General features: G+C 35.0%; 1 long non-coding RNA gene across 1 annotated transcript; it reads left to right on the top strand.

Moving 5' to 3' along the window:
- Window positions 1-35,177: 35,177 nt before the first annotated feature.
- On the top strand, window positions 35,178-62,495 carry LOC141555619 (uncharacterized). Its single transcript, XR_012486281.1, has 4 exons — window positions 35,178-35,261; window positions 42,514-42,586; window positions 53,446-53,545; window positions 62,021-62,495. It is a non-coding gene; the product is annotated as an uncharacterized LOC141555619 (long non-coding RNA).
- The last annotated feature ends 9,594 nt before the right edge of the window (window positions 62,496-72,089 follow it).

The following is a 72,089-nucleotide window of genomic DNA, read 5'->3' as shown; positions in this document are numbered from 1 at the left end:
CAATGGAGAGCCAATGAAGGTTTTTTAAAAGGGGTATGACCAGAGATGCACGTTAGGAAAATGTTAAGACTTATCTTCAAGAATGTGATCATCATTGCCATCATTCAAGTATGTGGGGAATAGAAACATTTAGAAAAATGAGTGGAATAGACAATGTTGACTGATGAATCTGCATCAGCAGCAATAAATTAAAAGCACTTTCACTGAGAAATGCTACTTGCTCTGTAAATCTACTTGCCCTAAAATTTCTAATCTTTATGAAATTTTTAAGGAACCTTACTAAATACCCCGGTTACTTAATTTTTTACAAGAGACTTCTTAAGCTAATGCTACATGCACACCCAAAGTGTTGCCCCAGAAAAAACAATGATGAAATGATATCTTTCTTTGTTAAAATGCCAATTTGCATTTTTACCCACATATGAATTCCACTGGGTGCAAACTATTCTCTCTAGGGAGGAGGGGGAAAAAAGAGGTAATCATGACAAATTATCCTTTTTCCAAGTTATCATCATCTTGCTCTGTCTCTGTCAGATTGTTCCTCAAACACAGCAGTCTGCAAGCCACCCTTTCCCCCCTCTCTCTTTGTGCTATTTATACCTTTAGGATTCAGCATGCACTTTTGCATATCTCAGCCATTTCAAGGGCTGAAATGATGAACTGTTTTTAGTCCTTGCCATCAAAGAGTGATGGTCACATCCCTGATTATCTTTAAGGATAATGCATCCAATAATCTCTCCTACCCAAATCTATCTATAATTATGATAGAGGGCGATATGCTAAGTGTTAGAGAAGAAGAGACTGCTCATTTTTCAAGCATACATGTTGCTAAGTGGATTATCCCATCTCCTACACAACCCCAATCTACAACTTTTCCAAGAAGTGATTGTGATATTTTTTCCCCACCAAACTGATCCCAATTTCTCAGGTGGAAAACATATGTTTTCCAACTTATTTTTATTGCCATTTTTTCTTTTATTCACACCCATTCATGTACTACTTTAGAGCAAAGATGATATTGAGAGTGATGTGGAATTGAAGACAGTGTTACAAAGGAGAGGTACAAGGCAGGAAATAGGGAAAGGGCATGTTGCACAAGAGAGAAATGAAGCAAAAGGGAAAGGAGAGAAATGGATGATATTTGGATATTTAATAATGTTTTTTACGTTGTGACTTAACTCTACCCAAAACTATCAGCTAAGCAGGATTCAGAGAAATATTTCTTTCCAACTACTTCTCTGGGTAGAATTCAATAGAGAATTGCAATAGAATTTTCTTACTCCTTCAAAGTAGTCTATTTGGTTTCTTCTCCCCAAATCTCATAAATGTATATGTATACATGTATGCATGTATATATACATATACATATATAATTCTTATATAGCCATTAAATATCATGCCCCCATTATATATTAAAATATGCATACATATAATATGCATATGTGTGTATATATGTTTACAATATTCTAAGTAGAAAAATTCAAAACTAACAATTCCTCAAATCATCATTCTTCCTCATCTCCAATATCTAAGCTCTTGCCAAATCTTGCCATTTCTATCAATAAGAAATCTCCTTCTCCTTCTCTCTACTTACTCAGCCACCATCTTAATTCAGGACTTCATCATCTCTCCTCCTAATAAGCTTTCTCCCCACCTCAAATCTCTCCCCACTCAAAGAATATTCTCCACCCCACTTCCTAAAGTGATTTTCTTTCAGCATATATCTGACCGTGTAATTCTCCCAAATGACTTTCTATTGCTTCTAGGATAAAATCCTGAAAAAAAAAAAAAAAAAAAAAAAAAATTCCCTCTGTTTGACCTTTATCACAACTTGCACCCAATCTATATTACTAGGCTTATTGTTGCATTCTGATCCATCCAAATTGGTCCCCTCTCTCTGTTCTTCACACATGAAACTACAAGTGTGTCTCATAGTCTTTGCTTGGGTAAATCCTCAAACCTGGAATGAACTCCCTCTTCATGTCTACCTCACAGATCCCTCACTTTCTTTGAAACACAGGACAAACACAGTCCTCTACATAAAGCTTCTCCTCCCACCACCCTCAGTTACTAGAGCCCCCTTTTCCAAACACCCTTGTATTTTCTTACATAGTTAAATAGCACAGTAGATAGAACACTGAGGCTAATTCAAGACTGCCTGAATTCAAACCTAGCCTCTGACATTTATTAGCTATATGATCTTGGACAAGTTAATTAATTTCTGTTTGCTTTACTTTTCTTTTCTGTAAAATCGGAACAATGATAACTCCTACCTTTCTGGGTCATACTGAGGATCTAATGAGGTGATATTGTAAGCTGCTTGGTACATAATAGATGCTATATAAATCCTGGTCATTATTATTGTTGTTGTCTTCATATACAGAGATCTGGTTGTCTACCAACCTTTTGTTTCTTTGACCTCAAAATATATTTAATATAATTTTCACCATCCTGGGCTGTGCTCACCTTCATATTAAAGCCAACAAATGGATTAAATATTGACTCAATTTAGAAGATCCTGTCAAGTTCCTTAAGTATCTCTGCTAAAACAGGAGTTGATCCAGAAGCTACTATCATGATCATGATGGTCATTTTTGACAAATGGTACTGCTTCCCATAAAGTCATGTAAATATTTCACGTTTATATGCTTTAATATTTTTGTTCTTCCAATGAGTCTTGATCCCCAATTATTCTTGGTTCCTCTTTTTTCTGCCCTCATTTTTTATCCTAAGGTATATTTCACAATATCCTTTTCTTAAGTTTCTATTTACTATTTCCAAAATTCTTTTTTTCTTCAGCAGAGCACTCCCTTCCTACCAATCTTCCATTGAGGACTTGTAGTATTTGAAGTTTGTAGCCTAATTGTTATCTCCTGACTTCACACTGAAATATGAAAAATAAATTGATCATGCCTTGCCCTCCTTCTGCAAAAGAAAGACATCTTATAAATTCATTCTGCTTAACTCTAAAATGGGCCCCATTAATAATGCTACAAATCCTGTGAGTGTAAAAGTCAAAATAATTTACATTCAAATTTAATCACCTAGTAGTATAATTAGTCACTCATTTACCAAAAAGGATGGGGAGGGGAGGAGTGAGAACAGTTTTGCATTCATTTTGGTGGATTTTGCATGTTCTACAATATGTAATGCCAAAAGCCAAACATCTACAGTTTGGTGGTGCCAAATGACTATGATGAAGTGTGTGTGTTAGAATTTAGCCCTGAGCCCCCAATTATTATCTACACCCTGCCTCTTGATTGAACTAATTACATATTTCAATGAGTCCTACTCACATAACATTAACTTAATGAAGTTAAGAAGCAGACAAGCAGGATTAGATACTGCATAAAATTGTTTTTATTCCGCATAGAATTATAAAAAGAATATAATAAAGAAAGAATGTGTAAAATCCACCATGTACTCTAAAAATACCACTCTCCTAAATCACAGTTTTCATAAACATAGAACTAAAATGAACCTAATAGTTCTAGGAAAGGCAAAATTTAAGTCCTCCTTTAAGCTGATAAATGAGTGTAAATAATATAATTTCCATAGAGATTTTACTCATCCACATCCATCAGAAGTAGTCATTAAAAAAAACATGCATAGTAACTCTGGAACCAGAATCTAAAATCCTTTGTTCTTTCAGCAGTCTTGTCTATTTGGTCACTGGCTAGGACCTCTGCCCATCCCTGGCCTTGGCTGGTCCATTTCAGATCAGGCTTGGGAGATTTAATAGATCACTCCAACAAAGAGAAGTCTGCTACTGTCATGACTGCCCATCCGGCATTCCACTATCTATCCATATCTTGGTTACCTCAATCTTTCAGCTCTTGCGTGTTTCCAGCCTTCCCTCAATTCACATGGAGCAATAAGTATATGGGGAAGTGATACGCTAGGTATATGGAAAGAGAAAGCTGCAGAGTGAGGGTATTATCCAAGAAAATGAGTCCCAGGAACTTCTTGATGATTCTTATTCTCTTTTACAATAGTAATTTTTTTTTAATCGAAACTTCACTTTAATTTTAATTTCCTTGATATTGATTTTGAAGTTTCTTTTGTAGCTTCTGCTACAACAGTCTCTAACAATGCATTATATACCTGTCCCTCCCCCTGAATTTTCCATATCTTTAGGCAACAAAGAGAGATGGAAGTGCAAAGCTGAATAGCCCCAGCTGTCAGAGGTGGTACTGTTGTGTTCAATGGCACTTTTAAAGAGGGTCAGATGTAGTGCCTGGCAGTGAGCTCTTCGGGCATTTGCTTCTACTGAATGAGACTCCCAGGGACACAGCTACTAAAATAACCAGCAGTCTAAACAGCATGAAGTCTAGCCACATATTTACCTAGTGAGCAGCTAAGAGTTAAGTGCAATTTATACAACAGCAGCAAGTTTTACCTGACTCCAGTTCAGGAAGCAATAATTGTCCATTGCAATTCAAAAAAGATAAGGGAATTGGTCACTAATTTGGATCTCTGGCTACCATTGACCTTGGTTAAATGTAGGTGAATAGACATACCTATAGAGTTCCTATTTCCCCCTTTTATATAAATATCAGAGACTATTGAAAACTCTTCCCAATATCAGTTTTTCAGGTGCCTCAGTCTCCCACTTTCCTGTTACAGTGAGAAAATGGAAGAGTTAGAAATTTACATGTTACCACAAGCAATTCAGGGCAACTAGGTGGTACAATGAATAAATAGAGCATGGATTCTGAAGTCAAGAAGACATAAGAAAAAATCCAGCCTCTGACATTTACTAGCTTTATAGTAAAATTACTTATGCTGAATAAATTACTTACTCTTATTTGCCTCAGTTTCCTCATCTATAAAATGAGCTGAAGAAGGAAATGGCAACTACTCCAATATCTTTGCCTAGAAAACTCCAATTAGAGACATGCAGTGTCAGACATGGGTTGAAACCACTGAACAACACAACCAATTGGGGGCTTCTCTCACATCTTGGGTGTCAATGCTTTACACTTTATTTTTGTTTATAACTCAGTCCAATAAACTTAACCTATATACTGATCAAGGGAGGACGGAAAGTAAAATTAGAGAATCAAATGAAAATAAAGGCTAGAGCTATTTCACAAGTTAGAAATTTGAGGGAATTAAGTTGTGATTTTTGAATTGAGGATCAGGGAGTACTGACCTGAGTATACCCAGTTGGTAATGAAAATCTAGTAGGATAGTCAGCAAGTTTATTTCCCATCACCAATTGCCTATTCAACCTCTCCAATTAGATATTTCATAAGTATCTCAAACTCACTATGTCCAAAAATAGGATGTAAGTCTTTTCCCCAATCTAACTTCTTTCTTATTCTTGTTGAGGAGACTATCATTTGTCTAGTTACCCAAGTTCCCAGCCTCAAAGCCATCTTTCTTCCTTCTTTCTCACCCCATATATCCAACCAGTTGTCAAATTGTTGATTATATCTCTCTAGGTTACATGGTTACTTCCCTGATGCAGGCTGTCATTACCTTACCTTTCACTTGGACTGTTGTAATGGTGTAATTGGTTTCCCTATACCTCTCTTTCCCCTATCTTTAATCTATCCTCTATGTGGCTATTAAAATAGTCTTCCTAAAGGACACAGTGAATACGTCACTCTTAGGCTCAAGAACCTCCCTAATGGCTCTAGAATATCCTAAAAATGATTAGTTTTGCATTTAATGATCTGAACAAAGAGGATCCAGTCCACCTTTCCAGCATATTATTCATATTTGTATACTCTACATTCCAATCAAACTGTTTCCTGATCTTAGCATAGCATCTATCTCCATAGTTTTGCACAAGCTACCTCCATACTTACCATTCTCCCTCTTTACCTTTCCTAGTTAAAATCTGAGTTTCCTAAGCTCAGCTCATCTAATAAAAGCCTTTCCTGTGTACTTCTCTATCATTATTTATCTTATTTACTATGAAAAGCCTTTCTTGATCCCCCGAGCTATTAATAGTTTCTCTCTTTTTCTTCTGGAAGTAATTGGGTCTCAGTGACTTGCCCAGAATCTACTAAGTAACTGAGGCCACATTTGAATTCAGGTCCTTCTAACTTGAGGGCTGGTATTCTATTCACTGTACCACCTAGCTGCCCCTTCTCTCTCTCTTTCTGAAATTATTATGTATATATCTATATTTTTTTAAATTGGGTCCCACAAATGGAACCTAAACTCCTTCATGTCTGATTGTCTTTTTCCTTTGTATCACAAGAACCTAGAACTAATCCTTCCATACATAAGATGCTGAATTAATGCTAGATGCATGGTTTGGATCAATTTGATTGGTTAAATTATCACTATCTATTTTTTCTTGTTACCTATTTTTTTTATTATTGACCTTACCTTCCCTATTGCCCTCCATTTTTTATCCTTTGAGTTCACTCTCAAATTTGATGTATATTTTTCTTGTGAGCAGTCCCACAGTTGGCATCTACAGCAGGAAAATTCATTGCAGCCATTCCTCCCTCCCTTTTTTACTTTATATCTTACCCACCTACCCACTCACCCACTGAGCATAGAGATGATGCTCATGTTGGACTATAATGCCTTCACCTATCTCACAGCAGCATGACTGGTTCACTGTAATTTTGTGTGGTCTTTGAGAGAAAATCATGGTTTATACCATCAAAAGGTTTTTCTTGATCTAAACATAATAAATAGCTTTCTTGCCTCTGTCCTTTGGTGTGTTCCAATCAAACAGTCAGATTTTTTCCAACCTTTTATGACCACACTGCTACTCCGTGGGTAACATGCCCTCTGCTAGTCTCACCAGCTCTTGCAGTAGGATTCCTGCAGAAACTGCTAGTCAGTATTTAGGAATGTCAGTGGCCTCTAGTCTCTAGTCTCCTCCCTCTCTCCTTGGTGCAATGTCATCATTAGTGATCCTTGTCTCCTTGTACTGGTCATCTCACCTTCCTCCCACATCTATTGAAAACTATAGCCAGGGGTTGTTCAGGCTTCAGTCCTCAAAGACATAGAGTTCAGCAGAAAGTTCTTTTAAAAATAAAATCATAGGTATCACCTTCAATGCTTTAATATCTTTGCACAGATATTTGAATCTCTAACCCAATGGTTTCAATTACCAATTTGTATAATTTTTTTTAAAATAATAGACACGCATATCTGGAAAGGGAAAAAAAGCATTCCTCTTGATCTAATTAATATTAAATACTTCAAGGCTAGAGGCTTTGTTCCCCTTTTGGTATCTAAGATAGACTTGCAAAAAATTTGTAAAACCATTTACAGTTTCACAAATCAGAAATACATCAATCTCCTTTAATTTTAACCTCCTGAGATTCTCCAGAGAAATATATTTTCTTCCTGCTTTGTTTTAACGATTTAACAAACTTAACAAACTTGCAGAAGACACAAACCTAGGAAGGATAGCTCATACATCGGATGACAAAATCAAGGTCCCAAAAGATCTTGACAGGTTGAAGGATAGGCTGAAAATAACAAGATGAAATTTAATAGGAATAAATGTAAAATCCTTCACACAGGTTAAAAAAAATCAACAGCACAAGTATAAAATGAGGTGGAGAGGGGGAGGGGGATGAGACTGGGCTAAACTCCAGTTCATATGAGAAAAGACCTGGGGATTTTAATGAACTATAAGCTCGATATCAGCTAACACTTTGTCATGGCTGCCAACAAAAAGCAAATATGCTCTTATTCTGTATTAAAAGAAGTACAAGGTCCAAAAAGAAGAAGATGATCCTTTCATTCTACTCTGTGCTCATCAGTCAAACCACAACTGGGATATTGTGTTCCCCTCTGGATACCACATTTCAAGTGGGATATTGACACACTGGAATATGTCCAAGGGAAGATGGAAAGAATCTTAGAGATCCTCTAGTCCCATCCCTTCGTTTAACAAACTAGCAAAATGAGGTCCTAGAAGAAAAATATGACTTGCTCAAGATTTCACAATAAAGGATTTTAAAACTAAATGGTGACTGGCTAAAAGAGAAGATAATTGGAGAACATGAGTTAACATGAAATATTTAAAAGTTAATATGTGGATACGAAATTAAGCTTATTTTCTTTAGCCTTAAAGACCAGAAATAGGACCAATGGGTGAAGATTCTCTCTTTTCTTCCTCTGTAGACCTCATTAAATGAGTCAGACTGGATCCTGTTAAGAACTGGCAGTAGGTATCTAGGGTACCAATCTGTATCAAGATCACAGATAGAACTTTCACACAAATAAATACTGGATCACAATCTCAGCCACATTCTCCAGTTTTTGTATTCACTTATAAAAGATATTAGAGTTAAAATTCTACATATTTCAATCTAATATGTTTATATCTTTTTTTGGAGGTCAGAAGGAAAAAAAAGGTTTAGGGGAAGGGAGAAGTTTTGAGAAGAGAGGGGGAAGAGAAGGGAAAATAAGAAGAAGTGGAGGAAGATGTGATAGCAAGAAAAAAGACATGAAAAGAAAGGAAGAGAGAGACAAAAAGAGGGAGAGACAGATAATCAGATGTAGAGAAACAGAGATAGAAATGAAAGGACACACAGAGAGAGATAGCAACAAAAAACAGAGAGAGCCATTACAAAACTCCAATTTATGCAAGGAAGAATTCAATATCAAAGAGAACTTTTAACAGAGTTTAGTAAATTTGGAATCCCTACTCCCCATGAAATTGAAAATAAAACTCCCTAAAATAAGCTGAATATAAAAGGCTGACAAATATGAACAATAAAAACCATGGCATGCTCCATGCTATAGAGTTCATGAAAATGATCAGTGTTTACATGTAAACTGTTCATAGTTTGGGAAGGAAGAAACTGGTATAAAAGCTCTGGAAATATAGCTACAATCAGGCTCTGTTTTTTCAGAATCATGGACTTAGAGAATGTTAGAATGATTAGAGGCCTTGATAGCATTATCTTGGCCAGTCTCCTCCCTTTGCAGATGGGGAAATTCATCTTCAAAGGTTAAGTGACTTGTCCAAGTTAAACTAACCAAAAGGAAAACTGAGATCAGAGGAGAACAAGTCTGCAAAAATCCACCCTTGATCTTTGTCTTTTCTCTTATCTCTTTTACATGTATATTCCTTCTCTATGAGAAAGGAAGGAAAGGATGGGGACAAGCTTATTATTATTACTAAGTGCCCACTCTGTGCCAGTCACTTCCTAAATGCTTTATAAATACTATCCCAAATGATCCTCATAACAAAATTAGGAAATACCACCATGCTGCTTTATGGGGCTCAAATATTCTTGTGGGCAAAAAACAGAGTCCTCTGCTTTCTTTGTAATATTCCCCGTCTCCTTTTACACACACACACACACACACGCACACACACACACACACACACACACACACACACTCACACACGCACAACCAAATATACAAAATGCCAAAAAGTATGTTCTGTGCACCAATCCATGTCTCCTTCTCACTTACACAGTGCTATTAAATAGGCAAAGGTAAATTCTGCTAACGACCCTAAATTCCCAAGCCCTAATAGTACAGATAGACATATCAAGAAGCAACAGGTCAACCAAACAAAAGCAGTTTCCATTAGTTATTTTCTATATAAACCTATGGGACATTTTCTTTATGTTAAAGTTCTTGATTTTTAATTATATCATTTCATTATGTACTCAATTCCACTGAGATCCTAAGAGCATTAGAAAGCCATGTATTCACTGGAGCCTGTTGCATTAAATAAATGTGAAAGAAGGCAGAGGCTATCTGTTCAGAGAAAAATATTCACAGACATGTTCTTATCATCTTGATTTAGAGTCTGTTATGAATAGATATAGGTGTATATATATATTTATCCTTAAATATATATATATATATTTATCCTTAAATATAAGGGGAAAGAAAGAGAGAGATAGAGACAGAGAGACAGAGACAGAGAGAAACACACAGAGAAAAAAAGAGGGAGGGAAAAAGAGAGAGGGCTTTTTTCCAAACTTTTTCCGATTCTCTTAATAGCTTTGGAGTAAATGCCTACCATTAACTTGTCCATTGTGAAGAGAAATAAAATCAAACAGCATTGTAATAAGTGAATCAGAGAATCTCAGAATTAGCAAGAAGCTCAGAAGTCACCTGAAATAAGAAACCATTTCTATTAACATCACTAAAAGATGATCCTCCAACTTCTACCTGATGCTTGCCAAAAAGGAAGAATTCATAAGAAATTGATATGAAAAACGCATTTTTCTTTTGAGGAGCTTTAATTGTTACTAGGGGGCATCTAAGTGGCTCAGTAGATAGAGAACTGGGCCTGGGGTCAGGAGAACTTGTCTTCTAAGAGTCTGAAATTAGATACTTATTAACTGTGTGACTCTAGACAAGTTACCTACTTCCATTGTACTCAATGTCCTAATCCACAAAAGGAACTAGAGAAAGAAATGATATATAATTCTAATAACTTTACCAAGAAAATCCCATATGGAGTCACAAAGAGTCAGATAGGACTGAAAGCAACTGAACAACAAAAAATTGTTACTACATTGTCAATTCAACTAATATTTATGTGCTTACTAAGTACCAGACATTATGCTAAGTTACAAAGAAAAACAAAAAAATAGTCCCTGTCCTCAAAGAATTCATCATCTAATGGGGGACATGTAAACAACTGTGTACAAACAAGAACGTTATAGGATAAATTATGTAATCACAAAGGGAAGACATTAATTAGAAAAGGCATCTTGCAGAAAGCTGGAATTTAGCTGAGATTTAAAGGAAGTTAGGGAAGCCAGGAGAGAGAGTTGAGGAGAGAAAATTCCAGGCATGTGGGAAAGCCAGAGAAAAATTTCTCCCATGCAAAGCTGGGAGAACTAATGCCATATTCAAGGAAGAGTAAGGAAACCAGTGTCATTGAATTGTAACACATATGTGAGTTAAAGTTTTTAAAAACTGGAAACAGAGGAAAGATTCAGGTTATGAAGTATTTTAAAAACCAAACAGGATTTTGTAGTTAACCCTGGAGGTAAAAGGAAGAAGCTGGAGTTTACTTAATGAGGGCTAGAGTGGGACAGGGAGTAGTAATATGATCAGACCTGCCCCTAAATCTAGTTCTTTAAAATTTCTTCTTATTGTCCTCCATTCTGTCCTCTGGGCAAAACAGAAAAAATGTGGACTTGAAAAAGCAGTGAACTTGTTTAAACTCTATCTAGACCACTAAACATCTGTACACCATTGGACAAGATACTTTATTTCTCTAGACCTCAGTTTCCTAGATGAAAAAAAAAATGAAAAAGTCAACTTAATAATTTCTAAGATTCTTTCCAGTACTAGCAATCTGTGAATATTACTATAATTCCTCTTCTATGCAATAGCCTCCAAATACTTAAATACAATAATTATGTTCCCCCGAAGCCATTCTTTTTTCTATGCTGAATCTTGGTTTCTATAACCGATTGTCATTGTATCCTGTTATCTTTTATACTAGAGGTCAAATTTTCCTTGCCATATGTAGCAAAGTACATCTTTTTTATTCTGACACCAAAAGTCTAATTGCAGAGATGATGCTTGTAATAACTATGTGTTTCTCTATTAAATTTAGGCCAAGAACATTAATTTCATTCTAGTTCATAACTAATCCTTTCAAATTTAAAAGATATCTAGGATCTTTATGAAATCCTAAATATCCCAATCAAAATAAGTCAGGAATTCATTTTACTAACCAAGCAAAAGGAGATAAAGTAGCTAGTTGGAAGGAGAGTCAGAAAAAGGATTTATTACTGTTGTCATAACTAAGGTAGATTTATAATCTCTTAGTGAAGATTTTCTCTATAATAGTTCAGATATCAATTTTTCTATACCTTCTTGTCCTTTGCAATCTTTACTTGTGACTTTCAATAAAGCATCCTCAGATGACCCACCTGAAGTACTAGATAAAGTCTTCCCCCTGCTAATTTTAATATTTCACAGATAGCAGTGCAGCATTGGATATCTTTAGTTCCTCACTGTGGCAACATGACCAATTCTGGTTAGGTATGCCATTAATGATATAGTTTATGCTATTTCTCCCTCAAATCATTGAAAGCAAGAAGAAACATAAAATTTTAGGGGTAGAAAAGACTTCACTGACCATGTAGTAAAATTTATCTTCAAATAAGAATCCCAGTTACAATATTCCCAACAGATGTTCATCCAGATTTTTTTTTATTTGATCTCCAACAAAGAAAAAAATCTATGACCTTGTGAGGTCACTCATTCCACTATAGCAGTAACAATTATTTTTCCTTTTTATTAAGATTAAATTTGCTTCTTTACAACTTCCAATCATTGTTCTTAGTTCTAGAACTATACCGAACAAATTTGATCCTCAGTCCTCTAATTACTTGATAATAATTATCTCATAGGAAATCTTCTCTTCTCAAAGCTAAACTTTCCCATTTTCTTTGCCCAATACTCAAATGGCATAAAGTTAAGGCAGACTACCATTAATTTTGCTTTTGTTTTTGCTTTGTATCACTGCCTTATCATGCAATTTACTCCTATTGACATTGAAGTTCACCAAAACTCACAATAATAGCTTTTAAAGACAAACAATAATAGCTAATAGCTAAAACCTAATATGTACCAGGCACTTTACTAAGTGCTTTACAAATATTTGTAAATTTAATTCATTTGATTCTCACAACAAATCTGGAAGGTAGTTTTACTATTCCCATCTTATAGATAAAGAAATGGAGGCAAAACTCAAGGTTAAATATTTGCCACAGCCATACATTTAGTAAATGTCCTTGTCTGAATTTGAACTCAGGATCTCTATGATTCCAAGACAGCTAAGTGGTTCATGAAATAGAGTGCCAGACTTGGTCAGCAAGACCTGATTGCAACTCCAGTGTCAGACACTTATTAGCTAGGTGTGATCCTGGGCAAGTCACTTAACCCTCTTTTCCTCAGTTTCTTTATCTGCAAAATAAGCTGGAGAAAGAAATGGCAAATCACTCCACTATCTTTGCCAAGAAATGCCAAAAGTGTTCCCAAATAGTTGGACGTGAGTGAGAACAAATAAAACAACAACCTGCTGATTCCAGGTTCAGTGCTCTGCCAACTATTCCACCTACGTGTCCAAATTTTTGAGATACAAACATATTTTATCAGTTCTCCTCATTGTATAATTTCAATTGGCATGAGACTTTCCAATCTCCTTTATTTTATTTAGAATTTTTATTTTCTTGAAATCATGATGTGACATTCCCTGGTAGAATATTGTTATGAAAAAGAATAGTTTTGTGGCAGGAAGTAGCTGGAGATCATTGAAACTTTCATATAAAAACCCATATGTGATCCAGTTTGATATCTTACTACTAGTCAAAACTATTTCTATCTGCTTAAAGTCAACCAATCAATCTATAAATATTTATAAAACATTTCCCATGTCCTGAGCACTAAAATAGGCAGTACAGATACAAAGTCAAAAATAAAACTTTCCCTACCCTCAAGGAGTTTATATTTTATTGGGAGAAGTAACATATAGACATATAAATATGTGCAAAATGCATACAATGTAATACATCTCTAAACATGTCTTACACTATTTTTCTTTATGCTTCAGTCAAACTAGTTTGCTTGTAATCCCTTATAAATCTTGTGTTTGCCCAAACAACTTTATATGTAAGGAAATACACATCTCTGCATTATAAAAACCTTCAAAACTAAATACTCCATGTGAGCTTGTTAAAACCAGTTTTACCGGTCAAGCCCCAGCTCCTCAAGATATAACTAACATCAATAAATTTAGAATCTAGTAGCCATTATCCAATCCCAGTCATTTGTTTGTATGGCACAGTCAGAATTAAATTATCTCAGTCCCAATCCCTCATCCCTCATTCCTTATTAAGCAATTCATTAAATAATCTCATTTAATTGGATCAGAATGATGAGATAGTCTTTTATTAGTACCTCATTAACTCTTCGTCCAAAACTCTATAAGAAATTTGAGTTCTGAGAGACTATGGGTATTTAGTGACCCAATGGAGGAGTGCTACACCAACAAGGAGGACTACCAAAATTCAAATTCATTCTCAGATACTTACTACGTATGTAATCCCAGACAAGACACAACTTTTATTCTCTACAATTCTCTGAACTATAAAATGGGGATAATAGTAAGCAATATTTAAATGCTTATTTTCTTCCCTTTCCTTTCCATTTTACCAGAGTAAGATTATAATGCACTTCTAGAGCTATCCACTATGTGCTTGCCACGGACTAAGGACCACGGAGGTTGCATATAGAAACTATTCCCCATTTTCATATGTAACCCTTGAAATCCAATAAAGTTATTAGTGCCTGTTATTTTTGTTTGCTGTCCTTGGTCTTCAAACTAACCCTTCCTATTTTGTACTATACATCTCTTTCATGAAGCTCCCCAATTAGTAGTGATTCCTCTCTCAGCCAAACTCAGAATTTGATTTGTATCTCTTCCATGCATTTGTCACATTCTATTTTGCTTTGTAATTGTTTGTGTATATGCCTTATTACTCCTGCAAGATGGTAATCTTTTTGAGGAACCATGTCTTTTAGCCTGGAATTTAAGACCCTCTACAATCTGAATTCCACTTTTCTCATGCTACTTATTCCCTTTCAGTCTACATTCCAATGAAATTAGGCTCTTTTTTTTTTGGTCACCCTCATGTCACCATGCTGTTTTCACTATTTCCCCTGCTTGGAAAAGTTTCCTTTTACTTCAATCTGATGAAATTCCTCCTTTATATGTACATGTCTTATTATAATGTGGGTACAGCTATCTTCAAAATCCCAGTGTATAACATTGTGCCTTAACCATACTAAGTGCTTAGTAATTTCTTGAAACAGTAGTTGAGTTGTATATTGATACATTCATCAGCCCCTAGCATGGTGCATTTTACATAGTATACTAGATGAATAAATGAATGCTCAATAGCCACCAACCAACAATTTTCATCATATGTTGCCTGCATTCTCAATCAGCTAACCTGAAAGTTTATATTAGAAACCCAACCTACATTGTCATTTGATTCAGGGTGATGGCTACTTTTTAATTTTTGATGAGCAACTATGATGCTCTAGGACCTGGACTAGAAACACACAGGACCTAGACTTTGACCTTTAAAAGTTCACCTCAAATTGGAATAAAAATAATAGCTGAGAAAATGATAAGATGAGAAAACAGAAGCTTAAAATGATTAAATAACTTTCCCATATTATTAAATTATTATATTAATTATTATTATTAAATATTAAATTATTAAATATCAGAGGGAAAAGGCAAATCAAATGCCCTTTCCATTACAACAAACTGCCTCTATGATAACATACTTTTCACATCCCTCAAATATAAGACAACACAAAAAAAAAAAAAGAGCAAAGGACTAAGAGTTATTTTAAATGTTTATAGGAGCTTTGTTAGTAGATAAAATTGTTCAAAAGTTGTATAACATATATTTTTAAAAATAATATAAATGAAGGGAATGAAATAAGATGAATAGAGTTATATGGTTCAATAGTTGCATAAAAATTCTAAAGACATATTTTCACATTCCTCGAATTTGACAACCCAACAAAGAAAGGACAAAGGAATATGACTAAATGTTTGTGAGAGCTTTGATAGAAGACATGATATTCGATAGTTATATAGCAACTATTTTAGCAGCTATGATGGCGATGGGATTACATAATAACAATATAGCATTGTTATGATTTTGTAGTAGCTGTGTGGTGTCTATGTTCATCTACATGATTGCTGTGATAACTATGGCAGTGGGTCTAAATTTCTGGTAGTTGTATGGTAACAGAGGCTGTGGGTGTGCCTGTAGTGGTAGCTGCTACCACATATAAGTAGACCAATTCAAACCATGTTTCATATTCCACTCACCAAAAATGTTAGGTATAATCAGGGTTTGCAAAGCTTACATCTTCCTATCCTTTCTGAAGTCTCTATTAGTTCATGTCAACTGCTCCACACAAATAAACTACTTTCATACTCCTATCCATAAATGAGATCTACATTGACAATTTGCATATTCTTACTGCTGAGGAGACTTTGATGGAGGGAAAAGAAAAGAAATTCAAATTCAGTCTTTGGCCAAGAGGCTCTTGAGAGCACTTTGTCTTCACATTTTCAGAAAGAGACAGGCAAGAGTGCCTTTATAAAAAAAAATAGCACTTCTGCTTAATTGTCTTAAATAGACACACAGAATGACAAGAACAATGTCAATATAATTCTATACCACATTCACAGAATTCCCTGGACCTGTACCCACACAGTCTCTTAAACTTAACCAAGGTTGACCACATAGAAATAATATTTCTCCTTTCAAAATATTTACAATATGGTAATGGTCAAGCAAAAGTGAATCATTAGTTTTAACAGATGTATAAATATAATAAGGATGATTTTTTTCTCTTTTTAAGTACATTTTGGGGGTTGGAAGAAAGAAGGAAGATAAATAGCAGTTTTTGCACAAGCTTTTCAAGGAGCCATATCAACAAAAGATCTTCTGAATCAATGCACTACCAGTAAAGAAATGCAGGCAGTTCTCAGAATTTATTCACAAAAGAAATACAGAGAAAGAAATCTCCTGGGAAGGGAGGAGGAGTTGCTTCTGTAGTGGAGATTGTTGATCCTGATAAGTATGGCCATGTGCTGTAACTGTCTATATGCAACTGCTATTCCTGGGGTCTTTCAAATCCCATGAGGCAGCTAAAAAGCTACTCTCTCAGATATCCCCTTTAGAAAGGACCAAAACACCTTTTATAGACTCTAATTCTTCCTTCCTATCCTAATTTTCACTTCTATAATAAAACTCAGACTCACTAATCATGCTAGGCAGGCTCTAATGACCCTGACTTTCACCAAGGGATTGACCTAATAATGTATTAGCGCCTACTAGGGAAGAGAGTAGTTGTTGAGGAAACCACTTTATAAGTTTGAAATTTGCTTCAAAATTCAAGAAGATATGATTTTGTCGTTTAGGTTACTCTATTTCTGCAGATTACAAAATCTCTATTCCTTGGAAGACATTTGACCATATAATAATGACTGTGATCAAAATATCTATCACATGGTGGTTAAATATTTGAAATTAGGGTGGAACTGTTATAGTGAGTGGAGCGTTACATCTCCAGTTAGATTAAAATCTTACCTGGGATACTGATAAGTAGACAAGTCCTTTATCCTTTCCAAATCTGTTTCCTCATCTATAAAATAATATAGTTGGACTCTCTGATTTCTGCTGGATTTTATGATCTAAGATCACTAAGCCAGGACTTAAAGTTATCCTGGCCTAGTAGGCCATGCCAGAGCTTGTCCAATCTCTGAGAACCAATTTCTATGACAAAATAAGTCATTAGAAAATGACTTATTCCCTATAGGGAATCTTAAATAGAATGTCTCAATTTCTCAGATAGAGAAAGTAAAAGCAGCTTTACATAATGGTAATGCAGTAAAGCCATCTTTTCCACAAATAAAGGAAGTACTGAGTGACTTGGATATGATCTCTGCCCTAATATCACAAAACAAGATGCATATCTCTTTGATTTTAAAAAGACAGGCTACATTTGAAGGCATCTGTACCAGCGAAAGATAGTCCAGGGGCCAGTGAAGAAGAGCCAGAAGTATCAGTGGAGATTCTGTGTAGTTTCTGAGTCTGTGATCCAGCCCTGGGGAACTCACCATCAGATCCATGAAGAAAAGGACCAGGCATCCAGTAGCACAGCAAAATTTACTTGAGGCAGGGAATCCAAGAGTTTTGGAGGCCTAGAAGAAGATATCAAATTATCTAGCTAGAAAGGATATTATGGATTATCTAGTCAAATCTTTCTATTTCAAAGATGAGGAAATTGAGGCCAGAAAGGCTAATTAAACTTAATGCTCCTATCTTTGCACTATACTTTTGATATTCTTTTCCTTCTTTTTTTCTCAGAAACTTCCTCTTTCTGTTTTTCTTCATACCTTACGTCCCCAGTGTTATCCTCCACTAACATCCATTATGCTATTTTTACATTCTCACACTTTAGCTCCCTTTATGAACTACAGACCCTTATCTATAAGGCTGATAAAGTTGATGTTTTAAAAGTAGTATGTGAACTTACAAATTGTTTAAATTTGGAGGGAACAATCCTTTATTGGTAAAGGAATGTTTGTAAAAGAGTGAGATAAAAAGATATCCTCCCAAGGATATAAAAACAGAGGAAGAGTTAATTTGTCAGCTAGATATTAGTGCCTTGTTATCCTATTATGAAGTATTTATATTTTTCTTTGATGGAATTGGAAGTCAACACCAACAGCAAGGATGAAAATTGGCCCAGACTATGGAGACCTTTAAGTAATTAAATCTAGATCGATAAAGGTAGTATTTGTAGAAAGTAGCCTTGTGTAGGATACTGTGCCTATAGTAAAGGAAGAGGATTATGTCTCTTCACTAACCCCATTATCCATGATGTCTTACAGGTCTTCAAGACCCTGACCCTCAAAGAACAGCTTTGACAGACCTCCACATGAAGAGAAAGGCCATTGAAGCTAAAAGAATTAGAGGAATGAGTTGTCCTTATATAATCACTCTTCCATCAACTCTGTGTATATTTGTGGAAGAGTGTACTCCAGGTTTATAAAAGAAATACTTTGCAATTACTCTTATTATTATATATTTTGGTAAATATTATTGTTTTAAGCTAATTGTGTCCAGTTGTTAAATATTGATGGGAAGCATACAAGTGGAGGTTTGTAAGCTATACTTTTTAGAAATAGTGTCCCACAAACTAATCATGGAACCCTCAGGAATAGTTGCTTCCTAGGGAACCTAAACAATGAATGAAAGCTGGAAGAGTAGCTCAGAGGGGTTGCTATATTTGCATTTCAAAAAGATTAAACATTGAATCTTTGAGCTCCCATACTGAATTTTAAAATGTTATTTTCATTGCATAAGGGCACTGTATACAAATGTGTTTCTAAAAAAAAAAAAATATGTTTGTGTACATTGAAACAAGCTTACTTGAAGGGACAGAGAGAATACTTTCCAAATAGCAAAACACAGTAAAGAGTTGGTTTTTTGTTTTGTTTTTGTTTTTCTGTTGGAGGGAGAATGGAAAAAGCCCTGGATAATCTGAATATTTGAGAAATAACTATTGTGTATGTGTATATACATATGTATTTATATTGATGTTCCTATATATACATGGGACAACTATCTGAGGCAGTAGATATAGTACTGAATCTGGAGTCAAGACCTGAGTTCAAATATAATCTCAGACATTACACATATGACTCAACTTTATTTACCTTAGTTTCCTCATCTATAAAATGAACTGGCAAGGGAAATGGCAAACTACTATAATATTCTGCCAAGAAAACCTCAAAAGAGGGTCACAGAGAGGCAGACATGACTGAAACAATAGAGCAGCAACAACAAAAATATATATTTTATGCCATCATCTTTAATAAAATGTGTGCTCTTTGAGGGAAAATGCTGATTGATTTCTGTCTTTGTATCTGAAGCACCTAGCACAGTGAATGATTCATATGATACTAAATAAATAAATATTGATTGATTGATTGATATACCTGAAAGAGTATTGTGATCTATAAAGCACTCTAGAAATAAGAGACTTCATGGATAAATAAGGGAAAGGGGGCTGGTTTACTGACATATTTGAGGTTCTTCCGCATATTTCACCTTTTTTTTTCTAATAGTTTTTTTAATTTTTCCAAATACATGTAAAGATAGTTTTCAATATTATTTTTTTGTTAAAGTTTGTATTCCAAATTTTTCTCCCTCCCTTATTAGCCTCCTCCCTACCCAAGACAGCAAGCAATCTGATGTAGGTTAAATAGCACATTTCACTTCTTCAGGGCTTAAATACTTCAATAAATCAGTCACTCCACCACTATGGAAGCAATATATCTGGTTTCCTATTTTATATGATTTTTGTAATGTTTTACCATAAACCCACCATAGAAGGTTCCCTGTATAATGGAGGTCATCTTCTATTCCTTTTTACATTTCATGGATACCTCGTTCAAGGCAAGAAAAAAGCATCAATGTTTGGGGGGTTAATTTGCTAAAATATAATGTATGTCACATTTTAAGGACTCAGCCATTTGTCCCAGCTCCTTAAATACTAGTGGGAGAAGAGAACTTTGGATCAAAGAATTTATAGAGATTTCAATAATCCAACCTAATATTTATTGAGCACCTATTATGTATTGGGGAATAAAAACCAAAAAAGATCCTATTCTCAAGGAACTAATATCTTATTGGGGTAGGGAGAATAAGCATATGCATAAATGAATATGTATTTATGTGTACCCACCTAATAGATCATAAACCCCTCAAGTCAAGAACAGTCTTATTTTTATCTTTGCATCTCCTTGCATACAGTAAGCACTTAATAATTACTTATCAAATTAAATTGGAACAAGGAAGAATGGGATTGAGGGGAAGGTGGGCCCTGTCCATTGAAAGGAAAATTAAGGATTTGTGTAATATTTACTTATGTGATAGTAGAGACAGTTGGACTTAGCAGTGGCTAGAGTAAAGTTTAGAGTAGAGTGTTTACCTCTTCTCACTGATGTTTTTCCCCAGTCTGCCCTTCATAACATTCACTTAGGACTGGACTTTTTTGAAGAGTCCAAGTTGGATATTTGTAACTTTGAGTGACAGATTCAGCTGTCACTGGAAGTCTTTGACAACAGAAGAGAAAATATTTTACTCAAAACTTATCTAAATTCACTATGAACTTAATGTCATCTTCTCTACTTCTAACGTACTGTTTTATCCATAGCTTGCTACAATTTAAGAACTACTTTTTTACTAAGATGGGATGACTTGTACATGTTTATCTTTGTCATGGTTATCTGACTAAACTAATATGTTCTGAAAAGGCCGTGTTACAGTGGATGAGCCTTGTTATAGTGACTAAAGGTTTAAATTAGATGGAGAAGGCTGAAATGAAGGGATAGCCACACACTATTCTGGCTAAAATCCAAGCATCCTTTTACCCTTCTTGGTTATCCTTTCAAACTAACCATCCATCTTGAAAAGTTGGATTTATCAAAGAGATTGGCTGGAAGGGGAGATATCAGGTTAGGACTGTAGGAGGGCCTTTTCCTCTGAAAGACAGATAAACAGAGATTCCATTACCCTCATTTAGTTCAAGAATGCCTAGAAAGAGAAAAAAAAAAAAAAACATACATTATGGGGTAGAGAAAAAACTACTCCATTATACTCCAACACCATACTTCCATAATCTATCCAGGGTGACCACATTGCATGGCTGTTACTAAAAATCAAATGAGATAATATTTGTAAAGCTCTTAGAAAGTGTTATATAAATATTATTTTCCCCCATGAAAAAATGTTTTCAGAGGAAAATGTCAAGGACAGCATAGGCTAATGTTTTATAATATATGATAATGAGCCCATCCCCAGGCTTGGCCAGCAGAGGAAAGGGTTGCAATGTGATTGTGAGCTTAGAAAGCAGATAACAAGTTCCATAAGGGAGAAAGTGATAACTTATCTAAACTTTTTGTCACTCTCATATCTAGTATTATCCATTCAGGAAAATTCAGCCCAGTCACTAAGCTAATTGTTGGAGTACCTGGGAATGATACTTAGGTCATTTGATAACTAGGACAATTCTTTTTCCACTGCTTCACATTTTCTGGTGGTGACATATAAGCCTTATTTAAAGAAAGAAGATTAAATCAAATATGAATATAAAGAGAGTGATTCTAGATAACAAAAGGAAAACAAATATATTGAGGGTGTACAGGTAGATGTACTCAAAGTTAGGGCTTTTTAAAGTTATTCTCCACCACTTTTCATCTGAGATTTTACACAGTGAGTATAAGTATATAAGTATATAATGAGGATATAGGTTTATAAAATAGGTAGACAAAACATTTATTGATAATAAATCAAAAAGAAATTTATTATAAAACAATTCTTTGGTATATATAACTTTAACATTTATTAAAGTAGAAAGCAAATTTGCATACTAATAAGATGAATATGTTTATTTTTACATAGAGAATTAAATCTTGGCAGAATATTTGATACCTTTTACTGTTCTTGTTGTTTTGCTGAGGCAATTGGGGTTAAGTGACTTGCCCAGGGTCACACAGCTAAGGATTATTAAGTGTTTAAGCAGAGATTTGAACTCAGATCCTCCTGACTTCAGGGCTAGTGCTCTATCCACTGCACCATCTAGCTGCCCCAATACTTTTTACTGTTGCCAATTTTTTTTGCAACCCTCATATTCAGTTACATGACCCCAAAGGTGGTCACAACCCACAATTTAAGAAATTTTGTTCTAAGTACAGAGAAATGCTAAGTAACTTTGAATAAGTACTTGAAAAATGTTTCTTTACTGTAAAATGAGGGAATTTCAGCTCTAGAAATTTGACAATTTGTTTGCTTGTTTTTTCCTCATTTTTTTCGTTTTTGAGCTGCTTTTTCTTGTGCAGCATGACAAATATGGAAATATGTTTAGAAGAATTGCTCAAGTTTAAGCTATATCAGATTGCTTACTGTCTTGGGGAAGAGGAAAGGAAAACAGAGGGAGAAAAATCTGGAACACAGTATTTTACAAAGGTGAATGATGAAAACTACCTTTGCATGTATTCAGAAAAATAAAATACTATTTTTAAAAAATTAGAAGAAATAAAAAAATTCAACAAGTCTATAATCATTTCTAAAAGTACAGACTCAATGAGGTATTCTGGGAATTCTGTATGTGGTTAAGACATCTGATTTTCAGAAGGGGAAACAAAATTAAAATTTTTAAAGGATAATAATGATATAAGTTGAAAATGATATGAGTGACATGTGAGCCAAATTAAAGTCAGTAGGCTTCAATAGTGCTGTTAAGAGATCATGCGATATAAAACAGAAATAAGCTGGACCAGAAGAACTAAGTCTGCAGACCCGGAATGTATGTCTCAGAAATACGTTCCATTTCTTAGACCCCTTTCTCTGTCTCCTCCCAGAACCTCCATTTAAGGAGAATAGTCCTACCACCTCTCTCTTCACTCTGGAGTTCTTTATTATGTCCCCAGACAGATACCTTACCCTGTTCCCTTTTAGCAAAAGTTGCTTAAGGGCATAGACTTTTTGCTTGCATTTCTATTTTTAGTACTTAATATAGTGGCTGACACTTATTAAGCACTTAATAAAAGCTAATTGACTCACTATTGACTGACTAGTTAAACTACTCAGAAGTTCTATTATCTTGGGCAAGTAATTCACTACTCTGGGTCTCATTTTTCTCTCTTATAAAATAGGGATAACAATACTTTTCATTCCCTATCCTGGAGATCTTACAATACAGATGGGGAACTAGGATGGGTACACAAATAGCTTTTCATTCATCCAACAAATCAAACCCCTGTGTTCAGAGCATTGTGCTAGACTTTGGAGAAGAAACATAGTTAAGATCAGTGGTTTTGAAACATTATAGTCTCTTAACCCATTTGACTTTAAAATTATTAGTAACCCCAAATAGCTTTTGTTTATGTAGATGATATTTCTTGTATTAGAAATTAAAATTGATAAAATTTTAAAATATTTACATAATTCATTTAAAATAAAAATAACACATCTATTACATGCTGATATAGATAACATTTTTATAAAAAATAAGTATATTTTCCAGAACAAAAAAAAGAGAAGAGTAGCATTGTTTTACATATTTTTGCAAATCTTTTTAATGTCTTATTTAATAAAAGATATTTGTATTCTCATATCTCCTCTGTATTCAGTGTGGTGCAATTTATTGTTTAGATCAAAGTATACAACAAAAATCTGACCTTGCACAGAGAAGTGATATAGTATTTAAAAGAGTTTAATAAGAAAAAAAAAAACCTTAGTATTGTTATGAAAATACTTTTGACCTTACAGACTATCTGAAAGGGTCTTATGGATCTTTCACGGGTCCTCCAATAACACTCTGAAAACCATTGGTTAAAATAAAGTATGGTTATTACCCTCATGGAACTAGCAAATTGATGTGATATACAGAGGTTACTATAAAACACTTTGCTACATTAGTTAGTCAACATTTATTAATGTATTTATTGATGTTTATTAATCTGAAAACATAAAGAAAAAGTTAAAATAGTCTTTACCCTCAAGGATCTTCTATTCTAAAGGAAGAGAAAAAATATATTAGTTGAAAGTATTGGTTGGCAGAATGAAACAGTCTGTATAAAGTACATAAGAGTAATTGCAAGGTTACCAGAGAAGGGAAGGCACCAACAGCTGAGGATTAGAAAAAAGTCTCTCACAAAAGGAGACATTTAATCTGAATCTTAATCTCAGGATTCCAAGGGGTACTAGAATACTGGACAGGAGGACAATCAGAATGAAAGCTGAGATAGGAGATGGAATATCATTGTGGTCATGTTCAAGGAATAGCAAGTGGTCTAATACCATGGGGGCATTGAGAGAATACAGAACAAAATGTTCCATTAGATATGAGAAGAAAGATCGTTAGTGAATGAACGAATCAGGGGTATTAACATTCAATTATAATTGTTCTGAAGGAGGGGAAAGAGGAAGAAGTGATGATGATGAAGAAGAAGTAGAAAATATCATTAAACCCATAGAAAAACATAATTAGCTGGCTAGACTATTACACCAGAAGCTTGCTACACTTTCTAAATTAATAGGCAATAAATTGGGGCTCTACAAATGTAAACCTCCAGATAGTGCTATGGACTGACCCTGGGAAATCACTGGTCTAATGAACTCATAGTTAAGGAAACTCCTTCCCATTTAGGCCATGCCTTCTTTGCCACTAAATAGCTTTAAAGAGCTTCCTAGAGCACTGTGAAGTTAAATAATTTGCCTAGGGGCACAAAGTGAGCATGTGTCCAGAGCAGGACTTGAACCTAGCTCTTTCTTACTCTGAGATCAGATCTCTTTCACCATGTTATACTGCCTACCATATAACAAATGTTTTCCACTTATTTACTCATACTATGAATTCTGCCTTTCAAAAGTTATAGTATCTTAAAGATGGAAGTATTTGCCAAATTCATCCCATCCCAAGCTCTGTCCAGTATGGGTAGCCTGGATTTGGCTTGAACCACTAAGATTCTTCTTTAAAAATCCATGACCAAAGTTGAGTAAAAGAGGTTTTGCTCATTAAGAGCTGAAATTTATAAGATACCAACAACATAGAACTCATAAGATAACTCAAAAACTAATTAGCAAGAATAGTTCATTAAAAGAGGAAGCTACCAAATGTATAGATGGATACCTGGAGTAAATTCTTCTCTGACCCTTATACGTCTCTCTCTGTCCCCTTCCTTGGTCAACCGCCATTTGTCCTAAGCACAATTTGTAATATTTGTTCTAGATTCAAAATTTTCTTTTTACCAGTTCTATTTCTCACTTGCAAAAACTCAGGGATGGTTAAATCTTATAAGCTACATTCACAAACAAACCAACCTGATAAATTGGGGGGGCAAGGAGGAGAAGAGAGCATGAGGGGAGAGTCAAAGGTAGTTACTACGATCCACATTCCATATGGTGCAAGTGACCTGTGATTAGCCTGAGCTTTACAACAACCTGAGTAGAACAAGCCCTATGAACTTTGGACCAGGATCTTATTTGGTTTCTGTCCTAGTTTGGCTGTGTCAGCCATCAGCCTCACTACTTGAGCCTTAGCTTCCACAGGGGTCATACAGAATTTAGAGAATTGTAGGCACCTTTACCACTGCTGAGAATAATTGGACAATAGCCTCACAGCAGGATGAGACTCGATGTGTTCCTCAGGAAATTATATACTTTTAACCTCAAAAAAATATATAATTTGGAGGTGAATGTATTTTTCTTCAATAGTTACAGTGGCTTTTATTTCTTCTAAAGGACTGAGACTGAAGAATACGTTCCCGCCCATCCATATTTGAGGAGAAATCTACAATAGATTCACCTCCAACTATAAGTTTTTGTGGAGGAGAGACATCCATGACGTTTCTGAAAATAAGATTTTTTTGTACAAGATTACATTTTCAATTAACTCAGCTTTTAAAAAGAAATCAATTGTAGCTTTGTGGAGAAATTTAACATTTTGCCAATTTTTCCCTCTCTCATTTTTTTTACCCCAATTTAGTAGAAGATTAGATCACCTTAGGTCATGGAGCCAATGAAAAAGTTGTCACAATATTTCTTCTCTAACTTAAATTTCTATAACAAGTGGGTCCTCCTTTGAAGGAAGAAATTTAACAAGGCAAGCCATAGTATAAATATTAACTTTCTCCCCACCTAAGGGAAAGATGATGATATATATTAGTGTTGCAAGTGAAATCACAGTAGAATAATTTAGGTTCTCTGTTCAATGTAATAAAAACATTTGTAAAATTTTAAAAATGAAAAGAAATCTCCTTGCTTTGTCTTGTCTATTACTTAAATCCATTCAGCAAATATTGGATGTGATCCTACTGTATACACTATATTATGTCCCTTGAAATCTATGCTCCAGACAAACTGGCCTAGTTGCTGTTTCTAATATATGACATTGGACCTCTCCCCACCTCTGCATTTAAATAAGCTGGATTTTCCTTGTATTGTTTGCTCTACCTTCTGACCTACACAATTTGGAGCTAGTTTTGTTTTGTTTTTTTTCTTTTGTTTATATTGTATATTTGAAAGGTAGAATGGCTTAGTGGCTACAAAGACCTCTCTTATAATCAGACCAGTGTTCAAAGTCAGTTCTGTTCCTAACATATCCTAGCTGTGCATTTTTGGACAAATCATTTAGGATTCTTTGGAATATCAATTACTAATCAAATGCTGATTTGCAAGGGTGGAAATAATTTTCTTACCAGAATTTACCCTCTGGTAAAATCAGAGGTCTGGCAAAAGAATAAAAAATTTAATTTTTTTTTTAATTTGGTTATCTTATTTGTGTACAATGTGTTATTACCCTAATAGCTCAAAACACAGCTGCTTGACAATAGGGATACTAAATGTGTGTGTGTGTGTGTGTGTGTGTGTGTGTGAGAGAGAGAGAGAGAGAGAGAGAGAGAGAGAGAGAGAATGTATATAATATGTATATCCGCAATGATTATCATACTGTCTTATGCACTTAAATGGAGATATCCATGACAATGGTTACTAGACAGTCAGAGAAATGAGGAATATCAATGAAGAAGTTTATATTCATTTCCCCCCTAACTTATATCTTATGTTAAACTATTGTATTATGCAATGCCTAGTATAGTATTGGGCATAATTAAAGCCACGAGAATGGATAAGTTTTTAAGTGAACAAGGATAGTGAGACACCAGAGTTTTTACTGTATTTTTAAGAGAGGATGGAATCTTAAACATTTACAAGTCTTCTGTGGGAAAATCTATTGAATTTAATGTTATAAGGAAAAGAACGGAGAGAACAGATTAGCAAAGACACTGAATGCCACTGATTAAATTTTTCAAGTGATAAAGTATTAAATTAACCCCTCAAACTTATCTTCAATAAGCATTTGAGGAATCATTCATGAAATTGTCAGTGGTATGTTTGCTTCATTGAAGAACAATGAAGTTCATATGGAAATCCCAGAACATACCAACTCCATACTCTTTCCATGACTCACTTTCCGTATCATAAGAACACAGTATTTAGAGTTATAAGGCATCTTACCAATCATTTGGTACTTCAAGGATCTGTTATTTGATCTAGATTAGTGCTTCCACAACCTCTTATTATAGAGCTTTTTTCCTTATTATAGTTTTATAAGTAGCTATGTCTAAATGCATTCATCCTCTGAAGGCAACCTTCTGATAATCACCCTTTCTCAGGAGGGTCTCAAAATAACCTAGAATCCACTGCCAATACATATTCAAAGTCTTTCCAGGTCTATAAGACCTTCAAGAGCTTGTATTCTGCTGCCACAGGCTTTACATTTCATTGAACCAACAAGAATCAAAGGTCACTTTTACTCTAAGAGGAAGAATCAAAGTAGGACTTGAGTTTATGTTTAACTGGACACACTCTTATTTCCATGTAATGCCTCTGACTATGGGCTTTAAGTCCTATTACACCACTTCCAGTTCTCTTTTCTTCACATTAACACATTTGAAGGAAATATGTATAGATAGAAAACTAATGCTTCCAATTGAACTTCACTAGCAAGCCTCCAATAGAATAGTTTAGAGATTTTTTTAAAGGATCATTTGAATGCGTGAATATGAATATGATTTATGGATCACTTCCAGAAACATTATTGTTGCTTATCATTCAAATGGCTGTAAGTTAAGACTGTGAAAAGTCATTCAAGAGGTACATTGCCTATAGAATGAGAAAAATATTAAATCTTAAAGTGGCTGATGCAGCAATTAATATTACAACTTACATTGCTTATGCGAGGAAGAAAAGAGTAAGATTGCATAGACGTCGGATTGCCATGAATAAGTGATTTTCGACTTAGAGGGAAACAACTAATCATATATTAGAAACCTAAATCTCTCTGGCATTAATAGTTTACTTTAAAAATGCTAGAAAGAATTAGTCACTAAGGCTAAAATATAACCAGATAATCACAAAGGCATACTGTTTGCAGCTTTGTTTCTCCAAAATTTTCAGAAATAGCAACTTTAATTAGCTTAATTGGGGATAATAATGCTTGCACTACCTTTCTACCAGGGCTGTGGAGAGAAAAGTTATTTGTACACCTTTGAAATAATAAGTGTTATTGTCCTACTACACTATAAATTCCATAATGGCAGAGACAATCTCCTATCTAAACTTTGGGAGTTTGTTTGTTTGTTTATCTCCTCCAGAGCCTCGAATTGTGTTCACTGGATCTTAAAAACAAACACAAGCTCTAGAGTCAGAATATCTGGATTTAACTGTTGCCTCTGATTCTTGCTACCTGTGTGATGCTGAGCAAATTATTTATTCTTCAGGGGTCTCCCAGTTTCCTTATTTGAGAGCATTGGGCTACATGACCTCTGAACTCCCTTCCTCTTCTAAGGTCTATGATCTTATTGAATTGAATTACAATATGTTTATCTAGAGAAGAAAAGGAAATGGCATTCTTTCAATCCCTTTGTTCACAAAGACTTTTATATTTCAGCAAACCAAGGGTTTGTTGTTTATCTCTCACTCTATTACTAGATACTATGGGAGATTCAAAATGAGGAAAAAAGAAAGTCTCCCCTCAAGGAATTTACAATACCTTAGGAAGATAGGAACTTACTACCAGCAGGTAGAAAACAATGAGATGCTAAGCTAATTGGAACTCCTAAATGTAATAGGAAATTCAGTGGGCAGAAGTGAGTTTACTCTAGAGGGGTCAAAGAAACTTCATGAAAAAGACTTAAACTAATTATAGAAGACTGAATGTAACAGGGTATGGATATGTGGAGGTGAAGAAATTGCACATTTTAGCTAAGAAGATCACAAAAAAATTTTGGAATAGGAAGTGAATATAGCCTTTCTGGAGACATTGAGTAGGCTGATATTGGCTAGAATTGGTTTTATAACTATCTAATTCAGAGTATTGATTGTCAACTTTTTTATTCATTTATATTCATTCATTCAACAAACATTTTTGGAGTATATACTAGGAAAAAAATCATAATTTCCCATATACTTACCTTACAGAAAGGAAGAAAGGAAGGAAGGAAGGAAGGAAGGAAGGAAGGAAGGAAGGAAGGAAGGAAGGAAGGAAGGAAGGAAGGAAGGAAGGAAGGAAGGAAGGAAGGAAGGAAGGAAGGAAGGAAGGAAAGAAGAAAAGAAGGAAGGAAGGAAGGAAGGAAGGAAGGAAGGAAGGAAGGAAGGAAGGAAGGAAGGAAGGAAGGAAGGAAGGAAAGAAGGAAGGAAGGAAGGAAGGAAGCAAGGAAGGAAGGAAGGAAGGAAGGGAGGGAGGAAGAGAGGGAGGGAGGGAGGGAGGGAGGGAAGAAGAGAAGGAAGGAATAAAAGAGGGACGAGGGGAGGGAGGGAAGGAGGAAGGGAAGGAGGGAGGGAGGGAGGGAAGGAAAAAACGAAAAGAAAGGCAGAACGGCCATGCCATTGACAAAAGAAAGTGATAACATTTACCTTTGCTTTGAGTTGTGGATTATCAGAGAGGGAAAAAATTGCCTTAACTAAAATTCTTAATGATTCTTCTGCTAAAGAAATTTCCCATAACTCATAGAGTTAAATACAAACTCTTTTGTTAATTAAAGCTCTTCACAATCTAGTTTTTGCCTATTTTTCCAGCCTACTTTTGGCCTCTCTAAATACTAACATCACTTTTGGAAAGGGCATGTCAATTGCTTCTCCCAGGGATATACTTGGAGTTCTCAGATCAAAACACCTAAGTATATAAAAATTCTAGATCACGGGCACATTGACCGCTTTGGGCTCTCAATCTAAATCACATGACTTTGGTTGGAAAAAATTCCATGTGAAGTCTAAAGAACAATCAAAATCTGAATCTAAGGATTAAAGATTCAAAATCCCAATGCACAATACACATTGAAGTTAATGGCTTGAGTCAGTATTACTATTTAGGGCAATAATCCATTCATTCATTCATTTATCTAATTCATTACTGAAGTCATTCTAAATTCATAATGATGTTCCAGGCACTGTGAGTAAATGTAGGAATGTCATGCAGAAAGCTCTTGCCCTCAAGGTTTTTATTTACTATGTGATGGGGGAGACAAGAGGCAGACAGATTTCTTTATCTTTCCCCTTATGTCTCCTTTCCCACACTCCCCTTTTTTGTTGTTGTTGAGTCTTCCATATCTAGGAGCTTAAAGACATCCTTGACATTTCCTTCTCCCCATCATCCCCCATATTCAATAATCTGTCATATCTCACCAAATCCACCTCTAGAACAATACTCATATCCACATCCTTCTATTCTCATAAGCATTAGCCTAGCTCACTATTTCTTCACCTCTCCCCTGGTAAAATACTCTCTTGTCTCTCCCCTTTCCAACCTATCTACCATATAGCTGCCAAATTATTATTTTTAAAATTTAGGCTTTATCATGTCATGCTCTTATTTAAAAAAAAAAAATCTTTAGTGACTCCCTATTTATTCTAGACTAAAATAAAGAAAAGATCAGAAAAAAAGATACAGTGAAAGGAGACATTACAGCCCAATTTTCTCACACAAATACTACAGCAAAGGTCAAGAAAAAGCACTGGACTGAGTGATCAGAAAATCCAACAAATGTTGAAAGAAAATCAACAGCTTAGTTAAAGAGATAGAAAATTTGGCCTAAGTAACAAACTCCCTAAAAATTAGAATAGACAAAAAAGAAATAAATTACTCTGTGAGTCTACAAAAATACTGAAAGAAAATCAAAGAGTTGGGGAGGGAGAGAACATTTAGGAATATACTTTTTAAATGACATGGAAAACTATATTAAAATAGAAAATTTAAAAATCATCAACAATCTAAAAATTATGACCCAAATGGATCTGTATACTATATTTCCAGAATCATGAATGAAAATAACTTAGATCTATTCGAATCAGAAAGAAAAGTGAAAATAAAATAAACACCTTAGCTAGACATCGGAAGTTTTCCATAATATGGCTCTCATCCACCTTTTCAAATCTCTTTCATATTTTAACCCTGTATACTCTACATCCCAACCAAATTCCCCAAATTCAATAGTCCATCTCCTGTCTTTGTTTCCTTGTATACGTCAATCCCTATGCTTGAACTACTACTGCCTCCTTAATGCTGTCTCTTAGCATCTCTCATTTCCTTTACAACTAATCTTACATGGCATCCTTTCCAGTTCTTCTCTCCCTCCTTCCTAGGTATAAGTGGTTATTTTACTGCTGACTTCTTGTCATGTACTTCTATCTGGCTATAGGTTCGATTCAGTAGATGTAGCTCCTTGAAGGAAGAAGCTGTGAAATGTGTATTTTTATAACTCAACATTTGTGGTTGAGTTATTTTAAATGTGTCATACTCTTTGTGATCTCATTCAGAGTTGTATTGGCAAAGACACTGAAATAGTTTGCCATTTCCTTCTCCAATTCTATTTCTAGATGAGGAAACTGAGGCAAACAGGTTTAAGTGACTTGCTCAGAGTCATACAATTAGTAAGTGCTTGTGATTGGATTTGAATTTGGAAGAATGAGACTTTCTGACTTCAGGCCAATATTCTGCCTACTGTTACACCTAGCTACTTTGGTCATAGTGAGTATTTAATATAAGTGCTTGTTGAATTGAATTGTATTGGTCTGAATGTAATTGAATAGATTAACAGAAAGTTATGAATATCTGAAACTGTTCTTTAGTTAACTGAATTCATGGTTTCCTCCAGATACAAGATCACGGCTTAATTAGGAAAACTCATGGAAAAAAATCATAAGGGAACAATGAATTGTTAGTATAGATGGTGCTAACTGTGAGTGCAAAGTAAGAGAGAGGGTGGGCTAGAACAATAAAAAAAGGTTTTACAAAAAAGTCATTTGAACTAAGCCTGAAAGAATGGTTAAGAACTTTCCATTTTTCACTAGGTTTTTATTATCATTTGAAAAAATAGCAAAAAAAATTATATCTTACTGATTATAGGCATCCTTTGACTATGAAGAACAATATGTAGTCTCTATAAAATATTATTCCATTATATTATGAAAATATTTATTTTATTTCATAATTTTAAAAATTTAAATACTAAAAATAATTAAATAAAAGAAAATCACATATTAACATTATCTGTGTTATATTGCATCTTTATTTGTTTTGCTAAATATTTTCCAATTAAATTTTAATGAGATCTAGGCTGTACATGAATGAACATTTATTATTTATTAAAATTTATTAATAAATGTTAAGTAACATTTGTGAAACACCTGCTACATGACAGGCATTGCTCTAAGCACTTCACTATAAACATTCTTTTTAGTTGACACCCTAAGTCTAATTAGTCAAGGATTTCTGAATCCACATACACACACATTTAGCATATGAATGTATAGTCATATGCATGTTATATTGTGTATATACATAAAATTCAACTAGTTTGATCCCACTACATATATGCATATATACATATATATTGTTGTTGAGTTGTCTAACTCTTCATAACCCTATTTGGAGTTTTCTTGGAAAATTTAGTGGAATATTTTGCCATTTCCTTCTCCAGATCATTTTATAGATAAGCACATGTTAGAAAGTATCTGAGGCTGAATTTGAAATCACATCTTTCTGACTTTAGGCCCCTGCTCCATCCACTGTGCTACCTCGCTGTTCTAGATAGATAGAGATAGATGGACACAGATATATATCACATGACTATGTATAAATGCATACATAAAATTCAGCTAGTTCTGAATCCACATGATTACATATGTGTATGTTAATATATGTATTTACAAGGAGGCTCTAGTAAATGTTTAACAATCAACTGATTTAAAATGCATGTACAACACATTTTTTTCCATTTAAAATGCATTATTAACATTTTCTCCACCATTTTCTTAAATCTAGAAGTCAACAAAACAATAAATCCAGATCAGATCTCTAGATTTGACAATTTCCAAAGTATTAATGCTTACAGTGAAAATTTAAGAACTGGCCCTCACAAGAAGGCTCAAGTTGCATCTAGAACATCCCTGAATATCATCCAGTCTGGATGGCATAGTAGAAAGTATATTGGATTCAAGAAAGAACTTGATTCAAATCTTAGCTTAGCTGATCACTAACTAATCCAACTAATTATTTATCCCTTCCTTGTCTTGATTTCTTTATCTATAGAGTAGGAATGGGAATGATAGGAAATACTTCAGAGTTGTGAAAAAGTACTTTAGAATATTTAAAAGTCCATATAAATATGAATTTTAATCATTATCCAATCTACACATCTCCACAAAGACAGTATATAATATTATTAAATTCATTGCTGAAATTCATATAGACCATAACTTCCCTTGTCTAATAACCCCATCAAAAACAATCTGGCAAATCAAATTTTAAAAAAACTTATGCTGTGTTAAAATGCATGTATATTAGACTTATAGGTTCAGATCTGATCAGGACCTTAGAGGCTACCTGATCCAGACCCTTCATTTTGCATATGGGAAAACTGAAGATGGGGAAGGTTATATGATACAAAGTCATATAAGTCTTCCATATCAGAAGTAGGATTTGGACCTACATCCTTTGAGTTCATATCTGATGTTCTTTCCACTGTACCATGAGTAAATCATATTAAACAATGATATTAATCGCTGTTATAAAATATTGCCTCCTTTCTCCCTTAAATAATTAAAATATTCTATGTACTAAATTAAACACAACAAAATGTTCCATGTTGTCTAGGATTACTTATTCACTTTCTTATGCCTTTACAAATATGATTTATAATTTTATGAATGATTGCTGCCATACTATCCTGTAGCAAAAAAAAAAAAAATCTATCTTCCTTTTTGGAAAATGAAGATGATGTTCATCACTTCACTATTGACCATATCAATAATAAACTCGTTTTCTAAGCAATATAGAATAAATAATTAAACTAAGATAATTGTAAGATGCAGTACCTCTATTGTAATTTAAGAAGTGTAGACTGACCTTACATTTCCTACAAGGAATCAGCAGTGGTATACTTATAAGTTCCTGCCTGTGCACTAAAAAAAAAAAAAAAAAAGTACTTCAGCCTACAGAATTGTCAACCCTTTATCCTTGACTGGTACACTGGAGGCTGACATTTAATACCCTAAGGATATAGATATTTGAAAGCTGGTTATTGTAACAAAGGAAGCCATCCAAACTCTTCAAGACCGAATGGATCAGATAAAGCTGACACAGAGATAAATCTGTTTTACATCTATTCTTGCACAAGTTTTGCTAATCTATGTAGTTATAGCTTTCACACTGAAGGAAAAAAAATAACCCACTGCATTTCGGCAAGTCAACATCTTGTCCCTATTTTTAATCTCCAAAGTTATAACATTCTAGGCAAAGACCACTTTTATGCAGGCTTTTAGATGAACTGCATTACACATAGACTGACAGGAAAGAGAAATTAGAAAAGAGAAAAAGGGAGAAAGAAGAAAAAATGGGAAAAGGAAAATTCTTCTTGAATGGCTGCATAAATGTAGATTTGTGTTTAAATGATTGAATTTGGTGCTTTTGTTGACATAGGCTAGCTTATCTTGCAGTCAGTCAAACAACTACTCTTCATTAGCCAGTATTTATGCTGCCAGATTGGACTTTCATATGGAAGCCTGAAGCAGGGATGGTCCAGATGGCAGAAAGACTCTCATGAGATTGATGACTATGAAGAAAGATGCAGTATTAAGTCAGAAGGTGCCACTGTTAGAGGAGATGATTCCTGGGTGAGTACTCCTTTCCAGGACTATTCTTTTCCTCCCTCCCCACCCAAGGAGTATTTCGTCCTATTCACTTACTTTAATTTCTTTTATGTGTCAATTGATTTTGTCTTGGGCACTTAACCTTGGTTTTTAGAAATGTGGTTGATATCCTAGCTGTGGAATGGAGTAGCAAAAGGAAGACAGGGAAGAATAAAAACAGTATTTTAGTAAATGTTTCCTTTAACAAAGGCCTCAGTAGGAGAAAGTCCAGTGGTAAAAATCTGAATGGTATTTATTTGTTTCAGATTTCAGGGCTTTCTTACATCTGCTGCCTGTCAAAGGCAAACACTGTGTTCATAAAACAAGTGGCCTGGCTGAAAAGTTTTCTGGGAGGTTCAGCCTCCAGGGTGCAGAATGGCTGTTTTCCTAAAGGAAATGCTCCTATTAACTGTGAGACTAAGCAGCATGAGCAGTGGAGGGGAAGAACGAGGAGAGAAGTATACCTCTCAGAGAGAGAAAATGTGAATCATTTTTGAGTCTGGTGGCTGGCTAAGTAAGTGATTTCAAGGAAAATCCAAGTCCTGCTGGCTGATTCCATCTGGCCAGACACCTTTCTTTGGGTTCAAAGGAGGGAATTTGGTCCCCATTCTTCATGATATCATGGCCCCTCTTGACAGTAACCTGATGCCACATCAGGAAACGAGAGGAGGTGAAAAGTTCTCTGGCAAGGATGAAACCTGAGAAGGAAATCTTTTCTACTAGATGGGAGACCAAGAAACCCAGACTAGGAGAAGAAGATGGCACAAAAAGACCTACAAACAAAAGCACAATTGGAGAATTTGGTTTCTTAAGCCTAAGTAATTTATTATCCGGGACGGTTTCTAAAAAAAGCAGCTTGTGGAAAACACAAAAAGGTGGGGGGTGGACTCGAGGGTGGAGTCTACCTCAATGCTTTCCTTAGTGGCAATCAAAAATTCATTTTGGAATGTGAGCACTTAATTAGGCCTGATCCTGTTACAGGAACTTCCGGCATGTTCAAACTCTCCAGACAACTCCCCCAAAACCTGATAAACCCTTACAGAGCTCAGAACCTCAAATGTTTGGAAAGGATTTTTGAAAGTGTTTTAATTGAAGGGAATTTCTATTTTATGTCTCTGATATATCCTCAACAATTTCTTCCCCACATAGGTACACAGAGGGACAACTAGTCCAAATAACTGGTTTAAATCAGTAAATTACAGCAATGTTCCAAGGAACTTTCAAGGTCGTTCTGCAGAAAAATCAGAATTCATAATAAAATTTGGGGAGCTAATCTCACTCTTATATTTGGGATGCATTGCAATAAATGAGCCATGGTGATGGGCCGGCCCCCCTTCTTCTTATGTTCAGTCTTAATGACTTTCCAGATAGCTGAGGATCATGAGTAATCTATGGGAGAGTTCTGTCTCTGCACCCACTTCTTCTGACTCATTTCAGGAAGTCCCCACAGCAAACTAAGCACAATGGAAAGGAAGGGGCATTGCTAAATACAGTTAATTTCTGAGTTGATTGTATTTATACTCAGGACACTAATCCCCTCCTGCACCTCCCGTGCTTCTTTCTTCTCTGAGATTCTGCTTATTGGGACCTCCTCACCACATTTCATTAAATGCCCTCAGCTTCAGTAAATTACAATACTTTGAAGCTATTGAGTTTAGCATAAAAAAAAAAAAAAAAAAAAAAAAAAAAAGCAAGAGTTTCTGTACACTGCCCTGGGATAAGGTGTGATGAAAATCCTGTACAAGCTGAACTGTACTTCCTAATCAAATGGGTGTAACAGATGGCTGCTGGAGCAAGCCATCACAATGGAAATATCTGCCGTTCTCATGGTAACGGAATCTGCCAGGTCTGAGGGATTTGCTGTTTTCCAGGACATCTGAGCTGCAATCTCTTTCGAGCTGTCTAGCAGTCTCAGTCTCGCTCTCTCTCACTCTCTCAGCATGATGGAGATAGAGTTGAAAGGTGGAGCCTGATTTTGCATTCCAGCTGTGATTAAAGACACCCGCAGCACGAGTGCGCGCACAGAGGCGCGCTCCCATGCACACACACACACACACACACACACACACACACACACAGAAGGGAGATAACAGCGCTGAATATTCATTATGCTATCTAGAACCTCTTTAGCTGTTGGGGCAGAACTGCCAGAAAATTACAATATGCCTTCTCCAGGACAAAGGGAGGGGGAGACTGGGAGAGGAGGGAGAACAACAGAGAAAGAGTATGAGGAATTAAGATGCATGAGATGTACCTTGTAATAAAGATATGGAGCAATATTAAAACTAGCAGTTGTTTCTATTGGGTGGCAGGATGTCAAGATGACTTAACATAGCAGGGTAAAACATCTGGCCTTAAAAAAAAAAAGACCATGATGTTGAATTTCCAAAGTATAATATAGACTATATGGGGGGGGGGGGGGGGAGGAACAATAGATAAACAGCTATGTGCCTTAACACTAAGTGGAAGCTTGTGGCAGCTTCCTTTTTGACTCTGCAATCAGAAAGATGAGCCTTCTCCTAAGGTGTAGGTTAATATATAGACAGTGAGGCTTTAATTATAAATCTAAGGTTTGGGTTTAGACCCATAGGACTACATTAGTAAGAGCTTTTTTTTTTTTTTTTCTATATTGCCCCATGCTATTCATAACCTTCTGATTTTGTAGCAGTCCTCAAAAAGGGGGAAAAAATAATCAGTCACAATTCTATTTTATTAAAGTCTTTTCCTCCAAATCCCTATCGATTTAAAGAAATAAGGAAAAGTATACTGTCTTCTTTGCTATAGTACCTGCCAGAAAGCACACAGAGAGTTGATTCACGGCTGCCTATTCTCTGGGGTATTTGAGCTTGAAGATCAGACAACATATAAGAATTCAGCCATGACTCAAAATGGAAACAAAGAGGACCATTCTTAACAAACTAGGCAAGGAGAAATGAAAAACTATAGGCTGTAGGCAGTCGCCCTCTAGCATGCTGATCCACCACATTGTCCTTGAGGGCACTACTGTTAAATACATATGACAGCCAAAGAGATGAGGAGAATGGTTTCCAGAATAAAATGATTGGATCTCCCTTTTCATGAGGTAGAATAGGCAGGGGCTATGTAAGCCTCCAAAGTACCACTCAAGAACAGGTTCTGTAAGACGCCATTGTCTAGCCCTCATGGGGCCAGTGAAGAACATATTATATTATATAACCTTTTTTTTTTTTTCCTCCAAAAAGCTTACCTTGCTTTAGCTGGGGCTCTTATGCCTTTGAATGGCAACTTCTGGGTGACAATTTCATTCTTAACCCTCTGGATTAGTTTAAATCAATGAACTGAGGTCTTTTATGCTGACATGAGGAAGAGGGGGGTGGGAGGGGAAAGTGGAGAAAACTCACAAGCTTCCATTTCATGGAAATATTGAGAGGTGCATGTTTTAGGGTTTCTTCTGTATGCTACTGCTCAAAGGCATGTGGAGATCCTAGGGGTCAGGGGGTTATTAAAGCTACGGAAGAGGGCTTTCTATTGAGCTGATAGCATGCAGCTGTAATTATAAAAGGGCAGCCAGCAGGAAACAATGTCAGTAGCTCTGTCTTCCTTGAAACTGTTTTTGATTCTCCCCCTCCCAATTATGGCTTTAATATTCAGGTAACAGTTAATGAGAAGGTTGAGAAATGTCATATAACAGGAATTAAATGAATAAAATTCTCAAATATATAATTGTCTTTTCCCCATATCTTCTCTCTTCCCCCCCCAAAATGACAGTAACCATGAGAGGGGACATGTTTGGAAGACAGCCTTATATCTTAAAGGATGATTGTCAGTAGTTATCACAGTCCACTCATGACTGACCTTTCAAAAAATTTTACTCCACTGATGGAGTGAACTTAGAACATCAAAAACAAGATAGGCAGAAAATCCCCACCATTTCATCAATTTGTCTAGGATTTTTCCCCATTGTACCTAAATTTAAAAATTGATTCATAGGGAAAGAAATGCTTGATTTTATTTTTTAATTACCAAGAGAAAAACACCCCAGGACTAGTGTTTCTAAGAACACTCACTCTTAGAAGACAGAAGAGAAACAGAGAAAAAGAAGGTAAGAGAAACAAATAATGATATTTCATAATTGTGTAGTATATTAAGCTTTGCAAAGAACTTTACATATCTCATTTGATTCTTAAATCAACTCTCAGTGATACTGAACAAGTCTCAACCACCCTCAGTCTCAATTTCTTCAACTATAAAATTGGATCTCCTACCTCACAGAGTTATTGTGAGGTTCAAATGAGATAACATATATAAAACACTTTGCAAAACTCAAATTGATGTATAAATGTTATCTATTATGATTATTCTCATCTTACAGATAAGAAAATTAAGGTTCAAAATTCCCATGGTCACACATCTAGTAAGTGTCCAAAGTAAGATTTGAATACAGGTTTTGTAAATTTTTTTTTCTCTCTGGGTTTTTTTCTTCTTCCGATAAATGATATCTAACTTTTCCTTTCCAACTTTAAAATCCCATGATCCTATGAATACCCAATAAAGAGAATATACAAAACACACAAGTGCTCCTCTCATATTATACACATAAACACACCAGTAAAAAACTTCCATTAACTTTACAAATTATAATTGCCCTGCACAGTATGTGCTATAGTTTAAGGTGATCCCCTAAAATTAAATTTTCTGAAAGGTTGGTCTTTTACAAAAGCTCAGAAACGTCCTCTGAGATGACCTAAATGGAAGAAGTTGATAGGTTGTTAACAAAGTAGGTCAAAGAGTTTAAGTTTGTGGTATATTTATATTAATTTTTAAAGAGAACATATATAATTTCCTACTGAGTCAGCCTAATGGTCTATCTCTGCCAGAATTCTGCTTTTGACAGTGGTCAACCACAGGACATTTTTAAATTTTCCATTAATAAGCATTATTAACATTTTCTTAATAAATCAAAAAATAACAGAAACATCATTTCTGATGATAATTTCAATTTTGGTTCCTACCTAATTAGCAGTTATTAAGAATTGCATGTACAGCACTGAACTAACTTCAGGGGATACAAAGATAAAATAAAACATAATCCCTGCTTTCTAAGAGCTTATATTCTACTGCATTAATTGTTCATGAATTTATCTAAACTTTTATTGACCTAATTACAATGTTAGGCTATGTCTCCTCTTACAGCATCAAAGTCCCTAAGTTTACTATCCATTATGGGAAGTAGATTCTCATAAAGATCTCACTTTCTATGCCCTGGTTATATATTCAAATACTCAAATGATTAACTGGAAATTTGTTTTCAGCTTTGACATTATTCCTTCCAAAAATGCAAATGACAACTCACCCATGACTACCAATTTTATCTTCCAAATTTCACCACAGAGTATCATGGGGGAATTTATCTCTTTCTCCTGATATCATAAGGATACCAATGGATTATGCAATAATTGATAAATTATCCCTTACTCTTTTTTGTTATTCTTTACTTAGTATTTTATTTTCCCCAATTACATGTAAAAACAATGTTTAACACTTGTTTTTAAACCTTTTTCTCTACACCCCTCATTGAGAAAGCAAATAATTTAATCTAGGTTATACAGATGTAGTCATGTAAAATATATTTCCATATTAACCATGTTGTAAATGGAAAAAAAAAAACACAGCAAAAGAGAAAAGAAAAAAAAGTTTAAAAGTATGCTTCAATCTCTATTCAGACTCCATTAGTTTTCTCTCTGGAGATGAATTGTATCTTTCATCATAAATCCTTGAAAGTTGTCTTGAGTGGTTATATTGCTAAAAATATCTCAGTCACTCACAGTTGACCATCTTATAATTTTGTTGTTATTGTATACAATATTCTCCTGGTTCTACTCATTTCTCTGCATCAGTTCCTGTGAGTCTTTCCTGTTTTTTTCTGAAAGTATCATGTTCATCGTTTCTTTCAGCACAGTAGTATTCCATCACAATCATATACCAAAACTTATTCAGCCATCCTTTCAATTTCCAGTTCTTTGCCACCAAAAATAGTGTAGTTATATGTTTATATATAGATATCCTTTTCCTTTTGAATTTTTATCTCTTTTGTGTGAACTCTTATCTTATCAGCAGACCAGTTTACCTTCTTTTGTACATTTATTTTATGACATCTTTTACATTGGTTCTTAATTGCTTGTTTGTGATGTATTATAGGCCTTCCATACATTCACTATTATCTCTTCATTGCCTTTTGGGTGATCCTCAAGTTATATCCTGCAGATATTATTGTGTTCTATGATTCACAGCTATATATCAAGCCTGGAAAAAATAATGGTATGAAAAAGATGGATCTTTATGGTTGGTGGAGAATTTGAGATCATTCAAGAACTTTGAAATTTCCCAAAGGCAATTCATCCTTCTCTATTCTTCCTGTTCAATTCTGGGCCAACTCATTATCCATTTGCTGAATCTGCCCAAGAGAGATATAATGGCAGACAAATTGTGCATTCAGCTGCATGTTACAGACTGGACAATAATCATTCTTGACCTACTTGGCTTTTCTGACGTGAATGGTTAGCACAAATTTTTTTAAAATGGTTTTGCATCTTATCCTATAGAATTCTGAATGTTATAGGATTTGCTATGACCCAAACAATATCATTGGTAAACAGAAGTATCTAGATAATTTCATTATCCATAAGAAATCCTTCTTCAATTTGAACTCTGCCATGGATCTTTTCTATGACAGTAACAAACATCTCTAGTAATCTTTCATCTCCTCATTTAATGTTTTTTCCTGCTATTAATTATCACAGGGTCACTGAACAAGGTTATCTCAATTGTTATGGCTCTCAAGGAATCTTGGGTAATTTTGACATGTGAGCAGGAGATATCTCATTATAGAAATATTATAGAGAAGCACTTTTAACATAGCACTTGCTCTCCCAAATCCAGTGCTTTTTCATACAGTTGACCAAAAATATACACAATAGAACCTTGTATTCTTTAAATTTTTCAGTCAATTGTTATCATAGTAAAAATTTTATCTACTGTGGAATATAATCCAGGAAAGGTCACCTGTTCATTTCCTATCCTTTATCAAGAATGCCCCAAATGTGTATATGGATGTTTTACATATGAAATTTGTGTAGATGAGAAATGAGTCCCTTTCTGATGTCTCTCACATTGACTCTGTTTAGTCATTTTTTTGGAGATCTGTTTGACAACAAGATCTGAAATTTGTTCTGTATCTTTATATCTCTTTCTTTTTCAGATACCTTGAAAATGGAATATTGATGTCTTCAAATTGTGTTGCTTCTACCATAGACTTCTTCTGTGAATATTAGGTAAGTCCAGTTGTTTTTCTCACTCTTTTTTCCTTCATGGCCATTTATATTTCTTCCATAAGAATATGAAGGAATATAATGTTACAATCTAAATGCAGAATTTTCTTACATAATGAAACAAAAATAAGGATGGAGAGTTGAATAAATAAGCCTATCAGTGACCAAATAAAATAACAACATGGTGAGAATTTTTAAACTAAAGAATCAAAATTTTTAGATTAAGTTCAAAATGCCTCATAAAAACATGGGTGGTGTTGACAGGAAGAAAATTGGGATTGGCAGACAAAATTTGATACACCTGTGGGGTATAAAATAGATTAGTGAAAAAGAAAGAGAGAGTTTTGGAATCATGGGGGATTATTAAAGTTTGGAAGCTAAAAGGTAGAAGTAGGGACCTCCAGAGCTGAACCAGAAAGAATAAGTAACCAAAGGGCAAACAAAGAAAAAAGAAATAGGAAGTAAGATTGAGCTGTGGCAGAGAAGAAAAATATTAAGTGAGCCATCAAGTCTATAGGCACCTAGGAGTAAAAAATCTGAGCTTACACTGTTATATCCAACTCCCCAAGGATTAAGAGAAGTACTAAAAAAAAAGGTTTGCTCCTCTCTAACTTCCTATTATTTTTCCACCAATAGATATAGTAATATAGTATATTACTTCTTCACACAAAATTTTATCCCAACCACAATCTAGGTCAGAGATTAACTAGTGATAGATGATAAATGGCAATTAAGCCATATAATTAAATTTTCTGTCTAACTAGGAACTTGGAGCAGTTGAGATTATTCTCTTAACTTTTCATCCAATATAAAAATCTCTTTAAAAAAAGTAATCAAACAGACCTAAGAAGCCATTATATTACTACAAGCTTAAAATGAACTTACTATAGCAACAGTGTCATACTCAATTAATTAATTAATTGATTTCTGAGAAATTAATTTAATATATCTCAGCTTCAGTTAATTCATCTTTAAAATAAAAATAATAATACTTCACATAGTTGTGAGGGCTAAATGAGATAACATATAAAAAAGCATTTTGCAAACCCTAACATTTTATATAAAGGCTATTTACTATTGTTATTATATGGAGAGAAATAGGAAGATTTATATGAATTATTTCAAAGTGAAGAAAAGAACTAAGTGGTATAATGAACCAAATGCTATTTCTGTAGTCAGAAAGAGTCCATTTTTAATACTGAATCAGAAACTGCCTATGTGAATCTAGGAAAAGTATTTAATTTCTCTCAGCCTCACTTTCCAAACTGGTAAAATGGAGATGATAACATCACCATAAAGAATTCTGTGAGGATTAAATAAGCGTTTTCTAAATCCTAAAGTGCTATATGCACTACCTTTTATTATTTTCATGAAAAATTGAAGACTTACATGAAGTGATTCAAAGCAAATAAAGCAGAACCAAGGAAAGCACTATATACAATGTTTCAAATACTCTGATGGATATGTGATCTCATCAATTTGTAGTTAACTCCAGAGATTTAAATAAAAACTCATATATAGGAGCAGACACTACTTCCTAGCTGTATGACTTTGGACAAATCACTTAACCCCATTGCCTCAGTGGGGAAAAAAAACCTCATATATACCTACCCATCTTGTGTGTCCGTCTCAAAGCTCACCATAGCTTCCTCACTCTTCTGACATCAAGGGTAGCACCAAAGGACTCAGGCTGTTTATCATCATTTTCCCTTACCAAATCTATCTTCTCTTCATATCATACATTTCTTCAATGACATATTTTACTCTTTTTTTCCTTTGAAAATTTTCATTAATTGGATGCAACAATATGCTTACACATTCCATGCACATCTCCCTTGCCTAATGTGTGACATTTTTTCAGAGACTGTTGTATTCCATTTCTTGCTGCCATACAGGAAAACAGATAGAATATCCATATTTTTAAATGGACTTCTATTACCCTAGAAAGCTTGAGTTCATTAAAGAGCCTGAAGCTTGAGTTCATTAAAGACCTTTTTCCCAAAAACAATTATACTTAATCTTAACTTCTGTTCAACATCAGAGAGAACTCACTATCCATTTTTATTTTCTGTTGGACAGTTTCTACAAGATACCCATTCAAATGTAATTTGGGAAATAGTAATTCTTCATCCACTTGGTTTTCATGTATAAATTGTCAAGCTAAATATGTGTAAGTGGTTACAAATCCATTTTCTTAGGCTTCATGCAAAAAATGCAATGTCATCTAAAATAAGAAACATCCAGAGTATTCCTTTCACTTTGGACTTTGCATAGGATTTCCTAAATCACAAAACTGAGGACTATGAAACTCTCTGTTTTATGTCTTATCTGATATTTATAATCAAAGGATCATGAAATATGTTTATTCCAGTTGTTAACATCTTTTAAAGGAGCATGAATGATTTTGATTGATGGATGGAAAAAAATGTTGGAAAATAGTCTTTATTGCATCACTGTGTTCTACCAAATAAGATTATTTTCCATAATCAACAAACAGTAAGTTCAATAAGATTTTCCATTCTATACATCTTTCATTAATTTGTCAAATAGTAAAGATAAGGTTGATTATTAAATACTATTTGTGGAAGTTTGCTTGCTCCCTTCTCATTTCATGAAGATGTCTTCAGTTTCTAAGTGGATGATTCCCATAGAGATAATGTATCATGTTAAAATAGGTATGTGGGACAATGTATGTTGATGTCTTCTTGATCTCTGATATTAGTAAAATGCAATTTTTTGTGTGACTTCAGTATATTCTCCTGCTCCAGATAACTTCTATAAATAGATCTCTCAATAAATTCACAATTGTGTCTTTTCCAAAAAAGTCTATTACATACAAATTTGCTCCAATTTGTTTTCTTTTCCTATTTTTGTTTCCTTAAGTGCATTTTTTATCTCCCTTAGAAGTATATATAGGTCTATGGTATCAGAGTCCAAATATTCTGATTCTGCTGTGTTTGATATTAAAAATTATTATCATTATAAATAATACATATGATAAACTTTATAAATCTTTTTTGAATGTTCTATTTTTTGCCTTCTCATAATCTTAGAATATTTTCCTTAGATGAATATCTTGTTTCTTTAAGATGGTTCTTAACCATCTACTGTTTATCTCTATAATGGTGCTATTAATTGTCTAGTATCCTTCTTCTAAGATTTTATAAACATGTTTTTACTCTAAATATGTTTTTTTATTTCATTTCTCTCTGCTCGACAAGTAAAATTCTCCTAAGAGGCTTTTTGAGGGTCTTTTAGTGTTCTTGTTGGGGTGATAGATTTACATTAGTTTTAAATATATAAAATGCATAATATTACAAAGGAAATCAATTGCACTATTTTTTTCAAAATTTTTATTTAAAATTTTGAGTTACAAATTCTATTGTCCCCACTCTCTTTCTTCCTTCTCCCCTCCCTGAGACAATAAACAGATGAATATGCATGTGTAATTGTGCAAAACATTTCCATATTAGTCATTTTTCAAAAGGAAAAAATGAAAGAAAAAGAAAAATAACATGCTTCAGTCTGTTTTCAAACAGTATCAGTTCTTTCTTGAGGCAAATAATAGTTCTTCGGGATTATATTGGATCATTGTATTGCTGAGAATAATTAAAATTGTTCACAGTTTTTCATCAAACAATATTGCTGTTACACCTTTTCTGGTTCTGATACTATGTATCAGTTCATGTAAATCTTTCTAGTTTTTCCTGAAATCAACCTGCTTGGCATTCCTTATAACAATCATATGTCATTATAATCATATACCACAGTTTTTATTTAGCCATTTTCCAACTGATGGGCATTTTCTCAATCTCCAATTCTTAGCTCCTACAAAAAAAAAAGAGCTGCAATAAGTATTTTTGTATAAATAGGTGCTTACCCCTTGATGATATCTTTTACATATAAATCTAGTATGTACTATTGATATTAAGATGTAATTTTCACATCCTATCTCACAGACTCTCAGAAATCTATCCAAGGGAATCCATGGAGCCCAAATTAAAAACCTCAGGAATAAAGGAAGGTCTTTTTATGGAGCCTATAAGTCATTTCCTCTAAATTCTGATTTGCTCTCCTTTTTTTTCTTACCATGCAATCACATCGCCAAGTATCAGTATATATGCTGATTTTATTTGAAGGGCATTATTGAGTTCTTTGAAGGATTTGTCTATTTCTTCATCCTCAGAAACCAATGCTGGTAAATACGTTGCAAATATTTTCATGATGGCCATTTGAAGAAGATCTCACATTTGAAGCACCAACAACTTGATATTTACTGGTAATCTAAAAACTATGATTCTTTTCCCCATATTTTCCCACCAAGAACTCCAAACTTCCATTTAAGGAGAGAGCACTGCTAAAACATCTTTCACCTGACTGCAGGACATTGGAACTGACATCTCCCATTTTCCTTTTGTGTAATATTTTCTACCTTTAGATTATAAGCTTCTGTATTTGTATCCTCAGTGCTTAGCACAGTGCCTGGCACATAGCAGGTGCTTAATAATGTTTAATAGACTGTCATTGTCATTGAAGAATTAATGGATTGCACATGACTGAGTTGTCACAACTAAAAATTTCATCACTCAACAGCCAACCTATTGGTCCTGAGCCTTTCCAAACTTAGGCTGGTCCTTGGAAAGCAAACATTCTGTTGAGATGATCATTCAAAGCCATTGGTAGAATCTGTCAAGCTTAAATTCTACTGGCATTATCTTTTGAAAACCCTTTGTTACTTCTACACCACAATGAAGAATCAGAGTAGAAAAATGTGGAAGACTTTGCAAGTATCTGTCATATAGGCCACTGAAACAGGATCTTCCAAGTATGAAGTACTATCCACAACAGCTTTAGAACTCAGCTGTTATTTCAGACCTTATTCAATGTCCTGAAATGTAGACATCAAAGATGAAATAGGATAACCTGTTCTTATAGTTGCTGCCTTGTGCCCACAGGTCAGACTGGAACCTGAGAAGGTTCTTTTCTCTCTCTTGTTCTAGGTCATGTAACCTCTCTGGGACTCTCTGTTCACATGTAAAATGAAGAAGTTGGATGAGGTGACCTTTAAGATTCCTTTTAGCTACAAATATATAATTGTGATCCTGTGATGAAGTGTAGTGTGTAGTGGAAGGATCAATATGGAGATAAAGGAAGAAGCTTGGCAGCATAGACATAGAAATAACCAGATATATCTGTATTCAGAAGCTATACACCTGACCCTTATTAACTATGTGACCCCAAACAAGTCAATTATCCTTTCCAAGGTTCAGTTTCTTCATCTGTAAAATTAGAAGGTTGAACTAGATGGACTGTAAGGCCCCTTCCAGATCTAAATCTATAATTTATCCTATGGTCCAATGACTGGGGTCCAAGTGCCAACCCTGTCATTAATCAATAATGTGACTGAACAGAGTCACTTCTACCTCTCTGATGAACTGAATGATCTCTAAGTTCTCCTCTAGTTTAAAAACTCTAATGAGCTCATTGGCCTTCATTTACTCATCTAGATAACCATGTAATCCATAAAACACTCTTTGGCTCTAATCTCCTTTAAATCTATGATATTTCTCATTTCAAATGGTTGATTTCAAAATATACCTTCATTAAAATTCATTGCTTTGTTCCCAAAGTCTGAGGATAACCAATAAAAGGCAACAGAAAAAAGGGTCCACATCCCAGGAAATTCAAAGGAATCTTCCCTCCCCCCTTTAAAAAAGTATTACCTTTCAAAGACACTGAATGTTAAAGAGCCCAAGTTGCAAGTTGAAAACCATGTCCTATTTTTGCATCTCCTTTGTAATAAATAAAAAAAATCCTTTCTATTTCAATATTTGGCATTGTGACAGGGCCTAAGAGGAACTGGAGAGATAATTAATAAGGGCAGGAGGGGAAAGTGCAATTAAAAATGGCAAAGACTACTCCATAAATAAGTACTTCATACTGAGCAAGATTATTACAGAGACCTCCAGACTTCAAACCTGAAATCAAATCACTCTGAATGGATAATTTGAACATTATTAGGAGGGGTGGAAATTATCATGGTTGCTAGCCCCTAAATTACAGGAAAAACAAGATTTTGTTCTGACCTCACCTTTGTGTCAGTTTAAATCAACAGAATAATCATGGCTTAGTCCCAGTAGATCTAACCTTCCATAACCTCAAGGTTTAATGCTCTTCATCAGATCTCTTAACCAGAAGAGAATGTAAGAGCTGAGGTTAGTGAATGGTCCAGTACTGAAGGAGTCTTTTCCAGGTGTTCTCCTCTTCTATCCTAAACAATGGCTAAGGAGACATTCCCTGCCTTTTCTTTCTTTCTTTCTTTTCTTTTTTTTTTTCATCTGAATAAGCTTCTTTAAAGGAAGCAGAAACTAGTTTGTGCACGTCTGAAAACCCAAGCCCCACCAGGACTAGAGCTGTCTGCACTTCTGGACCAATTTACTGAGCCCACTAAAGTATTTATGTTTCTTTCCATCTGAAAAGTCGTCCACATGGTTGTCACTCATAGGAGAGCTTTTGGCTCCTGCCAGCTTAAATGGAATGATTCAAAACTGAATCATTTCCTGCAATTTAATTTCATAGCTGAATGCAAAGTATAGAGAGATAAGGTCACAAGGACACAGATCTATCTCCAAAAAGCTATCAACCTCCCCAGGCTGCTTTAAGGGGAAACTTAATTGGACACAGTAGGCTTAGCTATTGTTACCACATGAAAATGAGGGATGTAAGAGAATGGGCTAGTGACCATCACCAGCTGACCCAGTCCAATGATGATAAGTGTGTCTGGTTGTCACATACTCATAAAGATGAAGAGGATATGCCATACCACTTTTAGTTATTTTGAGTGAGTGGCCTTACTCTATGGACAGATAAACAACCAGAGAGAAAAAATACTGATGTATACCACACTAGGGCTTCAAGAAGATCATAGCACCTAAATGTGGAAAGGACTTTGGCAACAATATCATCCAATCCCTAATTTTATAGAGGGGAAAATTAACTCAAAGAAGGGGAATGACTTGTTGCCCTTTATTTTTGCAAGTAACAGAGCCAAGATTTGGGGTTTTTTTCTATTCTGTTTCTTCCAGAAGCCTTAACAAAACAAGAGGTTCAGGATAGTTGAGTGACCTAGCAAAAATCAAACAACTGATGAATGGGATTTAAAACTTTTTGCTCTTTCCCTGAGCACAAGACTGGAATCAGGAAGATTTGAGTTCAAATCCAGCCTCCTACATTCACTAGCTATGTGATCCTGAGCAACTCAATCACTGTCTGCTTCAGTTCCCTCAATTGTAAAATGGGGTTTATAATAGTTTTTACCTTGTTGTGAGAATCAAAAGAGATTGTGTGTGAGTGTGTGTGTGTGTGTGTATAGCTTAGCTCAAAAGGCACAAAATAAATGTCTTATTTCCTCTCTTCTTACTTCTTGCTTTCCTTGCTTTCTTCCTTTCTTCCACTGAAAACAAATTGCCAAGACCGTTAGGAGGTATAATGAATAGATCGCTGACCCTGGTGTTCAGAGAACCTGAGTTCAATTCTGACCTAAGATAAGACACTACACACTTGCTAGCTGTGAGACCCTGGACAAATGTGATTTAGCTATGATTGTCTCTCAAAAGAAAAGGGAAAACAAAGGCAGATACTAAAGCACATATATTTATATGCTTTATTTATGATGTACCAACTTTCAAAGCACATGTTATTTGTAGTTACCGTTTTTTTTTTCAAAAGACAAAGGCAGTGTCCATTACATGTGCTAAGAACAATTTTTTATTCTCCATAAGAAATGCAAATGTCATGTTGGTGACGTTATATAGAATCATGGAATTTTTGAGATATTAGGGCATCTTTTTTTTTCATCATGGCAAAAATGAGGTTCATAGAGAAGAACTGATTTACCCAATGTTTCAAAGACAAGAACTGGTAGATCCATGACTTCCAAAGAAAGGTCTTTTGACTGAAGGTCTGGTACATATTGCTCCTTTAAAGCCTTGGAAAAGAAATGCCTTGAATGAAACAAACGCTGGGTGTTCTTTTGTTCTCTGTCTCTGGTGAGAATAGGACAAGTGGAAATTATCTTAATTCATAGCCTAATAGATGTGGCAAGATATAAGGAAACAAATGCAAGAGATGTTAAGCACTCTAATGGATAAAGAATTTCGTTATCTGTCTATAGATTCTCAAATATTCAGTATGGAAATGCAGAAACTAAAAAACATCAAAGAAGTCAAATTAATATCACTAATTGGGCCCCTAATTGAACTGGAAGTCTATCAAGTTTTTCTAAGCTAATAATGGCTTATTATGCTTTGAAAACTAGGTGGATACTTTGACCCAGCAGTATTTTCACTGGGTTTGAATCCCAAAGAAATCATAGAAGAGAGAAAAGGATGAACACGTGCAAAAATGTTTGTAGCAGCCCTTTGTGTAGTGGCAAGAAACTGGAATTGATAGATGCCCATCAGTTTGGGAATGGCTGAGTAAGTTATAGTATATTAATGTAATGGGGTAAGTTATGGTATGTAATGGGATATTATTGTTCTATAAGAAATCATGAGCTGGCTGATTTTGGAAAAACCTGGGGAGACTTACATAAACTGATGCTGAGTAAAGTAAGCAGAACCAAGAGAACACTGTAACTGTACACAGTAGCAATAGAATTATGTAATGATCAACTGTGATGAATTTGGCTCTTTTCAACAATGTGGTGGCTCAAGGAAATTCTAATGGACTTGTAATGGAGAGAACCATCTGAATCCAGAGAAAGAAATATGGAGACTGATTTTTTATCAAAATATAGTATTTTCACCTTTTGTTGTTGTCATTGCTTGTTTGCTTGCTTGTTCTTTTGCATGTTTTTCCCTTTTGATCTGATTTTTCTTGTGCAACATGATGAATATGGAAATGTTTTTAAAAATTGCACATGTTTGACCTATATCTGATTATTTGCTGTTTTGGAGAGAAGGAGGGGAGAGAAGAAGAAAAATTTGGAACATGGGGTTTTGCAAAGATGAATATTGAAAAGTATAGTTGCACATATTTTGGAATAATAAAAAAAACCTTTTATTAAAAGAAAACTAAGTGGATACTGTTTGTAAAAAAAAGTCACTTCTGCATTAATAACATAACTATAACTAAGATTAGTTGGAATAATAAAAAATCTTGTTCTATATAGAGTTTTCACAGCTATTCAATTATGAAAAGAAAGATGGGCAGGGCATTGTATCCCCATTTTAAAATCAGGATTTCATTGGTATACAGCTCTCTGGGTAAGGGACTTTCTTGAACAGTACAGTAACTTCTATATGCCTTGTAGTCTTAGATAGTTGCCTAGAGGTAAACAGAACTGTCCACAGAATCAAGAATATCTAAATTCACTAAATTATATGGAGAAAAGAAAACTTCTCCAATTCTTCTAAGATGTAAGGTTATCAGTAGAATACACGTTTATTAAGGACCAGATGTTTTATCTTTCTATTCCCAGAACCTAGTACAATGCTTTATGTATAGTAGGTAAATAATAAATGCTTATTGAATTGAATTGAATTGAAATTCCTTTCTGGCCTGAAGAAGATAAAATCAAATACTAAAATCAATACTAGGGAATGGAAGGGAAAAAAGAAGTAAGCACTTATTTAGTCTCTACTGTGTGCCAGGCACTCTTTTAAGCACTTTACAAATATCCTCTCATTTGTTTTCGTGCAACTACCTTGTGCTATAATTATCTTCATTTTATAGTTGAGGAAACTGATGTTAACAGATGTTATGTGACTTGCCCAGAGTCACCAATAGATGAATGAGACAGAATCACATAAAGTGGGGAATGGGGAATGAGAAAAAGAAATAAAGGTAGAGGAAAAGAAACCCATGTTAGAAAACAGGCAATGAAATAATATGACTTCAAACCTGTCAAAATGGTGAAGCTTTGGTCCAATGTAGTGTGCCTTTAAAAAGCACCATGTCTACACTACTGTATTGCTTACTATCTGACGCTAAGCCAGAGGGATGTACATAGTAAGATCTTTGTCTCATTTCAGAGAGGATACAGGATAAAGATTCTGTGCCAGTAATCTTCCTTGGATTAATGGTTTCTCTTTTATCTGCTGTATTTCTGCTCAGATGTCTTTGCTCTGAATGAGTCACTGGAATGCAAATGATGGGTACAGTCACTCTGAAATATTTAAATCTAGCTTTGCAATGCACTGCAGGTTTGGAAGGAGGGGGAAAAACATATATACATATACATACACATATACATGCTGAAGGAATGGTAGGTGAGAATTATAGATATATTAGTAATATAAAAAGGTAGCGTTCCAATTTGACAATAAATTCATTTTTCTTTCCCCTTGCTTCTTTTTTCTCCCTTGAGTTCAGCATTTAGATGCTTGATCTAAATAGAAGGGCTGTGCAACATTCTTTTGTGAGCCCCAGAATCTCATCAAGACTGTATCTGACTACATGGAAAACTGATTTTATTTTGGCTCCTAAATGACAAATCTTCATTATACAATGAACGTGTCCCTAGAGAAGGCATTCTCTACATCTTGATAAAGAAGAAACTGGGCAAGCTGGGGATGATTTGTTTGGACTTTCCTCATTTCTTCTTTCATTGATATACTCCTAATTCTTGTTCTTTGCCTGTAGAATTTCTGGCAGTGTCTCACGATGGGGGCTAACAGGATGCCTCCTAAAAGGAATATGGAATGGCATTAATATTCAAATCCTTTGGTTGGATCAGCAGTCACTGCTAGATTGATCCAGCGCAGTGTCTGAATAGAACAAGCTGAATGACTACATCCAGCTTGCAAGGAGATCTCCCAAACGATAATAGGGTAAATTCGAATTTTGCTTCCCTTGCCCAGATGCTGCATATCACCAGAAAACCTCGTGATGAAAGCTCTCTTCCACAGAGCAGTGATTGCTTCAAGAATGAGCTCCTGCCATGGAATCCCAGGAGTATTGGTTAGTTCTTTCTCATTCTCTTTTTCACCTCACACAAGAATGGCTCTGTGCTTTTGTCACTCTGGCTTCTTTAGACAATAAAGTAGAATACTCTGAACATCCACAAACATGGCCTGACCTCAGGTCTACTGTTCATAGATTAATAAGAAAGAGAATTGTTAGGCATGAGAAATTAGAAAATGAGAGAGAGAGAGAGAGAGAGAGAGAGAGAGAGAGAGAGAGAGAGAGAGAGAGAGAGAGAGAGAGAGAGAGAGAGAAAATGCGCACAAACTCGGGCAGCCTAAGTATGAAATGTGAAACTAGCCCCTGCTCCTGTTATGTTATGATTGATGAGTTCCTGGTGATGTTTAAAACTTCCTTCGACTTCACTTGAATGATTTATGACTACTGTTCATGCAGTGATTTCTGAAATTTCTACAAACATTCACCTGAACCAAGGACTGAGAGAGCTCTTGGCAGGAGAGCTTGAAGGCATACCTATGTTTTGCAAAGTGCTTCCATAAACAGTATACTGAAGGACTGGGGAAGTCTCCTACAGAGTTGTCCTGATCCTTTCTTGACCCCCTAATTACATATGAAATTACAGTGACTGAAGGGCATGCCAAAAAATCTCAGGGTTTTATGCACAAAGACATGATGCTTCCTGCTGTCCATTGCAGGATTTGGGGGTTTGTCCTGTTGACAAAAGGCTTGTCTCTGAAAGGTGTGAACCATGAGTAAAATTGGATTAGAATCTTCAGAGGGTGGTCCTAGACCTTGCCCCGGCAAAGCTGGTCCTTCACCACCATTGATTTTCTAGAAAACCATTTGAGAAACTTAACTAACAGAAAGCAGGAGACATGAAGAAGTATCTTTCTTGAGTTTTCCTTGGTCTATGAGTTGTCTAATGGCCAATTTGGGGAACCAAAGAGAATTAAGAAACTGAGGGAAACTGGGAAAAGAGAAAGAGACTAAGACTCCCAAATGTTTAAATTAAATAATAATAGCTGGCATTGAAAAATTTACAGACCACTTTGCAGACATCCTCAGTTGAACCTCATTAGTACTCTATTAATATCCCCATTTTACTGATGAGGAAATTTTTCTCCAGCAAAGTTAAGTGCCTTCCTTTTCACTTCCACATTTTACAATATCTAATTTCTTTCGAAGTTCAGCATATATACAACATTCTACATTATCCATGTCACTTTCTCTCTAAGGTGACATATTTATTTTGTACATCCATATAATTTCTCTAATGGGATGTTTGTTCCCTGAGGACAGGAATTTTTCTCTTTCTTTCTTTTTATTAATTTTTTTTGTTTCCCTAGCACCTATTAAAGAACCTGGCATACTTTAATAAAGATATATAAATAAAAAATAGATCCCATAGCTACTAAACATCTGATGCAGGATTCTCACCCGGGTCTTTCAGTCTTCAGGTCTAGAACTCGAAGGAAGGAAGGAAGGAAGGAAGGAAGGAAGGAAGGAAGGAAGGAAGGAAGGAAGGAAGGAAGGAAGGAAGGAAGGAAGGAAGGAAGGAAGGAAGGAACAGGGGATTAGGGAGGGAAAAAGGGAGGAGGGAGGGAAGAAAGGAAGAGGGAGGGAGGAAGGAGGGAAGAAAAAAGGAAGGAGGGAAGAAAAAAGGAAGAAGGGGGAAGGGAGAAAGGAGGGAGGGAGGAAACAAAAATTCATTAAGTGCCTATTTTGTGCCAAGCACTATGCTTAGCTTTTTACAAGTGCTATCTCATCCAATCCCTTAACCATCCATCAGTATAGGTTCTACTATTATCCCCATTTTGTAATTGAGGAAACTGAGACAGATGGAGATGAAATGAATTGTTTCAGGTTATGTAGCTAGTAAGTGTCTAAGACCTAATTTGCACTTAGCTCTTCCTGACTCCAAACAGCACTCTTACCTATTGTGCCATCTAACTGACTGACTAAAAGCATTTAAGCAAATAATTCAGTAAAACAGGGACACATGTTCCCCATGAAAAATTCCAGGTCTTTCTGGAGGTACAACTATGTTCTCCAGATAATGAGGTTATCACCCTAAGGGTATGACTTTTCTATTTGGAGTAAAATCACTGATTTGAGTGGTTTTGCCTTGACCACAGAGTCCTATGGAAGAACCAAAATGTATTCTCCAAATATCTCTCTCCTTCTCTTTAAGCAAAGTAATCTCCCACAGAAATATTTAATAAAATTTAAACCATTGGAGATTTGTTGCTAGAACAGCTTCTCAACATAGCAAATTCACTTTGCATGACCAGGTGAGCAGTTTCTGAGCATAGTTTTAAATGTGATTGCTTGGGTGATACAGGAGCTAATTCGCTATCTAAAAAGATCTCACAGTATTGGGTCTCCCAAAGAGAAAAATGAATAAAACACTTCATGCATCAGACAGGCTAATTCTGGTCAAGTTGGTGCTGACAGAGTTAAAGCACAATGATGAAGGAGTCTGGCCTTGTTATTGCCGTCATTCTAATTGTCACTGTGAGTGGCGAAAAATGTGTTTCCTTTTCCCGCATCACTTATCTTTCAGCTCTGTGATACCTAAACTGTGCTCTTGTGACTTGAGAGTCTGATACAAATTTAAAAAGAAGGGGAGAGAGAATGTATGTGTATGTGTGTGAGAGGGAGAAGCTAGTGGACAAACAGACAGACAAACCACAATCATTTGGGAGAGTTTTTTTCCCCATATCCCTAATAGTGAAAGCTGTTTGTAATTATATGGAGAAAGCTGGTTTTTGTACCAAATCGAGAAACAGGCAATGTTTCCAAGATCCGCCCTGAATCTTTAAGCAAGATATCCCAGAATTTCTTGTTAAAAGCTTAAGGGCTCAATTTATGCTAAGCATTCAAGGAAATGTCTCATCCAAACAGGATATCATTTTTCATATTAAAGAAGCAAACCGATCTTGGTGCATAAATGTTATTATTCACAGTGGCAAAGGAAAATAGCATTTACTTTCACTTCTTTCATATTGATGGGGAAGAGGGAGAAAAGGGTCCTGTCCCTTTGAGGCTAAAGGAACGCTCAGAAAGGGCATTCCTTTTTCATGGAGGAATGAGTATATACATATATATATATATATATATGATATATATAGTGAGTATATATATATCATCATATAGATATAGATATATATATGATGATATATATAATGAATGTATATATGTGTGTGTGTGTGTGTGTGTGTGTGTGTGTGTGTGTGTGTGTGTAGTATATGTTTACAATCCAATAAGCAAGCCCATACACCTTCTGCTGTTGACCTTTATTTATTGCTTTGATTGATCATTGTGCAAAATGTACATGTTGGCTTTTAAACATTTTTAGGGGAAGAATCAACTAATTTCAGCATGTGAAAAGCAAGCAGATATCATTACTGATTGTAACTTTACTTGAAAATGATAAGGCTGTGAGACGAAGATTCTCAAAATTGAATATCCAAATAGGAATTTATGATGTAGAACTTCCCGTTTATCACCCACAGACTTCAACACAAAAAGAAGTATATGTGTACACACATATACATATATATGTATATGTAATGTGTTTGTGTGTGTGTGTGTTCTAAGTACATTACATGAACTTCATTAGGTAGCTGGTGTAGAAGTTCATAATTAATTCAATTTGGGCAACTAGTTTTTAAAACTGTTCTACTTCCCCCACTTGTATTCAGAGTTAGTAAATAAATAAATAAATAAATGGAAAAAGTGCCTACTATGTATCAGGTATTGTGCTAGGTTCTTGTGTTATAAAAGGAAGCAAAACACTGTCCTTTTTAATCCCAATTAGCAAAACAAAATATGCAAACAATTTATATACAGAATAAATAGGAAGTAATTAAGAGAAGGGTGACATTAGAACTAAGAGGTCTTAAGAAAGGTTTCCAATAGAAGATGGTATTTTAATTAAAAATTAAAACCAAAGAAGCCAATAACTACAAAGAAAGACAAGGAGCTTTCCAGAAACCAAAGACCCTGAGGTGAGGAGTAATAAGAAGAATGCAAAAATGAAAGGGGATTAAGTTTTAAAGGACTCTTTAACTCCAAACAGAAGAATTTTTTATTTGATCCTAGAGACAATAGGGAATCACTGAGGCTGACATCATAAGATTGGATCTGAACTTTAGGAAAATTACTTTCATCACTGAATGAAGTATAATTTGAAGTAGAGAGACTTAAGCAACTAGACCAACCAGTAGGCTATTGAAATAATCCAAGCATGAACTGATAAAGGTTAGTATGAGAGTGGTAGCAATGTCAGAAAAGAAAAGAGAACATATTCAAAAGATATGGGAAAGGTGAAAGGTGACAGCTTGGATATGAGGGAAGGGAGTACAAAAGAGAGTGTGGAATCCAAGTTGACTCTAGGTTGGAAACCTGAGGGACTGGGAAGATATGGTTCTCTCCAGTAAGAAGGAAAGCAGGAGATGTGGAGGGCTTGGAGAAAGATCATAAACACAGTTTTGGACATGTTGAGTTTGAGATATCCACTGGACATTCAATCTGAGATATCTGAAAGGCAATTGGAGAAGGAAGTTTGGAAATCAGCAGAGAGATTAGGGAAGATAGGTAGATTTGAGAATCATCAACATAGAGATAGTTATTAAATCTATGGGAGCTGATGAAATCAAGTGAAATAGTATAAAGGAAAAAGAGAACTCAGGACAGACACCTTTAGGATACCTAGAAGATGCTATCTGGAAGAGACAGGTGAAGTCAAATATAACCCACAGGTTTACACTTGGGTCCTACTATCCAATATAGTGGGACCAATATCTGATGGTTCAATGGCTACAGTGCCAGGCCATGAACTCAGGAACACTTATCTTCATGAGTTCAAGTCTGAGCTCAGACACATAGTAGTGATCCTGGATAAATAAGTTAACCACAATTGCTTCAGTTCTTCATCTGTAAAAGGAGCTAGAGAAGGAAATGGCAAACCATTCCAATATCTTTGCCAAGAAAAACCCAAAATGGGCTCATGAAAAGTCAGTCTTAATTGAAACACACACACACACACACACACACACACACACCATAAATATTCAAAGATATTCTGTGGATACTTTTTTAAAAGTATATCACATGAACCCTAGTTGAGATGGGGAGTGAAGGAACGAAAGCTCCACCCCTAAAATATATAAACTACATTCTATTTCTCTGAATTCTCTCCACTAATATTCTCTCCTTATCAAATGCTTATAGTTCCCAAATTCCAGGAAGGTCATATAATATCTGTCTTTATATTTAATATTTCTGTAACTTTTCTTTTGGCTTCCAAAAAATGGGTACTGGCAAAAGAAAGGTTTGATATTTAGTTTATTATTTAGGAGATATTTTTGCAAGGTCAAATAGCTAATTTTCTCTCTCTACCTTAATTTCCTTAAGTATAAACTCAAGGGATTTTGTTACATTTACTTTTAAGGACTCTTACAGTTCTAAATCTATGATTCATCAGAATTTAAACCCCCTTTGTCTTGTCATTTCCAGCACATGACTATCTTTCACACAGTAGGCATTTAAATTGTTGTTGATTGGATGGATCTATGTGGCAATAGCCAAGTGTGAATTTAACCTTTTTAAACCTTGGTTTAACAGAGTGCAAAATAGGGATGTTAATATCTATCTCACAGTATTGTAAGAAATGTCATTTGTAAAAGTGCCATAAAAATTCTTAGCTCTTTTTATTTAATGTATGTTCAGTACATGATTTTTTATTGCATTTGAGTTGCACTGAGAGCAGAAAATATAGATATACAGTAATTATTCTTGCAGGTGACCCCAAAGGCAATGGAAAGATGCATGATGGGTATAAACAGGCTGCAATATATTACAAATAATGACTTGTATATGAAAAGTGGAATGAAAAACATCACAAAGGACAGGTTTGACTGACAAAAGATGTAGCTCAGTAAGATAGCAAAAGTGAGAAAAAAACAAATGAACAGCCTTAACATTACAACAGGATCCACAAAATATTAAAAGGGGCAAGAGAAAACCTCCATTGCATTGGATAGATTGGATAGATTGCATGCCTATGGAGGCTTAATGGAAAGCCACAGAGAAAAACAAAGGATAAGAAGGCAGGATGGATTATGAGTTGCAAAAGTAAAGGAAGTAAGTACCCATATTGATGAGATCATAGAGTCATGAATGAGTGAAGATACAAACTTTCAGAAACAGTGAAAAAAGGAATGATGTAATTCCTACATCAATAATATGATATATAATCAGTAACCATCTAGGTTAGCCAATATTCCACAATGCATTGATTTAGCCTGTGGTGTGGCAAACTAAAATGTTATCTGTAGTGAATAAACTTTTCAATTCTTCTCAAGGCTATTCTCCAGACTCTCTGCACTTTTTCCACCTTAACATAGAAACCTCTTCAGCCTGCAATCTCATTCTACCCCTGGATTTCTCACATTGAAAATACCCTGTGCTTTATGGCTTTTCCCTCTGATTTCTCCCAGAATTTCTGTTTTAAGGAGGTTTCCCAAGTCAACCATGTCATTTTTCCTCTCCAGGATATACTTTCTCTATTGGACTTTCTCTACTGCCCTTTTAGCTATTTTTTATGTGTTTTCTTCCTGCATAAACATTGAAGGTCCTTGAGAGAAAGAATGTATTTTCATTTGTATTTAGTGATTCTCAAACTTTTGTTCTCAGTATCCCTTTCTTTTATTAAAATTGTTGAGGATCCATCCAAAGAGTTTTTTGTTTATTTGGGTTATATTTATAGATATTTTTCCTATTAGAAATAAAAATTAATTTTGATTTTTGAACCCTCTGAAAAGGTTTCAGAGACCTCAGGATTCTCTAGACCACACTTTGAGAGTCACTGTGGTTTACTACTCTTGGTACAGTGTCTAACACATAGTAAACAGTAAATGTTTATTGACTTGACTTGACTTTGCTCTTATTTAGAATCACACAATTTTAGGATTAAAAGTACTTGAAAAAACCATTTACTCTAACCAAGTTACTGAGGAACTAGAGTAAATGAGAGAGTAGTTTATAGAGTAGAGATTGGAGAACCCAGGGCCAGGAATACTCAGGTTCAGGAGATGCCTCTGACACATACTATGTGACCTCTTAGTATACTAGAAAGTTAAGTTTTTTAAAGGGTAAAAGATGCCAACCTTGCATTTATTAGGGGGAGTTTTTTCATCTAGGAATTCCCTATGCCAATAAGATCAGATTCAGTCCCAATATAGTCTACATGACTTATAATCATAAATTTAGCGCTAGAAGATGCTTAGAAAGTCAAAGAATCTCAACTGCCCCCATCTCTTCCATTTCATGGATGAGGAAAATTTCTATAGAGCTTACATAAGAATTACAACTAACATTTATATAAGGAAAACACACTGTGCAAAGAACTTTACAAATATTACATTTGATCCTCAAAATAGGTGCTATCATTAATCCCATTTTACAGATGAGGCAGACAGATATTATAATCCAGGATTACAAATAAGCAATTGGGACCAAGCCTGAACTCAGGTCTTCCTGACTCTAGCCCCACTAATTTCCACTGCACCACTTGGTTACCTTCCCAAAGTCACACCCAAATATAAAGAACAGAACCGAAACTCAAATCAATCTTCTGACTTCAAAAGTTCTGCTATTTTTTTCACTAAAATTCACTGCCTCTTTTCATAACTATAAAAATCACCTTTCTAATTCTCATGCTCTATAATTCTGTCAGTTCTTTCATTTTATAGGTGAGGAAGTGGAGGCTGAGAAAGGTTAAAGGTTTTGCCCAAGATGGCAGAGCTAAGACTATAGAATACACAAAGTTCCTGATTCCAAGTCCCACTAGCACAGAGTGTACTATTTTCTGACTTTTCACCTCCAGCACCTGGCATAGTATTTGCTCATGGCGAACGATTAATAAAGGTTTATTAAATATTAATAGATTATATGCTGATACTTCTTGAGTGACTGACCTTGGGATTAACTGCCTCAGCTATTTTACAACACCTAAGTGGATGAAATCCACTTCACTCTATCTACCATCTCTTTCGCCAGTCTTCCCCATTCTTCCTTTCCCCAGAGTATATACATGTGAGCACACATACGCACACATATGCACGCCATCCCTCCAATAAAAAAGGGAACAGAAAAGAGAAATGACCATCTTGATTTCCCTAGTGGTTATTTTCTGGTAGGAACCACTCTATTCAACAACTCCTGCAAAAACTGAACAGTGTGAGAGACAATGCAAGTGAGCTGTTGACACAACAACCCATCTCCTCTTTGTTTGTTTTTTGTTTCTTTAAAGCTCTCACAATACTCCTAGCGTAGTACCATCTGCTGGAGCACGATGAACAGGTAGCTTTAAAATGATGATAGCTCTGGGAAATGATAATCACTGGGTCATAGAAAGCGGCACTGCAGTGTATAAATAAGATAAGTAAAACTGCTGAGGAGTGCATGTTTGCTTTAATAAAATGTGTTTTTCCTTTTTTTGTGTAGAATGCCTCTCTTGAATGCCTGGGGAACATAGCTGAACTGGATACCAGAAGCATGCAAGCAGTTCCAGAATCTGGAAATAAGGGTGGGATTAGAGAAGACAGGAATGAAATATTACAAAATGAGCCCCCCCCAAAAAGAAGAGAGGATTCAAAAGGGTCAAATCAGCATTTTTCTGATACTATACATCCATCCATCAGTCAATCAACAAGCACATGTGTTAAGTACCTAATATGGTGTCAGGCATTGAGCTAAGTGCTAAGCAAGAGAAAAAGACCAAAATAAAATATATTATATACTGGGAGTTTACAACATGTCCACAGATAAGTTAACAGAATTTACAAAATAATTCAGAGTAATTTGGAAGGGGAAGGGGAACACCAGCAACTGAGGAAAATCAAGAAAGTCTCTTCTAGTTTGTGTCACATTAGTTAAAAGGTAGAAGAAGAAAAGGAAAAAGGAATCTAGGCCTGGGCAAATGCATACAAAGAGACTGAGAATGTATGTTACATTACTTTTAAGAAAACAGAATCTGTTTATTCCCAGAGGAAGATAGAGTCCTGTGAGTTCTCCTAATGTAAAGTTAACTTTCAGTCAAAAGCCTTTCTGCACTGAGGCTTTGAAAAGCACTTCCATAGTGATCAGCCTTGGGCTATGCACTTGATTTAAGTGAAGAAGAGCATTTACTGAATGCTTATGAAAAACAAAAATGAATTTACCATCCTTTAGTGCAGGTGGAGGTTTTAACCTTTGTCTCTGAAGGTGACTCCCAAACTTGCTTTTTGACATTTGCAGAAAATATCTAATCATCTCAGAAGTATCCTGAAAATTTGGGGAGAACAAACTCCACCTTCAAAGAATACTTCTTTTTAGGGAAGAACTTACTCCACATGATGTAATCTTAGGTAAGCCATTTAATTTCTTTGGCCCTCAGTTTTCTCATCTGTAAAAAGATGGAGTTAGCATTGGTAGCATCTGAGGTCCTTTCTAGCTTTAAATCTATGATTTTAATGATCTAACAATGTTTTATCCATTGTCTTATTTCTGTGAGGTATCTAAAGTCCTTCTTGACAAAACCCTGGTTCCAACTTAACTTCCAAAGTTTATTTATTACATATTATTCCCCTTTACTCATTCTAAGGACTAGTCATATTGAGTGGTCTTACTGTTCCTTATACATAGCAGCCTGTCTCCGATGGTTTTTTCCCCATTTCATACCTGTAATGCCCACCATCCTCATCTCCAACAGTAAAACAACTCAATTTGACTAGCTCAAATGCTTCCTCCTACATGGAGCTTGTTCTGATTCCTCTAGCCGGTAAGTTGGTTCTCTCCTCCCCAAAACCACCCCGTATTTATGCTGAATATTTCACTTATATATGTACTTATTTTCTCTCCAGAAACTGTTTGAGGACAGGGAATGTTTGATTTTTGTCCCTATCCCCAGTGCCTGGCACCCTATAATGTCTTTCTAATGAATTCTATATAGTATAAAATCTAATTATAAGTTCCTTGAGGGCAAAGGTTATGTTAATATTTCCTATCTTTGTATTTCCAGTGCTGAGCACAGAACTTTATACACACATGTTTATTGAAGTTGATTATAAATTAAAATGAAATAAATATATTAAGCATGCATGTTTAATAAATGTTTATTGAAATAAATAGAATGGAATTTAATTGAACTTCAAACTGAAGAACAACCAAGACACACTTTGATCAGAAAAGTATATTAATTACATAAGACTTGCAGGAGTGATATCAAACAAATCACAGAATCACACATCATCTAATTCTAAAGAGTCTTAGAATTCATCTGAACTCTCTCTCCTTTAGAGATTAAGTAACTAAGGCCCAGAGAACTTAAGTGTCCAGTATCACAATAGTGGCCCTTATCAAAAAATTCAATCTAGCAGATATTTTCAATCTACTGATCAAAATGAATCACTATTTTATTTTTTAAATTTATTTATTTAATATTTTCCCCAGTTACATTCAAAACACATTTTTTACATTTGTTTTTAAGATTTTTGAGTTCTAGATTCTCTCCCTTATCCCCATCCACAATTAAGAAACCACATGTGAAGTTATCCAAAACATTTCCATAACAATCAAGTTGTGAAAGAAAACATAGATTTCCCACCTTAATGAAAATAAAAACCCTCAAGAAAAATTAAGTTAAAAATAAAGAGAGAAATAAAGTGAAAAATCAAAGTATTCAAACTTGATCAGTTCCTTCTCTGGGTATGGATAATATTTTTCTTCATAAGTTCTTCAGAGAAGTGGATGGTTGTACTATTGAGAATAACAGTCGTTTACAGCAGGTCATCCTTTCACATTGCTAGTACTTTGTATCCAATATATTTTACTTTGTTCATGAAAGACTTTCCAATTTCTTTTTTCCTGAGAGCATTCTGATCATCATTTTTCCAGAGAACAATAATATTTCATCAGCAAAACTTGTAGAGCACTATTTTCTGAACCAACTCCATAGAATCTCAAATCCATGCCAGTCTTTTCAATTCATCCCTTCAGTTTCAAAGTCTATTTGGAATTTGACCCAATGACCAAATTCAGCTTTACAATATCCATCTGTCTCATACTCTCAAAGAAGGATGGTGTTGTATTTCCGTATGTGAATGATTACCACAGCAATGAAATGTCTGGAATCATTAGGGTTCATAAAATCCCTATTGAGGAAGAACTGCAGCAACTGCATTCCCTATATATTCCCAACCAAACTATGAAATTAGCACTCACATGTACAGGGCCCCAAACAGAACCTGGAACGCTGAGAATGAGTAAGCCACAAGAACTCCAGGTTAAGGAAAGGGGAGGTTGAAAAAAGAGCTGAAATGACTGGTTATAAATGCTCAGAAAGGTAATAGCCAGCTACACTTGGACTGGTTCACACCTGCACCCCATCAGCAATGGCATACTTGATAAATCATTTTAAAAGTCAAAGAACAATGGCTTTCCAGCCTGATGATATGAGTTCAAATCCTATTTCTAATATTTACTGCCCATTAAGCAACTCATGCAATCTCTTCATTTCAATAATCTTAAAAAAAAATATTATAATGAGGCCCTTCTGGTTCTAGATCTACGATTCAATGATTCTCATGTTCACTGACTGTTTCATTGGTACAGTCATGTTTGACTCTTCATGACCCCATTTGGGGTTTTCTTGACAAGGATAATAGACTGATTTGCCATTTCCTTCTCCAGCTCATTTTACAAATGAGGGAACTGAGGAAAAAAGAGTTCAGTGACTTGCTCAGGATCACATAGCTAGTAAGTATCTGAGGCTAGATATGAAAATGAGTTTTCCTAGTTTCCAGCTCAGGACTCTATCCACTGTGCCACCTCACTGCACTATCTTCCCAATGGACTTAAATTCTTCATCAAATTTAGCTACTGGAAAGAATTTTTTTAAGACTCAGGAGACCTAGCTCTACCTATTATCAATTATGTAATCCTGGGCAAATTATGTAACCACTTAAACATCTCAATTTCTTCTTCTGTAACATCTGCAGGAGAATGCAGATTCTGGAGGCAACTAGGTGCCCTGATGGATAAAGCACTGAACCTGGAGTCAGGAAGATATGAATTCAAATTTGTAGATGGAATTAGATTAGATTCAAATCTAACCTCAGACACCTAAGATGGGTAATTCTGGACAAGTCATGTCATCACTGTCTTCCTCAGTTTTCTCATCTGTAAAATGGAGATAATAATAGTACCTATTTCCCAGGGTTCTTGTAAAAATCAAATGAGATATTTATTGTAAAGCGCTTAGCGCTTGACATATAAGAAGCACTATACAAATTGTTAGCTATTAGTTGCAGAATCAACACTTCTGAATTGTGGTGCTTGAGAAAACTTTTGAGATTCCTTTGGACAGCAAGAAGTTCAAATCAATTCATACTCAAATAAATTAATTCAGACTATTAACTGGAAGGTCAAGTTTGAATATGAACATTTGGCCATGTAATAGAGAGACATAACTCATTGGAAAAGACCCTGATTTGAGGAAAGATTGAAGGCAAAAGAAAAAAGGGGTAACACAACTGAACAACTGAGCAATAACACTAATAGTATTATCACCATCATCATCATCATCATCATCATCATCATCATCATCATCAATGCTTATACAGCCTACTTCAAGGGAGTACTGAAAGGAAAGTGCTTTATAAAATTTAAATTATTTTATGAAGTGTTACAACAATTATTATTAATCTTTCGGACAAGATTCTTTTAGGTATACATCAAATCATAGATTGCAATATCTTATGTGGACTCAAACAAAAAAAAAATTCACACTACGGGCTAGGGTTTTGTTGGGTGTTAATTATATCTTCATGATTAATGAAAGCTTCCTAATGAAGAAATGTTAATATAAATCTGAAGGTTTTCCCTGATGTGAATAAATCAGTACCTGAAGCAGAGCTGCATTCTATATCTGTGATGAATCAATCCATACAATAAAAGCAACTTCCTTCTTTGTTTATATAATATTTTTTGCTCTTTCTAATCATTTCCCAATCATTCCCTTTCTCTCCCAAAAGATTCCTTGTAACAAAGATTTACAATTAAAGAGAATAAATTAATGCTTTAATAATGTAACATATATCTCATGTTATAATAGAGGAGGGAGGCTTGCTTCACAATCAGTTCTCTGAAGTCATCACCAATCAATACACTGATCAGGTTTCTAATATCTTTCAATGTTTCCCTTAAACATGTTGTCATTGTGTAAACTGTTCTTTGGGTTCTATTTACTTGGCTTTGCATCAGTTTATACAAATCTTCCTCAGTTCATCTAAATTTTTAATATTTATCATTTCATAAATCACAATAATGTTCTAAAAATATCAATGTACAATTCATTCAATCATTCCCCTACTAATGAGCATGATTGTTACCAGTTCGTTGCTACTGCAAACAAAATTAATGCTGTAAATATTTTTCTTGCTCTTCCATTTTATATATATATATGTATATATGTACATATATACATTATATATGTGTACATAATCACATACATATTTATGTGTGCATAGGCATATATTCATATATCCTTTTGAAATTTAAGTAGGATCATGAATTGCCTATGTATCTACATTGGTCTCCTCAGATGATATCCTTCTCTCCATAGCATAATAATTGTTTGTTTGTGTTTCTTCAAATTTTAATTTCTGAGAAGTTCCCATCTCTCCTAAGTTGATTTCCTTTTTGGAATTTTAGTTTATGTGGTTGTAACTATTCCCCCCTGGATTTTTTGAAATATGCTTTTTTCCATATTACAGGAGATAGAAAGATAGATAGATAGATAGATATCATCCTTCATTTTCCTTTCTTCTATTGCATATCTTCTAAGATAAGAAGGTCTCCTTCTACTATCATTTCCACCTGAGATAATAGTCCCATTTTGTAAATTAGTTGAGTCTTTCTTCTTGTAAAGAATGAAAGTATTGTTAAAACAAATCAAGAAGTGATCATCTCAGCTCTTCATAGGAAGTTCTAGCAGATGTCCAAATGATTGAAGTCTCTCATCAATTCTACATAGTTCATCTATCAGAATTCTTTTCTGTTTCTGAAACTTCTCTTTTATTTCTTCTTTCTGTCATGACATTTTGTAGTATACAATGATAGTACCACTGCCTCAATGCCTGCTCCTATTGATCTTCCATAAAATGCTTTCTACTGGACTCTTAGGAAGTGACAAATGTCACTTCACATTGCTCTCTTACATGTCTTTACATAAGCCCTTCCCTTCTCCCTCCCTTTCTCCTTCTCTCTCTTTCTCCCTGTCATGGATAACACCGATAATAACTAACATTTATATAGTAGCTCCTTTGTGTCAGGTACTTTGCTAAGTGCTTTATAATTATCTCATTTGATCCTTACAACAACCCTCTGAATTAGGTCCTGTTATTATTGACATTTTACAAATGAGGAAACAGAGGCAAATAGTGGTAAAGTGGCTCTCCCAGGATCACATGACTAGTAAGTGTCTGAGGTTAAATTTGAACTCAGGTCTTCCTGACTCAGATCCAGTGCTCTCCTCACTGTGACACCTACAATCCTCTCTCTTCTCACTTCCACTTTTGGGGTTCCTTAGTTCCCCTCAAAGATCAACTCAAATACCAACTTTTATGAGAAGTCATTTTTGATTCCCCCCATTATTAGTGCTACCCTCTCTTTGGAGCCCTGCTCCAAAACTATTTTAGATTTACTTTGTATTCACTTATGTTTTCTATTCATTTATATGTGTGTATGTGTATGTTTATTCTTCCATAAACATGAAAGCTCCACATAGTCAGTGACTATTTTTAAATATTTAACTTTGTAGGGTTGGATACATGTTGAATTGAAATAAATTAATTAGAATATATTTGGGAACTTTCCCTCTTATTTTTATCTTTGAGCTATATGCCTGGGAGTGGTATGACTGGGTCAAAGTATTTATTGACTATTTTAATCTAATTCCAAACTTCTCTATAATGGTTGAATCAATTCATAGCTACACAGAGACTATTTTACCTATTTTTTCCACATTTACCATTTTCATCTTTTGTTCATCCCTGCCAGACTGATGAGCCTGAGGTAGAACTTGAGAGATTATTCCATTTACCTGGACTCACTGACCATTCCCAATAATGCCAAAGTAATTTCATAGTTGCCACCCTGGTGGGTAGATGATACCACCAAACGTCTTAGCCTGCTTAGCTATGCCTATCTTTATTTCTCCATTTTAGACTGAGTGCTGGCAGGTCAAAATAAGTTCGTTTTTTTTTTTACCTGGTTTCTTGCAGATTTGTTCTAAACCCCATTTTTTCCTTTATCATTCTTTATTACATTTTCCCTTTCTTGTGTTCTTTGCTCTGTTGTGTCTTGTCTCTCACTTTGTGCCTTCTTTTTTTCTCATTTCTCTTCCTCTTTTCTTTCTCTTTTCTCTGTTTCTCTGTCTTCCTTTCTGCCTGTGTCTCTCTGTGTCATCTCTGTCTCTTTCTCCTGGCTAGATTTATTGCATTTTAATACATTAACTGTTTGTTCCTATTTCACTGGTGATGTTGAACAGCAAGTAAATTCTTGATGACTTTAATTGGATGATTCTTCATATTCCTAAATTGTCTTGTCCATGTGATTTGGGAAGTCCCCAGTCATATGCTTTAATCTATTGTACAGTACCAAATAGTGTTGATACTCAACAAGTAAAGGATAATAACTGTTATTATATGCTATAAATAAACTCAGCATCATTAGCAAATGTTAGCTTATAGTTGTCACTTGTTATCTAGAGCATTTCTTTACATTTTAAGCTGCATCTTAAATTTCCTTCACTGGTAAAATCTCTGGCTAAAGATATCTTAAATTTGTAGCACTTTACTGTGCTGAGACATCTCAAGGGAGTTAAAAGTAACACTAAAGTTCAAAGTTAATTCTTCCTGCTAAGTTAATAATTAGGTTAAAAGCAACTAAAATACAAGGGAAGTGACTATGTTTAGAGTTTAGAATGAATCCATAAAGAGAGAAACAATAAAGAATTCAGAAAAACTAATTTATAATTTCTTATATATGTGTATATGTGTTATATATACAAACATATTTGTGTGTATACATGTATGTATATGTACATATATGTCTATTTCCAACTAGACTGCTACACTGGGCAAAAAAATGTACAGAAATGCTTTTTGTGACTATAATTAACAAAGAGCACCCAACTCAGAATCCAGTCCCTAATCAATAAGGGAATTTGGGAGCCAGTCCATCTATAACTAATGTGAATTTTGACAGATAACCAATGATACAAAGTCACATATGATTGAATTCCCATATGCCAGTCAGCCTCTAAAGTTTACCCCAACGGAATCCAGTTACTCAAATGAATTGGATCCCCTCTGAGCCCTCAAAAAAAATCACTTCAGGAAAATACAGAAGCATGGGTACAAATTTCTCTACTGGGAAAATAAAGGCCAACTTCTCAGAGACATGCACCATTTGATTTCTATTATCTTTTCAACCTACTAATGTCCCAGAAGATCTCTTGTGAGTATGCCCTTCACTTTGTATTCCTACAAAGTATAAGCTAGCAGGTCACATGTGAATATCTAGGGAAAAAATCTATTTTTCAAGGACCATTTATTTAGAACTAGATGGAATCTCGGATAATAATAGTGATCATCATCATAATAATAGTATTTATATTGTTCTTATGTTTTTCAAAATGTAATACATATATATTATCTCATTTGGTTCTCACAGCAGCTTAGGAGGGTAAGAGCCCATTTAACAGATGAAAGAACCAAGGCCGAAAGAAGTAAAGTTGCTTGCCCAAAGTCACAAATCTAGTAAATATTTGAGGCAGTATTTGAACTCAATTCCTCCTAACTTCCAATCCAACACTCTCCATTGTGACACCTAGTTCCCTTTAAAGTTCATCTAAGCTAAATCCCTCATTTTATCATAGAGGAACCTAAGTTCCCGAGAAGTGACATTACTTGCCAAAGGTTACATAGATAGCAAGCAGTCTGTCAGGATTTGAATTCAGGTTTTCTTATTCTAAAACCATAAAATTTGAATTATGATATGAGACAAAAGTAAAGTCCAAGTCCTGTGCCAGGAGCCATATAATGAATACCTTTGAATTACAGTCCAAAGATCTTTTTTTGATGGGAAATAAATTGTGTTCCCATTTGCATATTTAATGTCATTCTACCAGATTCCATGGAAGGTTGAAATAAGCTCAAATGCTCTCCAAGTTCCATTAAACTGCAACAAAAATATAATCAGCATTATAGTAAGTTAAGAAGACAAATAGGGCAATGTAAAAGAGAGGGATGTGAAGGGAATAAGAATATAGCACCTACTATGGTCTAAACATCAGGCTAACCATGTCGCCAATCAGTATTTCACTTAATCCTCACTACAATCTTGAGGGAGGTGCTATTATTCATCTCTGTTTTATAGCTGAGGGAACTGAGACCAACAGGAGTTAAATGACATACCTAAGATCACACAGGTAGTAAATTTGAGGCTGGATTTAAATTCAGGTCTTTCTGATTCCAAGCCCAATACCCTAATCAATGTGCCACTTAAGTGCTTATTCACATAGAGACTAGAAATGGGAAATCCCAGAGAGAGCACAGAAGAAAGGTACACAGTAAAAAGTAGCCAGATGATTCTAAAAGGTATGGATAGTTGGTTTGCCACTGTAGAAATTAGCTCCACCATAAAACAAAGGTAGGGGATTGTAGAGCCAAGATAGTGCAGTAAAGGCAGGGACTCAGCTGAACTCTCCCAAATTCCCCACAAAAACAACCTTAAAATAACAACTCAACATGAATTCTGGAATAATAGAAGCAACAAAAGGACAAGATTAAAGTCTTCCAGACTGAGGCAATTTAGAAGATCTACAGGAAAGAGCTGTCTCACCAAAATGAGAGTAGTAGAGTATCATATAGCACAGGCCAGCCTGGCAAGCCAGCAATAAGTTTTAGAGGCAATTGGATTGGCAACTGCAGCTTCCAGAGCTCTCAGACCCAACACAATATAGTTGGGTCAAACAACTGCTCAGAAGAAAATTATGGGAGACCCTTTCTTGGCACTGGATGAAGAACTCTGTTGCATCATCTATACAGTTATAATTATGATCCCAGGGTGAAAAAGAGTTCTACCAGACTAGAGAATATGGCCACAGGTAAGCAAGGACCCTGGTCACAATTCCAGGGAGAAAAAGAATATCTCTATCAAGTCACAGAACAGAGCACAGACCAGGAAAGTGATGACCATACATCTCCTTAGATCATACCCCTTTGGAAGGACTTCTAGAATTAGGTCTGAAAACAGCAGCACAAAATCTCTGAAGCTTAGGACAGTGTCCCCATCATCCCAAGAGCAGATGCCAACTATAAAATAAAATTAAAAGTCAATAAATAGTCTGAAAAAATGAGTAAACAGTAAAAAAGAATCTGATCATGAAAAAGTTATTATGGTGAAAGGAAAGATCAGAAGATAACAAAGACAAAATAATTATATCCAAAGCTTTATAAGATGTGAATTG

Source organism: Sminthopsis crassicaudata, chromosome 1, assembly GCF_048593235.1.
Source record: "Sminthopsis crassicaudata isolate SCR6 chromosome 1, ASM4859323v1, whole genome shotgun sequence".
Lineage (NCBI taxonomy): Eukaryota > Metazoa > Chordata > Mammalia > Dasyuromorphia > Dasyuridae > Sminthopsis > Sminthopsis crassicaudata.
The sequence above is the reverse complement of the archived record's forward strand: the minus strand, read 5'-3'. Positions and strand labels throughout refer to the sequence as shown.